Below are 72,089 nucleotides of genomic sequence, written 5' to 3'. Positions count from 1 at the left end.
TTCATTGCCTGTAAGTGATCATTAAGAAATGCACTACTGTGTCACGAAAAAAAAGTGTGTGTGTGTGTGTGTGTGTGTGTGTGCACATACATATTTATTACTTTTGACTTGTTTTGCTACTTTTGCATTTGTGCATATGCAGCGAGAAGTGCAGAAATACGACTTATTTTTATATTTTGCTCGCACAGCGTTCTTGTGGTAATTAAGCGAGCAGTGCGTCCGTCCTTGCCGCGAGGCTGTTTTGGTTAGAAAGTGATTGGGGGAACAATTTGAACAAAACAAAAAAACACAAAAAAAAAACAGTGTTGCTTTTACCACTCGACCAGTTCGATGACAAGAAATTATGACATTGATTGTGTGCGGTTGTTGTTGTTGCTGTTCATTGTTTCAGTTACTGTTGGCTGCTGGCCGTTACGCATTTGTCACCTCACACCTGTTGCACTGCGCTCGCATTTCACTCGCTTTAAGGATATGTGTTTTTGCACTTGTAAACAGGATTTTTTTCCTATTTTTTTTTTTGCAACTTTCAGTTTCATTTCAGTGTGGCCGGTGTAAAACGGGTCTGTGTCGCTCTTTTTACATTTTTCCTTTTTTTATAAATAATGAATAATTTTGTTTTCGTTAAAAGGACATACACAATTTTCAAGGACTGGTTACTGGCATGGCATTTGCTGCTGATATGCAAATAAACTTGTTGACGCAATCGGCTATTTACTTGTAATTTCAATATCAGCTACGACGACTCGGAATTAAGTGGTAATTTGTCTGGTGGAAAATAAGTTGACCGAAATCTGTTGATCGACCTGTTGTTTGGTTCCCTATTGGCGCTGCGTAAGAAAATCAATTGAAAATGTCAAAGATGCGAGGGCAGGACTATGTGTAGCTTTAATTCTTAATAAATTTAAAAATTTATGGTCAAATAAGCCATCTTTCCCCCAGCCAAATAAGCTATCTTGCCCCCAGTGAGCCCGCTATATTTTTTCTGGAATTTTTTGAAGTAATTTTTTTGCTCGATGGTTTTTTCGATTTTCGTACTTGGTATTGATACTTTTGAACAGTATTTCCTATATGGCTTTATCGTTCACCATAAATTCATTCTATCCTCTCAAAATGGGCTAAGCAAATTTGTGTTTTCAGTTATTTCTTCTGGTTTACTTTTCTTGTAACTTCTGCGATTAATTGATTATGAAAAGTGACCTACAAGAATTTCGCTTGGCAAAACTTTGAAAAACTAACTCCAGTGAACTTGCAGCGCGCGTTAAATAAAGAGTGGTTAAGTTTCAAGGGCTTGTGTAGATTTTGAATAAAATACAATTTTTTTAGGGAATTATTGTCACTTCTCTATATTATGATAATATTGGTATGGCTCAATTACGGATGGAATAAAATATTGGCCAAATGATCGCCGCGGTCTCGCCGACACACCTCCATCCGATGGTCCAAATTTTCGATGACGCTGAGGCATAATTGAGGTTCTATGCCTTTAATGTGCCAAATTATCTCATCCTTTAGCTCTTGAATTGTTGCTGGCATATCGAGGTACACCTTTTCTTTCAAATAATCCTAATGAAAGAAGTCCAACGATGTCAAATCACATGATCTTGGCGGCCAATTGACATCGCCGCGACGTGAGATTACTCGGCCCTCAAATTTTTCGGGCAAAAGAGCCATTGTTTCGTTAGCTGTGTGACAAGTGGCACCGTCCTGTTGAAACCACATATCGTCCACACCCATATCTTCCAATTCGGGCCATAAAAAGTTCATTATCATCTCACGATAGCGAACACTATTCACAGTAACTGCCTGACCGGCCTCATTTTGGAAAAAATACGGTTCAATGATGCCGCCGGCCCATAAACCGCACCAAACAGTCACTCTTTGTGGGTGCATTGGTTTTTCGGCAATAACTTTTGGATTATCATTCGCCCAAATGCGGCAATTCTGCTTATTGACGAATCCACTGAGGTGAAAATGTGCCTCATCACTGAAGATGATTTTCTTCACGAAATGCGCGATATGCATTTTGATTTGAACGCCCGTTTTCATAATAAGCCTGAATAACTTTAACGCATTGCACGATTGTGTATCTTTCCATGGTTCAAATTGAGTTAGTCTGCGATTGGAAAATGTTAAATGAAATGCAGAAAAAGCTTGACATTTAGGTATGGTTCACATTCTACATCGGCCTTTAAAATTTAACCACCCTTTAAAATAGCTTTTAATGTGCAAACTTGACTTACATCTAAATGCTCACTTATCTTCAATAATTGCTCTTTCACTTCTTTGGATTGAAATTTAACAGGAAAGATGAATCGATCAATTACAAAAAAGTTATTAGACAAAGGCACATAGAAGATATGGCCTACGTCTTTGTTACTTCAGACTCAATTAGGATTAAGAAAACAAAAACATTTTTAACTCCTGTCGGATGTAGGTGACACTACGAATTGAAGTGTTAAGAAACCAAGTGCAATATAATCCCTGTCATTGCCAATGCAGCCAGAGCAACAACATCTCATTGCTTTGTCACAGAGTGCTGAGCGACATAATCAAACTACACGTGGTCTTTAAGATTAATTTCGTGCAACGTAAAAAATATTTTTATTTACTCGAATTTTTTTTTCTGCTTTCAACGCGACTCCTCTATATCAGCTGTACATGGATATCCTTTTAATTAAACCATGAAGGCATTCACTAGCCTGCATAAAGTTACATTGTACAGGCATGCACACTTACATACATACACACATGCATACATACACGCATACATATATGTGTATACTTGTATGCGTAGTCTCTTTGCTTAGAGTGATAAGAGCGCAAAAGTGGCGTCAGACTTTTAATTGTGTCTACTGCAAACAAGTGAGCAAAAATTGAAAGTTAAAAGGCGAAAAAGGGAAAAGGATTATCTAAGCGATTGTGTCTATCGCCTGGTCATTGACCGCCTACCTTGATTGTCTTCATACGTCGCTAGCAGTCCACCTACCTATCCTGCCTATCCTGCGCTACTCGCTGCATAAGAATGTCGCAGGCAAACACGCACGCACTCGTACACTCACTAACGCCAGCAGTCAGACCTAAAAGAGTCCTTTGGTTTGTTTTATCAATGAATATGCCACAGCGAGCATTGTCAATGTCTCAGATTAGTAAATGACAATTTTATTGCATTAGAATATCACAACGAACACATGAATGAGGGTAGCTAGCGAAGGCACGAATGACCTTTTTCTTGTGTTCGAGTACCCTTTCGTTGTGTCCTCATTCCTTGTATCTCATCCATCTGCGCCGCTTATGGCGGGAGAATGCTAAACTGTCTTGCTTGCCGTCGTTATCAATGGTGCAACAACTTCATTTGGAGCGTTTGACACATTTGCTATGCTACGGATATCTTCGGCTATGTGTTTCTTTCTGAGATTATGCTTGTATGCCACATTTAATGCGTTTTTAGTTGATAAGTTGAGGTTTGAGTCGCTCACACTTGCCCATTGGCGAGATAAGGCAAATAGACCACCGAGATGCGGGCAGAAGAGGGATTCGAGTAGCTACTGAATTTGAAAATGTTTAGAAAGGAAGAGAACTTTACTATTGTGATATGAATTTAGTAAATATGCGAGGGATTTGATATTGCTTGACAGTCAAGTTTTAAAAAGGCTCAAAAATTCAATGTGGCGGTTAATTTTAAATTTTATACCATGAGAATTTTTTTTTTAATTACTAAACTAAAAATGTCTATACATTTAAATGCTTATATTCCAAGATGCATAACTTCACTAATTTTGTCAATAGAAATATCTAAAAGCTTGCTTGCTGACAGCTAGAAATATAACAAAAATATTGACGTCATCGGCAGTTAATCATACACTCTGAATTTGAATCAAAACGAACCAGAAATAAATTTTTTTGAAATACATATCTCGAGCAGAATGTCTGCTAACGAGAAAACTGCCTTTTCCAATATTATTTCCATCTCTGCACCACACGAAAAAACTATATAAGACAAACTAAATTTCTTATATTTTTGTTATCAATTTAGGGCTAAAAACTTATGTTTTCAGTATTTAAACTTTTAATGATAAATGTTTTAAAAATACTCAAAAATAAGCACACTTTTCACACAACTTAAATAATTATTAGGAAAAGTTAAATCTACAGAGCGAAAGTATCAGACCAATGTTTTTATATTTAAAATAAAGAAATAGAATTCTCGGAGTTAGTTCATAATTTGAATTTAGCAATTTTTGTTGGAACCTCCTTTGATTATTACTTCTTGAAGTCATTGAGGCATCGATTTGATTCATTTAGCGACAGCTATTAGAAACAACTTTTTCTTAATTTTGGTGTTTCACCGAGATTTGAACCAACGTTCTCTCTGTGAATTCCGAATGGTAGTCATGCACTAACCTATTCGGCTACGGCGACCGCCGTTTTTTTTATAATAATGGTCTATGAATAAGTTCGTGATTCCTCCAATTCGGTATCCATGAACTTTGGCGGCGCGGCCAAAATCACCACTTTTAAAGCGTGCAAACCACTTCTGGCACGTTCGCTCAGCTAGAGCCTCCTCACCATAAACTTCCACCAAGATACGATGACTTTCGGCTGCTTTTTTCTTCATATTAAAGAATTCCCCGCAAAAACACATTATTTGGCACGAAATTCGACATTTTCAAGTGTGGTAAAAATATTGTTGTTTACGCTTCAAATAAAAAACTTATACTGACGTTTGTGCCTTACGACAGTAGCTCTCCAATGAATGTTTGGAAATGTGGATCGATGGAATAATAATCAAGTTACGCCATCTGTTGTAAAACCGCACGAATTTATATTATATTTTAATTTTTGACCACTCAACATTAACCGCACTTCTAAGGCCTCAAGCGCTAAAAAACTGTCTTTTATTTTGGAAAACTGATTGAGAAAGTATTGCTCTTACATTTTCGATTGGGTTAAGGTCAAAGCTGCAGGTACGCCATTCTAATATTGGTATTTTTTCGCTGCCAAAAACTCTTTTCCTTCTTTGGATGCAAGAACGGCTGCGTTGTCTTGCTGGGAAATCCACTCCTCATCGAAATTATCATCGAAAAAGTAATAAGTACTTCGTCTAGAAGTTCCATATACTTGACACTATTTACTTTTGTGGATATGAAGCATAAGGCCGTTTTGCCTTTGACACTAACGGCTGCCCAAACCATGGCAAACCCCTCGCCGAAATTAGAAACCATTCACTCCCCTTTTTTTCTTCCGCTTATCATGCCAATATATTTGGGAATCATCTGACCTGTCGATTTAATTTTCTTTTTAAATCGGAAAAAAATACTCTTTCCCATTCGGTTTACCAAAATTGGTACTTTTCTGCAAATGCCAATCTGGTATATTTGTGTCGTGTGAATAACTTAGGTTTAGGTACTCGTTTTACATATCCTAGACTAGAACCCACTTGCAAAATTTGTTGCACACGGGGTAGTGTGTTTAGTTTCAGCAGGGTCAATTATTTGATTTATTTATTTATAGCTAAATTTTTGATTTGGGAAACATCTCTAGCGCTAAGTTTTGATTTTCTACCACTTCTCTTTCAATTGAAAGTAATGCAAAATTAAGCCGCCTCCGAACGGTAGATGAATTTTTAAAAGGGACTTTTTTACGGCTGAAATACCTTCAGAAGTTTGCCATTGCCTGCCAAGGAGTGGCCGCCGTTAGAAAACAAATGTTCTGTATGTTCTGGTATTTCGTGTTCATACTGGGTTTCGAAAATACGTACTACTAACTCATTTCGCTACGACGGCAAACGACTCTGATAAAATATAGTTTGAAACCCCTTCTTATTTGCTCTTGTGATGGATTTAGCTCCGGAGAAGAGATGGAGACCATTCATCCATTGGAATAAAACTTTCCACACCTTATGTATAGTTTTAGCCTTATGAGCCAGAACAGAGTTTTGATGGAATCAAGGGTGCTCTTCCCCCAAAAACCCCTAACCTCCCTTAGCCCTAGTTCTTCCGTCACTCCTTAACTTCTCCTTAATGGGCTGTTGTCCCATAGCAAGAAAGGGCTCGGGTTCTCATTGAAAATGTTTTTACGAATGGTCTATTATAGTTTAGATCAAAAATATAACAAATATTTATTTCGACCTATCCTTTTTCTCTTTGTTTACAATTTGAAGGTGAGGTGCAACAGAGTTCGTTTTACAAATTACAAAATTCTTTTTCGTCTTTATTCGCTGCACCATGTCTATGTCTTCGTAAAGGTCATACAATTCAATTTTCCATCGCTTGTGATATTCGTGGTCGCTAAACGGCAAAGATGGTGCAAAGGTCCCGAAAACTTCCGCGAGAATGTTTCCCTCAAACACTTCAAGGGACACCTTATCGGATGTTGTCATCGTCCACGCTTCCGCGTCATACATTAGGAGGGGTATGATGAGAGCGTTGTAGAGGTTAGTATTGTTCGTCGAGGGAGGACGCCTCCTTAATTCAAAGTAGTACTTATTGGCAACAAAGATTCTACGTTGGATTTCAAGGCTGACATTGTTATCGGTGTTAATGCTGGTTCCTAAATATACGAAGTCTTTTACAACCTCTAAATCATAACTGTCAACAGTGACATGGGTGCCGAAACGTGAATGCACGGACTGTTTGTTTGACGACAGGAGGTACTTCGTTTTATACTCGCTCACCACCAGACCCTTTCACTTTGCGTTTCTATCCTGTTTGGAAAAGGTAGAACTAACAGCGCGGTTGTTAAGGCCGATGATGTCAATATAGTCGGCATACACCAGGAATTGTTCGCTCTTATAAAAAATTGTGTGTGAAACTTCGAAAAGAAGAAGTGAGAACCAAGATGTTTAAATCTTAGTCGCGCGAGAGCGGTGCAGCTAAGGAGCAGGTGCTGAGATGATTCCACCTCATCCTCCATATAACTGACGCAAATGGACTTGAAGTAATTCCGAGTCTCACGACATGTATACCCCGCGAATAGCGCCCCGTGAGGATGCCCACGAAATTTGAGAGGTGAGATTTTGTCATCCTCAGAATATACCTCGAACGCCTCTGATCCAAACGTGGCCAGACGGATTTCGCGACCTTATACGTTCGTGTACTTGCCCAGCGCTTGCTGAGTTGGTGCAAAGCCCATCTTTCCACGAGTAGAGCGTAGGTTGTCAAGGGGATCCCAATTCGCTCCTTTCGCGGGGACAATACCTCATAGGCCCCTTGTCTGGCCAGCTCGTCGGGTTCGCAGTTTCCAGTAATATCACTATGACCAAGTACCCAGATTATCTTTATGTCGAAGAATTCTGATGCAATCTAAAGTGAGACCAAGCATTCCCTGACCAGTTTCAAATGCACCATAATAGAGCCTAGGGCGCTAATTGCCGCTTAGCTATCGGAGTAAATATTTACCTTCTTAACAGTTTTTTTTCTCGTTCTTCACTCCTCGCAGAGCATAGGGCCTCGACAAGGCTCTTCCATATTACACGGTTCTGCGCTGTTGTTTTTGCACCATCCTATCAGAAGTCGGAATCTGCTAGTTCGCGCAGCATCGATCTTCTCCAAGAGTTTTTTTGGTCGACCGCGACCTCCTCCGGTTCCAGTCCAGTGCCAGTTATTACCCAAGTAAGTAGCCAGTCAGCTGCTTCTTTGATTGCGGCGCCTCCTGTATTAAGTCACTTCAGGCCAACCAGAAAATGTCTCAAAGTAAGTGAACTATGATATTTTACGTGCACTTTCGTCGTCTTATTGAAACGTCATGACCCGCTCATCAATATCATCTAATGCAGTCAAGAAAGAACTCGACTATCATGTTGCGTTATCACAAAACCAGAAGCTGTCACTGCCTTACCAGTCCCATTTCCATATTTATTGGGAAATGCTGTGGTAGCTTCCTCTATCCCAAAACATGCGCCAAAGAGCTTCTTTACTAATTAAATTAAAATAATAAAAGGGGGTAATCGCCCTTTTTAGTGTTTGACCAAGCTCATCCTCCTAATTGTGGTGTGTGTCTTGATGTTGTTCCGAACGGTAATGCGACCGCCAAAGCTTATTATCACTCACAGTTATAATTTTTGCTGTTGTAGTCGCAAAAATTATTCTCCAGACATTTTGGGTAAATGCTCTACTCAGCTCTTTGTTCAGTTTTTTTTTCCTTGTGAATAAATTGAAAACAAAAAAAATAATGCAACGTTTAGTGTCGTTCCTAGACGGAACATAGGACGGAGAGCTCCGTTTCTTGGGTATTTTGGTTTTAGGGCAAGACTACCAACCTTAAGCAACTCAACGTACGTCAGTGGGGAACGCTCCGTTCTACCTGTAATATCACATTTTTTAAAGCGAGCCGCTTGCTCCAAAATACAGACACCCGCTTACGACCGCATCTCACATGATGAAACAGACGTCGAGGAAAGTTAGTTTTTTTGACGAAGTTTACATCTCCGACCTGTGTGGTCCACCGGAGACATTTTATTTCTCTCCTATTACCCATATCTGGGAGGCTACTACCCATAACAGGCTTCCCTGAGTGAGCTCCTAGGATGTAATATTGTTCAAAGAATATGACTGCTTTATGATATTACAGCAATAACAACAACAGCAACAAGAAACACACCAACATTCGTTTCGAACTATTCCGCTCGGCCCTTTGATGCAACCACAAAAGTTTTAGCGCCTACAATTCTTAGGCGCCTAATAAAATAAATTACTTTCCATTTATTTGTGCTGTACAAATTTTTGCTGAGTGTAAACTCAAGGGCATTAAATTAATTTTTTGAGTGCCAGCCGCACTTAAGGTGATACATAAACACGATTTTAGCCACTTTGCTTAGCAGCTACCAGCGATAGCGCCAGTTCACAACAGTTTGCCGCTGAAAGCCATTTCATTTGCTTTATTACATAATGAATTTCAGATATCAGCAAAAGTATCCTATGGCGGCAGCAGCAGCAGCAGCAGCACAACTTGTTTGCAAACCTTTTCCGCTGCCTTGCATACATACATGCACGCATACCCATATATGGATTTATTATATTACTTGCATTTTTTTCGTTTATCCGTTTTTTTTTTAGCGCCGTCACTTTTCGGGCGCCGCACTAATATCTGCAAACGGAAATCCATTTTACAACGCGATGTGTCGTACAAGAATTAATCAAATCCTTAATTGATTTCAACACAGAATGCGTGATTTTAATTTGCATACCCACTCGCTCGAAATGCATTTGTGCGCTAAAACCGCACGCATCAACATAAAATTGCTCTTCAACTGTAACATTGCCACAGTAAACTGCTTTAACTGTTGCAACAACAAAAACATAGAGCGCCACATTTGCCACTACCAGCATAAGATTTCAAGTTGGTATGCCCGACATTTCCCATCGTCCACAACGGCACGCAATCATCCTCAACGGCTCATCGTTCATTTTGGACAGAAGCCGCTGAAATGACTGTCAGACGCATTTACGTAAGTACTTGCCATACTTCTTAATGCGTGTTTGTGTGTGTGTGTATTTGTTTGTGTGTTAGTCAACTAACTTTCCATGCACGCAGGCGGTGTAAAGCTACTGAGGAAATGGCCACCATTTGTTATGGCCGATTGTGTGATTGCTACTCCACTTCTTTGCGTGACTCACCAAAGCGAGTGCTTTTTAACTAAATTTATTTTTTGCTGTGAACATCTCAAAGTGTTTTCTATGTTTTTACTATTCCGCTTAAGTGACAAAAGTGGTTTATTACGTTTTATACCCAGTATGCAATTGCATTATTGGCTATTTAAAGGCTTAAGGGAGGCATAAAGATAGTGACCATCTCACCTCTCTTAAGGGGGCAGCCTCGTTTATGAGGTCTAAAAATTGCATCTCTTTGCGATTTACTTTTTAAGGAAAAAATTAATTTAGCACTGCAAAGTTTTTTCTATCTTTTAATGAACATTTAAAAAGTATAAAAAATTGTTGTACTGGTTAAAATAAGTTGAAAAAAATGTTTAACATAGAAATTAGGAGTTTCCAACTGGCGTACAAGATACAGTTCGTAATTATTATCTAAAGCAAAAAATTTAAATGGATTTCTAATTATCATGATCTTTTATTCTAGATGAACTAAGAAAACTGAGAGAAATTCCAAAATTTCAACCTTTTGGAGGTTTTAAAGAAAAAAATGCCTTGCTATAAAAAAAAAATTTACTTCAACTTGGTATAAAAATCTTGAAAATTCTTTTTTAATCTATTTTGTTAGTTCAAAGAGAAGAGAATTTAATATTGAAGGGAACAAGCTATGATTCATTTCAAAAGGTTCATTAGTACGCCAATTCAAAGAAATCATAAAAATGAAAAGTCGAGAAAAGAAGATAAAGTTTGTACTATAGCTGTCCGGTCACAGCGTAACTACCTAACGCTCGCCTACCTTTGGCTTTGTATCTACGGAAATATTGAGAATTAGGCTCTGTAACTTTGTGTCAATATTCTGAAATATATTAGGAATCGCTTAAAACGAAAAAAAAAAATTATTTTTGACCTTATAAACCAGGCTCCTCCCTTAATTATATTTTTATGCGTCGTAGCCATTCTCACTGTCAATACAGCTGCGATAGTTTTTAATTTATTTCTATTAATGGTCCACAAAGATCCAATAATATGTAGAAAAACCAGCGTTTCTAATGCGAGATGTTTATTACATGAAAGCTCGTACAGAAATATTTTGTAATTTCATCACAAAGTATCTCTAAGTGAAAATTTATTATATATACAGAACAGAAAATATATTAAATTGCTACTGTGTATACCAAAGTATGTGTACAACAACAGCAAATAAGTTCCAAAAGTAGTGCAGAAAGTAGTTCTGGGAAGAGGGTATCCCCAGTAGAGGAGGAGCGATTGTTTTAGTGACCACACACCACTCAATGCAGTAGACGACGGTTGCTGTAAGAGCGAAGGCATTTTTGAACCTACCCCATACCAAAAAAAAAATTTTTCTAGCAGTAAATTGTTAAGCTGCGGCACTACGAAAATTACTAAAAATGCTTTATTATAAAAATGCTTTCTTTATTTTATCTAAACTTTAAGTTTCCAAAACATTTTGCCTTTGTTTCTAGTTTTATTTTCAGGAATAATAAGAATGAGAAATAAAAGTAGTGAGCAAAACAAGACTACCACTGGCCTGGTTAGAAACTTATGCCAGGGTTGTGAGAAGTTATTAAAAAAAATTTAAACACTCTACAATTCCCGAATGCGTCGGCCGATTTCGTTGAAATGTTGATATTGTTTAGATTAATTAAAAAAAATCGTTATATGAATTAATTTTGTGTTATAATTTCTAAGAAAAAAATCGAAAATTTTTCTATTTCAAATTTAATACGCTCAATACAGATGACTTTTTATCAATTAAAAAAAAAACTTAAAAATAGAACTATGAAACAAATTTTGTTAAGGGATGATATACCGTTAGAATTTTCAAAAAATTGTTTTATTTTTTTTTTTTTCTTGATGTACATATATTTAAAAATACACACAGAAAATTTAATCTCGATCCGGTGAATATTTTTGAATTTACTCGCAAATTTGAAAAGGCGTTTCAGAGTGCTTGAATGTACAGCGGAGCGATAGGACGGCATTACTCGAAAACGCCTAAACCGATAAGTCTCAAATTTTAACACGAACTTTCTAAATATATTTTTTAGTAACTAATACAAGATTTTTTCTCAGCAATAAAAAAATTTTTTTAACAATTTAAGGCCGAAATTGTGGTCAAAAATCGATGTTTGTTTTTGAGAAAGCGCCATTTTGTCCAAAAAATGTATTTTGCTTATTTCTGCGATTAACTACTATATTTAATATTACTTTAACGAAATCTGTTTGGTTTTTTATTTTAAGAGGATCCAGTTCAGAGATATTGTGGTCACCGCAAAACGTCTTCAGCAGTAACTCCTTTCGGAATAAATATTTTTACTAATACTAAGTCTTAAAATACAGTTAAAAGATAACAGATGTGCACAAATTCTTAGATCAATAAATTTAAAAGTTTCTCAGAAAAATTTCTGGAAAATTCGATTTTTTTCGGTCTTCTAACTATATGCAACGCCTTGATGATTTTGGAAGAACTTACAAAACTGGTACAATTTCAAAAAACTATCCATAAAACACAAAAATTAAAAAAAAAATATTTTTAGATGCTGTTATTTTTAGGTTTAATATTTTTACTGTTTTTCATCCACTTAACATATACATAATATATACTTATTGCAAAAAAAAATAAAAATTCTATATTTTCAACAGGAAACAGTTGTTTACTAAAAAAAATTAAAATCTGGCTTTTCAAATTTGAGAGTCAATGTATAGAAGATTTTTGTAACATTAAGGGGGAGCCTGGTTTATAAGGTCAAAAAAATCAATATTTTTTTTCGTTTTAAGCGATTCCTAATATATTTCAGAATATTGACACAAAGTTACAGAGCCTAATTCTCAATATTTCCGTAGATACAAAGCCAAAGGTAGGCGAGCGTTAGGTAGTTACGCTGTGACCGGACAGCTATAGTACAAACTTTATCTTCTTTTCTCGACTTTTCATTTTTATGATTTCTTTGAATTGGTGTCCATGAATGAAAAAAAACTAATGAACCTTTTGAAATGAATCATAACTTCTTCCCTTCAATATTAAATTCTCTTCTCTTTGAACTAACAAAATAGATTAAAAAAAAATTTTCAAGATTTTTATACCAAGTTGAAGTAAATTTTTTTTTTATAGAAAGGCATTTTTTTCTTTAAAACCTCCAAAAGGTTGAAATTTTGGAATTTCTCTCAGTTTTCTTAGTTCATCTAGAATAAAAAATCATGATAATTAGAAATCCATTTGAATTTTTTGCTTTAGATAATAATTACCAGCTGTATCTTGTACGCCAGTTGGAAACTCCAGCGTTGCAGCGCTCTATTAATTTCTATGTTAAACATTTTTTTCAACTTATTTTAACCAGTACAAAAATTTTTTATACTTTTTAAGATAGAAAAAACTTTGCAGTGCTAAATTAATTTTTTCCTAAAAAAAAATCGCAAAGAGATGCAATTTTTAGACCTCGTACACCAGGCTCCCCCCTTAATAGAATTTTGTGAAGAGATTTTCATAATCACTTCCTTAAGGGGCAGATATCTGTAAACGGCCATATTTTCCCTAATTTTCATTAAAATTATTTTAAATTAAGAAGTCAATATATTTTTTCAAAATTGACATACAGTTTATTTATACATTAAAATAATATAATTTTTTTTTTAATAATTTAAAATTGCGGATGTACCTTCAATTCTTCCAGAAAGGTCGCAGCGGGGCTTCTCAATCGGCGGGCATTGTAGCATCGGCGTCAGTCACCTGAGTACAAAAAATCAAAATTGTTTTTGTTTATTAATGACATAATTTCTATATAAATTAAACAAAAATGGGAAAAAATTCGCGGAATAAAATGCTTCAAAAAAACAAAAAAATGAATTTTGGGGTAAATTTTCCTACTATTTTTGCTTCGAAAAAATTATTTTTCGAAAAATTTCCAAAAACTTGTAAGTTCACATAGGAAGTAATATCGTAAAAAAGATGTGGGCAAAATTTCAGGGAGATCGGTCAATAACTTTTCGAGTTATCGTGTATGCCAATTCGAAAAATATAGTTTTGAGAAAAAGGCGTCTAAAGTGTGAATACCTGAAAATTCCTCTCCCAGCGCTCGAACGCAAAGAATAGAGTCGTCACGGATCACAATTTGTAATATTAGAGAATTATATTAACTTTTTATGTTAACCATTCGACGCCAAGCATTTCTTCCAGATAACGCTAATGTTCGGGAGTACTCAGCTTCCGAAGAAAAAATTATCAAATTGGTCAACAATTATGGCCACCGCAGCTGAATGAGTTGGTGCGTGACTACCATTCGGTACTGTACATGGCCTTGAAACGCCAAATTGTAGAAAAAATAGTTCCTAAAACCACTGGCCCACTGACAGGCAATGGAAAGCCTACTCCTGTGTATTTCTGCCACGAAAAAGCTTCTCATAAATAGCCATCCGCCGTTCGGAGGAGGCAATAAAAGTGTAAGTCTTATTTTTATGGGAAAACATCATTTGGAGCGCGGCGAAACATTTTCTAACATTTTCTAATGAAAGCAAGTACTTGGTTTTCGCCTTTGAATAAATCTTTGTGTACTTGCGCATCAGAATGAAAATAGTTTGTGTTTAACAACTTAGACGAGGTCCTCCTGCTCTACTTATTAGTGCTCGACTCAGTCAATGCTTGTAACTATTTATCGACATTCACTGCCGATTTCTGCGCCTACATTCCTGTATTTTCAACTATATTTAAAAAAATATTTTATTCCACTTGAAAACAATTATATTAATAATAATAATTCACGAAACTTATTTAGTTCACTGACTTGATCGCTGACCCACCGATAACCTTGAAACATTTAAATAGAAATCATCTTTAGCCTCTCCGAAAAGAAGAAAAAAATGTAAATTGTTTACAACACCAATTATCGGTATACTCATAAAAATATAGATTATATGAATGTAGGCACATGGGAGCATCATTTTTGCACCCCATTGGTTCTCAGCTAAAATAAGTTTTAGTTAAATTATTGCAGTACGATTAGCCATCCAGCTGCTTAAATCGATTTGCGCAAGCTTCTAAAATGCACTTAATTACTCGCTGAATGGCGGCAGTTATCGGTGGTGTTGGAAAAATTTACTTTGCTGGCAACTTCAAACGCGCATCTCAATTTTTTTTGTGTTTCTCTTGCAACTTCATTCAAGCATCGCAACTTCGCCTTGCCACTGCCTCTGAACACCCGCTGCTGTTTGATTATCGCCTGCTGCTGCTCGTTCAACTTTTTCTTGCTACGTTTTATTAACTGTAGCTCTTTTGTATTGGGGCCAGTACACCACTGTGGCCACTGGTAATTCGGCGCTTGCCTTATGGGAAGTAAAATATTTGGCGGCTATCGCAGTGGGGAACTCCAACGCGCCGAATGGGCCCATTAACAACAATTTGTGAAAATAGACGGCTTGTAGTTGCTAAAATACTGTGGCGATGGGCACTTGCCAGCCGATTGTATAAACAGACGTGCATCTGTGTGTGTAATGGAGAATTGGGTGATAATTTCTGGTTAGGCTGTAAGTTTAAATCGCACTTGCTGACAGCCTGCGTGCAAAATCTGAAAACAAACTGGGATCTTAGACTTATTAACATAACGAAAATTCCGGGATTAGCTGATGTGAATTTCGGGATAGTTTTATTTATTTTAATAATTTTATTTTTTATAACAATTAAATTTTTTTTTTTATCAAGTAAAGATGTAGGAAAAATTTGAGGTAAAATCCAGTTGAAAGAATTTTGGCATTAGTCAAAATCAAGCATCTCTTTTGACAGTACAGTGTGAAAAATGGCCAATTCGAGAGCATTCACTTACCGATGGCTGTTTGCTCTCGACTGATTGAATGTGCAATAAATTCAGATCACAGTTTGAAGGCCTTACTTTACATATTTTGCTAATTTCAAACACATAAAATTTTTAAATCTAGTGAGCCATAAATAAATAAAATAAATAAATAATTGGAGCGTACACTTGGAGGGACTTACAGTTTTAAGCCCACTCCGAATGGCAAATGGTTTTATGAGGAGCTTTTTGATGGCAGAAATACACTCAGAGGTTTGCCATTCCCTACCGAGTGGCGACTGCTATTAGAAAAAACTTTTTCTATTATTTTGCTGATTAATGACAAACCCATTCAGCTACGGCGGCCGCCAATGAGCCATAGAGCTCTGATAATTTACTTTTATTGGCCCAAAAATAAGCTAAAAAATTAAGCCAATATTTTTCCATCTGCCCGATGTGCCCGATGTGCCTAAGCCTCAAGTTAAGTAAATGACATTTGAGAAATGTACAGGGTGATGCAGAATTAATCCTACATTTTGTTTTTGTTTTGAGTGATTCTGTTTGTATACTGTCCGAAAATGTATATTTTTAAAAGATCTTTACTCGTCTTTCTTTCGTTGATTAACACAATCTTTAATGACGAGTTCCTCGACTATATTCGAAAAATTTCATTTTCTCTCGAAGATTACACGCAATCAAACAGTAAATGGGTTAAAAGTCATAATGGTGCAAAATTAATCATTTAATTTTTTGTTATATAACTTTTTTACTAAATAAAAAAATTATTTTGACTCTTTATTTCGATCTTAACGCCCTTCAGTACTTTTATGTTTGTAAATATATTGCATACTGATATATGGACGCTATTTACAAAGATTATAAATCTTTATATGGGGTGATTAATTTTGCGCCACCTTGTAAATATTAGTTCAAAAACTAGTTCCTGTTCTTGAAATTGGTTGTTTGTGTTATTTTGTATTAAATAAATTAAATTCAAAATCTTTGTAAGACATTTATTTATAGTATAAACCATAAAATTGTATGTTAAAAACACTTTTAGGAAGGTAAAACAACTTACATACATATAATATAAACGAGCAAGTTAGCTTTGCCAACATCCTAAAAAAAAATGGCAAAATTATCTTAGCAGGTTCTACGTAAGCGAGCAAAAATATGAGAGACGAAGCTTTCTCACGACAGTCGGTTCTACGTAACCGGGTTGGATTTATATCCGGCCAAGGACTGTCACTTCAGAATCATTCCCCGCATAGGTATGGAGAATGTTTATGCTGCTACAACTACAACGTGAGAGATGAAGCGGACAAATTGAGCAACAGTTAAATGAGCCGCGTCTTCTACACATTCACAAGATTTAATCTCCTTTAACGATGTTGAGTCGAATACAACGAAGCTCAAAACCCGAAAATCATCAGATCCTGATCGTATAGCCAATGAAAACTTTTCAACAACAGGAATACTCTAGATAATTACAGAAGCTTCCCGCGTTCTAGCGCAACTTATTTCTGGCCCATTTGACTTTCGAACTTTGATCTATTCATTTTAAACCACATATTTTTTTCTTTTTCCGCAAAAACTACAAAAAGATCATATCCAATGAGGGGTTAAAAGGTAAAAATGTTTCACAAAAATGTTCTTCGTGAAAAAAAAAGAAAAATATAAATAATAAACAATAATAAATAAATAATTTTTATTTAAATTAAATTTTTTGAACTAAAATACTTGATATTTATATGGAATTTTAAATTTGAATAAATTAAAAGCAAAAAATTAATTTAAAATTTTAAATTTAAGTAAATTAAAAACAAAAATTTAATTTAAAATTTAAATTAAACAACAGTTTTTTTAATTAATGTTTCTTTTTTTATTTAACAAAAAAAAAGTTCAATTTTTTTTAGGAAAATGCTTTTAAGGCATAATTTCCATTCCCGATTTACCATAAAAGTGTGTAAAATGACGAGCGTGGCCATTAAGGCGTCATCTTTAACTTAGCAGTAGGATACTATCTTCAAAAAGTTGTTGGAATATATTTTCTTGAACGAAAATACTTGACATGAAAGTAAAATCAAAAGAAATTTCAAATAAATAAATAAATAAAGATAAAATTAATACATTTTTTAAACAATAAATAATTTTTTTATAAATACATTTTTTTTAAATAAATTTTTGAAGTGAAACTTCTTAGAAGTCGATGGACGAGCAAGAATGAAGAGTTAAATTTCAAGGCCATGCAACGTTGTGGGCATTTTCGTTCCGCGAGAGAGCGAGAGCAAAACCTTGTGTATATCGTAGATACCCTTTAGGCTATTTTTCCTAAGTTTTTCCTTGTGGTTGCTAATTTCTAGTGAGAAATAACACTGCCTACTTTTTGGCGCTTGTTTGTTGGTGCAAACTTGTAGGAAATATAGTTTTGGTGCCTACTTTTGGGCGTTATATCTCCTTGATGCCTACTGTTTGGGGCGTTTTTTGGTCCCAATTTTTGTGGCGTTTTCTTTTTTGGTACCTACTTTTTCGCGCTTATTTCCATTTCCTGGCTAGTGCTTGTGCGTACTATAAAGTGCTATCCATTTCGGCGTCGGATTTATTGGTATTGCCTTGCGGTAATTTGTGCCGTTCTGCGGTCCTGGAATCGCTGCGTTTGTGCGGGTGATGAACGCTCGGAGTAGTGCGCGTTGTTGCCACGGTTTGTGTCCGGGGTTTACCTACACCGGTCGACCCTTCTCCGTTTTTTGTAAATTTTGTCCATTTGTATTCTCTGCAAATGTTGTGAATTTATTTCATTCTCTCTCGGGTCTCTTTCTTTCGTTACCTGCCTTGAAAGTTTCACTTCTGTTATGTATAAAAAATATTTTTCCCTTATTTATTTAAAAATTTAAAAATTTGTTTTATTTTTTAAATATTTAGAAAACTTTTTTTTTCAAAATTGGTTCTATTAAATTTTTTTTCATATATTTTAATTTAAGGAAAATGCTTTTAATTAAAATTTTTTTTGTTTAAATAATTTTTTTATTTTTGGTTTTATTTTTGTTTAATAAATTTTTTTTAACTGTTTTTTATAATAAACTTTGCTTTGAAAAAAAATGTTCAGCAAAAACGCTTATAATTTAGTTTTTTTATATTATTTAAAATTATTTTCCTTATTTGAAAAGGTTTGTTTTTTAATAATAATATTTTTTTTATTTTTTTTCGCAAAAAATGCCTTCCATTTAAATGACCCTGCATGCTATTTTCTACGTGTGTCTATTGAGGAAAATAAGAAAAAAAATCTGGCAAATTACAAAATTAAAAAAAGTTGTTTCCAAAAAATATGTTAAATTTTGATCAAAATTTATATATTTCTCCAAAAAAATTTTTTTTAGATACCTTAAAAAATTATAAAAATAAGAAAACATGTGTCAGACTAATAAAATTTGGAACTCAATCGGTGTAGAAAAGCATGCAGCTATTTTTGAGAAAATAAGGAAATGAAATTTGAGAAAAAAATGGAAAATTGATTTGAGGTTCTTCTAAAATATTACAAAAAATAAAAAAAATGTCCCAAATATTAGTTTTTCCCAAAAATGTTAAGCAAAAACTAAAAATTTCTTCAAAAAGCAAATTTTTAAAAGCATGTTTTACCGTAAAAAATAAGAAAGCAATTCCAAAATTTTGAGAATAATTCAGCTTTTAATAATTACAAAACCAAAACTAAAAAGATTTTCCCCAAACAAAGTTTTTCCGAAAAATGTTCAACAAAAATTAAATTTTTTTACTAAAAAAAGAAGTAGAAAGTATGTTTAACCCTAAAAAATTATAAAAAATCAGAAAATCTATATGAAACTGATAAAATTTTGAGCTTAATCGGTGTTCAAAAGCATTCAGCTGTTAATGAAAAAATAAGGAAATGATATTTGATTAAAAAAATTACAAAACCAATAAAAACAATGTTTCTCAAAAATTTTTTTCCCTCAAATTTTGAGCAAAAACTAATTTTTTCTAAAAGAAATTTTTTTAAGTATGTTTAAACCTAAAAATTTATAAATTTGTAAAAAGGAACCACTTTAAATAGCTCCATACCAAAATTTTCAACATTTATGAAATCTCAAAATTTACAAAAATATTTTAAATTACAAAAATTTGTATTTTTATAAATGAATTTATTTAAAATAAAAAAAATTTTTTAAATCAAAAAATTTAATTTACACAATTTTATTTTAAACTAAGAAGAAAAAAAATATTTTAATTAAAAAATTGAATTTACAAAAATTTGTGCATTTTTTAATGAGTTTATTTTAAATTAAAAAAAAAATACCAGTCTAACGGTTAGACGCGATAGAAGTGAAACCTTCCGTAAAACAAATTGAGAGAGAATGAGACGAAAGCAGCATTAGGAGCGGGATAATTATAGGTTCATTATAATATTGCTATAAAGTTCATATATTATTTTCTTCATTTTATTATTATTCATCCTCAATGTTTTCAATTTCAACAAATGATACGAGTGGCTTATGATAGCTAAAATATGATACAAATGCTTTGGTTTCGATGTTGTCAACATATCTTTGAAATACCGCGTCAATTGTTGTTTTTGATCGTGTTGTCGATTCAGTGCGATCGTTACATATTTTTAAATTGAATGTTGTATTGAGAAAGTCAATGTGTGTTCAATGCAAAATTTACGTTACAATCGCCACTTAAAATCATTGGAACTTTATCATAATCTTTTCTAAGTATCCGCGATACTTCTGGTGTATACTTTATTAAATTTTCGTGAATGAATTCCGTGATGCTATTTATTGATTTTTTTTTTCTGTCGATATTCACGACACTTTTCTGCATTATTTTTCGGCATAATTGCGGTAAATATTTAAAAATGAAAATATTTACGAATATAAAAATACGGACGCAATACAGCACACGCGGTTGCTATTATGAGCGTCGTAACGCGTATAATACACAGACGTACTAACATACACGCAAACATTCGTAGGACGCTTGGTTTGAATTTTTTATACATATGTATGTATGCTATACTATGGCCTAGCCTATGTACGTACATACATATTTGTATTCTGAACTTACAGCAAAACAATGCTTATTAATATACACATATGCATCTACATACAACCGCACAACAGGCCACTCACTTTATTCCTATAAATGTGTATGTCGTCCAAAGCTAAAATTCTATGCCTAGCGACTACAAGAACATAATACATTAATAGGCGCAGGCGTAGCGGCCATCATCCTAGTTGCCATAGCGCTGAACAGTCGCGGCGGCGCCGAACAGTTTCAACTATTGTACTGTGCAACAAAAACTCATCATCAAAAAATTGATTTATAAATTCGAGCTCATAGTTCTAAGAGCAAGTATATTACTTTCATTCATAAAACGAGCCGCCCATATGCTAATTACTCGACAATTCGAAAATAGTCAATATTGGAATATTTCGCGTAGAATTATTTGCCAATATTCAATTTTTGTCAAGTCGAGTGCCCGCGGCTCCGTAAATATGTTTGCACCCATATATGTATGTAAATATATGTTTCTAAATGCTCGACAACCGCAGCTGCCTGTTCAAGGTTACTGTACATTAGGCCGGGTCGATTTGTGGGAAGGCAAAAAAATCGCCCATTGCTCTGTGAAAATCATATTCTAGGGATCAGAATAAGAAATTTTGCCGAAGGAATCATACCTCTAAAACGATTTCTGATGTCCCCCAATATGGGTCGAACTTTTTAGTTTCTTTTCTATAACTCACATTCATTCATTTACATATGTTCTGACTAAATAAATTTCTTAAGAGAAAAAATGGATAATATTATAAATAAATAAAAATAATGCCATTAGCTGATTTTTTCATGTAAAGGCCAAAAATGGTGATATTTTGAAATTGGGGGACATCAGAATTCGTTTTAGAGGTATGGTTCCTTCGGCAAAGTTTCTTATTTTGATCCCTAGAATACGATTTTCATAGAGCAATGAGCAATTTTTAAATCGACCCGCCCTACTGTACGTTCAATGCTGTGCCTATGAATGTGCGCTGTGCCTATGAATGCGCGCTGGATTTCTTGAGAAATTTTACCGTATGTTTTGCTGTGGCGAGGCACATATGTACATACACACAGCATATATACATATATCCGCATATATACATACATATATAAATTCACAAATTTAAATTTGCTTATGCCATCCTTCTGTGTGCCTGGTAATGAAGCATTTTCTATACATACATATATATACGTATATCTTTTTTCTTCTTCTTTTTGGTGTCGTTTCATCGAGTCTCAATCAAAAACTATTTCAATTAAAAAAATTATTTAAATTTTTTTTTTTTATTTTTTTTAACTAAAAAGTGTTTTTTTAATTTTCCCGTTTACTTCTCCTTATATTCAAGTCCGCAAATAAACCAATTTTCATGAAATCCGACAACAGTGTCCAAAATACTTGGATGACTTGACATGAATTCGTTCTCATGATTTTAAAAACAAGTTCGCTGCATAAGTCTTTCGTGCGCTGCCTAACCAGCCATCCAAAGGCCGCAATATATCAACACTTGCCATCTATTTTGTTGTCACTGCTGGCAGTTGAAATCTTAATACAGCAGGCATTTCGAAACAACATACTGCAAATTGGCCACTTTACAGCCATAAACAAACCAAAAAAAAAGATTCGAAAAATCAACAACACATCAACGATTAGCAACTAGCGACAGGATAACAATTTGTAAGGGCAGCACACTTGTACAGCTTCCGCTCGTGCGTTAATTTGGCAAGCAGCTAATTTAGAATGCGCTAGGTAGCACTTGGATTTATGGCATGCAAATCGGATGAATGTGCGAAAGGGTCAATAGCCAGTGCGGGATGCAAAACCCATTAAAAACCTAAGAAAAAAAATAAAAATAAAAATAAACAAAAAAATATATAAAATTGTTAAAAACCACTAATGATGGGCTTAGCTCCGCATCAGATTAGAATGTGCCACTTTTTCGCTATAAACTCATCGCTCTTAATGCCACACCGCGTATACGTATAGCGTAGCCTTCCGCTGCGCAAGCGAAAATTTCTATAATTTACTCACGCAGTTTGCAAGACAAAAGGCGGCGGCACTGAATTCGTTTGCTGGTTATAGTTAATTTAGGAGCAGAGCTGCATGCAAATCATGAGGGCTACTTTCCAACCACAAATTAGCCACTGCGCCTTGTCTACTACGTGTCGCTCGTTGCAATACAAATAAATTCGCTGAATATTTACTTTAAGCGACTGGCAAACAACAACAAAAGCAAACTTTGTTAATTTCCCAGAGCTAAAATGTGTTCCAATAAATTTTAACCAGCCACTGACCACCAGCAGCAGCTCAAACGATGCACAGACAGCCAGACATAGAGACCGATACTCGGCCCAAAAATTTGTTGCGGTCAATCTTGTTGATTTGTAGGTTTTGTTGGTGATTTTATTTTTGGTTATTTTTATTTAATTTTTTTTTTATTTTTTTACGTTTTTTTGTTTTTGTTTTTACTCAAATTATAGCGATTGTTGTTGCAGCTACTGTTGACCGCGCCAACTGTTGCCTGTTATTTGGTTACCTGCTGGCCAACGAAGTGTTGCCTCCGCCACTTGTGGCGTTAAATTTTGCATCTTCTTGATTAGGTGTTATGTTGCGGTTGAGGCAGTGGCAGTGGCAGTGGCAATGGTAGTTGTGGCAGTGCCAGTGGAAGTGGGCAGTGACGGCCAATATGCCAGCAATCTGCGTTCGAACCCTGCTTGTTTGCCCTCTCTGTTTACTTTGCTATTGTTTTTAACAGTTCATTCAAAATTTTCGCTTGCGCCAGTTAAACAAACAACTTAAGCATAATCAGTATTCATATGGAGCAAAACTTTCGCCTTTGTTTGTCTTATGAAAGTCGACAACACGGACACGCCCACTGGTGTACGAAAAAGCGTGTAAATTTTTTCGCCTGCTACTTTGATATAAATCATAAATGAGTGTGGCACGTATTGATTGAAAAAATAAGCAAATGTATTTATGTGTATTCGCTGTTGTTTTTGTAGTCCGTACTTTTATCGCCAGCATCGCAGCAAAATGCAACAGATCGTTAACTTGCAATTTTCGACAAATATCTCGGCAAAGCCTCTGCGCAGGCGCACTGCTTGGCATGTCTACATCTGCAAGTACAGGGCAAGGACTTCATTTCTCTGTTTTGGTGTTGTAGGTGATGCTGGTTAATTTGAGAGATAGTAGCCTGATGTTATCACCAACACTACAATGCTGATAATGGCTAATTTACACATAATTTAGTGTGAATTTTGACGGCCGTGATGCGGTGATAAATCGCAAGTGAGAGTAAATTTTTTGAATGAAATTAGGTTAAATATGAAATTTAATAAGGCAGCGAAGATGCATGCGTGTGTGTGTGTGCGCGTGAGCTCTGCTCTAATTGCACTTGCAATTAAAAATAAAAGAAAGTATGGCAGATACATACTACTGCTTAAATAAAGTGGCGCAAAATTAATCACCCTACAGGAAGATTTATAATTTTTGCAAATAACGTCGCACGTCAAACACAGAAAAGCAATGGAACGCGTAAGCATAAATGAAGATTAAGATTAATAAGAAAAGATTACCGTCACTTAAAATATTTTTTTTTAAATTTTTTTTATTGTTTTTAATTCTTGTTTACTTGTATTTTTGTTATTTTAATTTTTTTAAATTTTTGTTATTTATTTATTTTTTTATTTATTTATACTTTTTTATTTTTTTTTTACTTTTTAAGTTTTTTTTTATGTTTTTATATATATTTTTTTAATTTGTTCTATATTTTTTTCATTTCTTTTTTATTTTTTATTTTCAACTTTAACTTTTATTTTTAATTTTTTTTTTAATTTTGTTTGAATTTTTATATTTTAATTTTTTTTTTTAATATTTTTAATTTTTTTATATATATTCTTATAATTTTTTTAACGTATTTTTAATTTTTTTTAATTAAAAAAAAATGTTTATCTTTTTTTACTTATATTTTTTATTATATTAATTTTCATTAAACATTTTTTTTTTAATTTTTTTATATAAATATTTTTTTTAATTTTTAAAATTATTTTTCTAATTTTTTTATTTTTTTCTTTATTTTATTTCTATTTTTTTTTTATTTAATGCTTTATTTTTTTTTTATATATTTTTTTTCTGTTTTATTAAAAAAGTTATTCAAACCCAAAATTGTATGATTAATTTTGCATCATAAAACCTCCTTACTTTCTTTATTTTTTTTTTACTTAGTTTTTTTATTATTTTAATTTATGCTTACAATTTTTTTTTAATTTTTTAATTGTTATAAATTTTTTTTAAATCAAATTTTTTTTTAATATTTTAATTTTTTTTTTTTATTTTAAACATTTTTTTTAACTTTTTTCTAATTGTTTTATTATTGTTATTATTATGATTAATTTTGCACCGCAAAACCTCTTTAATTTTTTTTATTTTTTTTTTACTTATATTTTTTATTTTATTTTCATCTTTATTAAACAATAGTTTTTAAACTTTTTTATTCTTTCAAATTTTTTTTAGTGTTTTAAATTTTTTAATTTTTATCTTTAAATTTTTAAATATTTTTTTAAATTTTATTTATAATTGTTTTATTATTTTTATTTCTTCTTAATTTTTTAATTTTAATTTTTATTTAAATTTTGTTTTTCTTTCATTTTTTTGTTAATATATGTTATTTCTTTTTTAATTTCATTTTTAATTTTATTATTTCTTTTTAGTTTTTATATTAATTTTGTTTTTTTTACCAAAAACTTTATTCAAACCCAAGATTGTGTGATTAATTTTGCGCCACAAAACCTCTTTAATGTACAAACTCCAGTTAGAAGTAAATTTTGCGCCTCGGCCAGCATTGTTTAAAACTTCATATGTCAGCCTAAAAGCACGCAATGGAAACACAGCCAAAAAGAAACAATGGAAAGCCTTCACCACTAACTTGAAGTAAATTGCTTGCGCCCAGATGTATGCAATGAATTTGTTGTTCTGCATTACTTCGCCCTTCAAGCGGTTGCCAGATGAAGCGATTTAAAATTTTTCAGTAAAATAAATGGAGTAAAGACCAAGCCGAAGTGTATGTGTGTGTGTATGAACAAAACTGCCTCACTTTAGGAATAAAAGTGGCGCGAAATATGTTAAAGTAAAACGTACATATGTACAGTTTGTCTCATAAATCTTTTCATATAAAAATATTTGGCAAGTAAAAATGTTTGAAGTGGATTTCGAAAGAAAGCGAGTTTTTATTTATTTATTTTTATAACAAAATAAACTTTTTATATTTTTCCGTAATTAATGGAAAAAATGATAAATATTTATTTAAAATGATTTAGAAAAATAGCAATTAAATAAAAAAAATATTGCGCGTATACTTCTGTTAGGTGTTTGGGCGAGCTCTTCCGCCTATTTGTGGCAGGCGTCTTGATCTTGTTCCACAAATTGGGACCAACTATTTTAAACCGACTCCGAACGCCAGATATTTTTTATGAGGAGCTTTTTCATGCCATTGACCACGGATCGGAGACGCTTAAGCTAGCTTCTAAGGTTCACAAAGCCTCATCTCTCGAATTTTGTAGATGCGCTTGCATTATATGGGAGACTGGGTGTCCTTACATGGGACATTGCCCACGACTGTTTCTTTGTCGTGGAATTCATTTCTTTTGAACGGAATTTTTAATTTTGGGGAGAGCCCAAAGTCAGGATTGTGTGATGGAAGGCTGATGGAGCTTAATGACTTTATGCTTTGTCAAAAATTGTTACATGATATTCGATGCATGTTCGGGTGCGTTGTTTTTAGACAAACATTAGCTGCCAAGGAAATTTGTGTAGCTTCGCCGTTCTTTTTCAATGTAGGCCGCTAAAAGTGTCGGAAGCGAAGGTATACAAGAAAGTCAAAGACTTTTGAGGCTAGAAGGCATGGGAGGCCCTCAATGCTAAACGGACAGTATCTCTGCTAAGCTAAAATAAGCACAGTTTCTGCCGCGGCCGCCGTAGCCGAATGGGTTGGTGCGTGATTACCATTCGGAATTCACAGAGAGGTCGTTGGTTCGAATCTCGGTGAAAGCAAAATTAATAAAAACATTTTTCTAATAGCGGTCGCCCCTCGGCAGGCAATGGCAAACCTCCGAGTGTATTTCTGCCATGAAAAAGCTCCTCATAAAAATATTTGCCGTTCGGAGTCGGCTTGAAACTGTAGGTCCCTCCATTTGTGGAACAACATCAAGACGCACACCACAAATAGGAGGAGGAGCTCGGCCAAACACCTAACAGAAGTGTACGCGCCAATTATTTATTTTTTTTATTTTATTTTTTTTCTGCACACTGATATCCATTACGATGGGGCACTGCCTAATATATAGAAGTTGTCTGAATGAGAAAGTGGAAAATACGATTTCGTACCTTCTGTGCCAATATCCAGCTCTATCCAGACGTAGGTTTACTATTCTAGGTAGACAATTTTTTAATGAATTGAAAGCTCTCAGTTCTGCAGAAATCAGGGATATTCTAAAATTTTTGGAAAGCACACGCTGGCTTTAGGAGAGATAGGGGCAAGTTCCACACGCGTCATCACAATGGGCTAAGAGTCTTAGTGCGTCTCACAGAACAATCGCTTCAATCCAACCTAGATATTCCCTGCCTCAGGCTGGGAAAGCCAAATTCTTCCAGTAAATGTTCCGCCTTGTGGACAACTTTCAGAATATGTATCTGCAACAGGAGTATTTTTGATATCATTCGGATCCACTTGATCTCGTTGAAAGATGTGCAGTCTTGTCTTAGCCGATGCAATATATTTGCATAAGATATGCTCTGTGGTCTCATTATCCTTCAGACAGAGTCTCACTCTGTTTCATTCTCATTGCCAATGTGAAGGTGTATGTTAGTCTTTAAGTTTATTTTGCTCTGGTTTAAAGCAAACCATGGGCGTGCATGGTTGTGGATCACGCAACAACAACGGCAGCAGGGTAATTTATGTGTGCGAGATATTTCAGCTTGTCATTCGTGGCTCAATCTTCCCCCACAAGGAAATCCATAAATACATGCACCTGGATTTCACCCAGTGGGACTACTTATAACCGAATAGACCATATTTGCGTGAGACAAGAGTAAAGAGGCTCGCTACTTGATGTCAGGAATAGACGGGAATCCGATATAGGCAATGACCACAAGCTAATTACCGGCGACGTCAAGATCAAGCTGAAATGCAGGAAGATAAAGGGCATTCAATGTACAACTGCTACGCTATTCTGCGGCCAGAAAAGAAATGGCAAGCCTTTCGGTAGAAGCTGCTCGCTAATCAGCAAAACAAAGATTGGGAAGCTACAAATGTTCCGCTCAGGCAAATCGCTCAAGAGGAAATCGGCACAGTAAAAGCCACCAATACCAAATCATGGATCTCTAATACTACTTGGGGTATCATTCAGCGCAGAAATGAACTCAAAAGGCAACTCCCTTCGGCCAGCCTACAGAGAGGTGGCGAAGCAAGTAAAAAAATCGGCTAGAAACGATAAGAAAAAGTTCACTGAAGATCGTGCTAGCGATGCCGAATGATCACCAGATGCCTAGATGGAAAGAACACTTTGAAGCAATTAGTAACAATGCTCTTAGCAGCGAGTCCTGGACAAAAGGCGTCATCGTGAAGCTGCCCAAGAATGGCGATTTGCGTGACTGCGGCAACTGGCGCCGAATAGCCCTGCACAACGCCACCTACAAAATTCTAGCCATAATCGTATAAGGCTAAGATAATATGGCTCATAACTGGCAGTGCTCCACAACGCCTCCGTTAGCGACCCATTCACCACCAACGGCGTAAGGCAAAGTTGTCCTCTGTTGCCCCTTCTCTTCGCCATCGTCCTAGATGACATTATTAGCCCATTGACTCTGCACAAAAGAGACACCGTAGGAAGTTTCACCAAACATCTTGAAGGCCTGGACTTCGCCGATGACATCTGACTTCTCTCTCACAAACTCAATGACATACAAGCGAAGGTGGACAGACTACCCACGCTGGCAAGCACTATCGGAGTGGAGGTCAACATCGCCAAGACCAAGGCTATGAGATTCAACCACAATAAAGCAAGACCTATAATGGTTGACGGTTGTCCGGTGGAATTTTTCAAAAGCTTCTGCTACCTGGGCTGATCACGTAGGCAATAAACAAGTCAATTCCAAGTAAGGGGGCATTCGGACGAATGCATACGGGATGAACGAGTTCGCAAACCTCCAGGCGCACTAAACTGCGAATAATCAGCTCATTTATGAAGTCAGTATTGTGGTACGAAAGTGAAACATGGCTGATCGCTAACACTAACACACAGAGACTACAATCTTTCGTCAACAAATGCCTCCGCATCATCTGTAGAATATTCTGGCCGAACACCCTCAGTTATGATGGGCTATGGAAATCATCGAATGAGGAGTCCATCCTATGGCAAATCAAACGCAGAAAGTGCCGAAGTATAAGTCAGCTTAGAAAATCACCAGATAGAATCACGAAAATTTACTGGACTGGAACCCGCAAGGGGAGCATAGGTCGCGGTCGGCCCAAGATCAATGACGTGGCGTGGCAAAGGTCGATGTTGCGCAAACTAGCAGATGCCAACATAGCATACGACGGCTGAAAAACAACAGCCCAAAACAGTATGGAAGAATCTTGTCGAGACTCTATGCTCCCGAGTGGAGTGAATAAGGAAATAAAACAATAAATTTAAAATGTTGTGGATTTTTTTTTTGTTTCTTTTGGTTTTGGTTAGCCAGTCGTCTCACAGCCTTCCTTTTTCCCTTTCTCCATCGGAGTGTCTTGCGTCTAACCCAACTCGAATCCAACCGCAGTTTCCCACATAAACGAATTTTCTCGATGACTTTCAATTAAAACACATTTTATTTTACGATAAATTCATTCCGAAAACATTTCGCAAAGAACATTTCTTAATAGGTAATACATTGGCTCTTCACACTACAAATTATTTAAACATTATTTATATGTATGTACATAGGTAGGGATGCGAAATTCATAAAATAAGTATTTACAAATTTATTCTTGTCTAGAATCAGTTAGGAAGCAACAGCCAGACTTTGTTACTAAAGTGCAGCGTTGCCTCGGGGTATTTGCACGGAGTTACAACAAAGTCACACAATCTATTCTAAAATTACTGATAGGTATACGAGTATGGGGAAATAAATTTCTTCCGGGTTGATGCTCTTTCAGTGGAATGCTTGGAAGTTGGCATATTCAGGTGTTAGATGATAAGTGCAAAAAGGTTGTCGGGGTTCCCACGTTCAGCGCTGCATCCACCAGCCGGACGTGCGAGTTGTCACATAGTTCTTCAAACCCTCCGCTTGTATCGGAAACAGATGTGGTCCACCAGCTTCATAGGTGAGACCATTGTTGAAGACGTACGCCTTGGCTGAGTCGGCGCGCTGCGTTGTGTAGCCAGTGCCCATCAATGGCGGTAGATAATTGCGGCTTGGCGGAGCGACACGTGGCACATCCGCTTGCACAACCGGCTTTGTAGGCAGTGGCGGCAAGTAGGGTTTGTTCAGACGCGTCTGCGGTTTCGGCACATTCACTGGATTCGGTGGACCGTACACTTTGTTACCACCACCAATACCCAAATGTGGACCATAAATATTATTCGTACTCGTGGGCGTGTCATAGAAACTGCTAACCGAGCCAACCGAATTCGATGGCCCATAGGCGTTGTTACGTATATCGCAGACGGTGTTCTCAATCAAAGTGCTCAGCGGCGCAGAGTAAATGCGGAAGTTGACGTCATTGTAGTCGAGATCGGAGAGCAAAAATACCGGCATACGATCGGAGAGTACCCACACATTTTTATTTTCATCGATCTTCACATCGGCCGGAAACACCAGACCGACATCATCCCGATCCACAATGCCATGAAATTGTGGTGTGTACGGCATCGATGAATGCCAACAGCCCACGGCATTTTGATCAATTAAATCGTACAGCTCAATGCCATCATCGCTCATAACACGCGCCGTCGTATGCGAGTTGGGGCCACGTTCATCTAGCGCCACAAAATCATGATAACTATCTTCGACACGACTCTCATCGCGTAAAATGCGCGTCGATACGGCGAAATGACGATGACTGGCCAGAGGGCTGAAGAACATAGTACGATAGCCATCGGAACGTATGGGTGAAAGTGCCATGCCAAAGATGCCCTCCTCACCCCATTGGAAGTTCAAGCCGGCAATATTGTAGTCGCCGCGCAAGGGATCCGGGAAGAAGTATGAGTGCGCCGAAAAACGCCACGATTTATTCTGTTCCCACGAATAAGCAATCAAACCATAGCCGAGTTCATCGGAAAAGTAAGCGAATGCATCGTCGCATGACTTGCCAATATCCACAGCGATGTTGGCAACAAAAGTGTTGGCATTGGTGTCATCGGCGCGCAACTCATAACGGCGTATACGTGTGTTGGTGGTCAAGTCGTAGACGTTCACCGCATACGGGCATGGATTGGTGGTGGTGTTGCCAATGCCAACAGTGCCGGTGTCAAGTACCCATAGGCGGCCACACTCGTCCGCCTTAATGCGATACGCGGTGGTGATGCTGTTTGCACAATCGCCAGCTGTGTTGCTACGCCAATCGGGATATGGAATGAGCTCCGGTGAGCCAGTTACACTATGGTCCATGTTGATGTAAGTCAAGGTAGCGGGAATACCTGGAAAGAGGTGGTAGAGTAGGATACTAAAATTAAACACGCATGATAAATGGTTTGTACGTGTGCTGAGTGTCGAATGTTGAATTGTCATTAGTGTTGAGTGATGATTGATGATTGACAGGTGAACAGTGACGAAATGACATGGAGTGAGTTCCTACTACCATAAGGAAAATGAGGTGTTTTTTTTTTTACTAAGCCGTATCATATTTAGCCTGTCAAAGCAAATATGTACATAATTTTATGTTTTTAATTGGCATCAGCATTTGGATGGTCCACAAAAAGTCGACGCATTGAATATTTATTACAATTTATATTTTTTTTTTAAAGCGAAATATCGTTTGTCCATTGAATTAATTGTTAATTTTTAGCAATTTGTATTTTTCCTCCTCATAAAATACTAACTGGTACTCGCTGCTTGGCTTGCATAAAAAATAACCAGTATGAATTTTGGAAGCGAAAGACCAACAATTTCTGTTTTAAGTTGAGATTTTTTTTCATTTCTTCCAGATATTTAAAAATTCTTCTGGCTAAATCGTTGCTTCATCTATGGATATACTACCATTACCTAATTTTTTCCAGAACTATGAAGTTTGTAATAAGTTTCTTCTCCTGAGTAAGAGTTTCTCCTTTAGAAAGTGGCTTCAACTAATGAGACTTCATGAAATAGAACATCGATTTTTCAGGCCGAATCGAAACCAAACCGCACAAACCGCAGGTATCTGGTAGGTAAGTAAGTAGGTTAGATGACAAGAGTACCTCGGGTATACTAGAAATAGCACTTGAGAGCCATTTTGATACCCTAATGTAAACCACTACCTGTGGAAAATTTCACAACTTAAAGAAAGAGAAACCATCTACAGATATCCAGTGCTGTTAATATAGTGAAGGATAGAAACGGAATCTATGCTTGAAAACTGCTTCAGGCTATCCCCGAAAAACACACTTAAAAAACCTCAGGCGGCTAGCCGCCAGACCCGGACACTTCTCAAGACAAGAGTCTTACAGTCTTTTCCTCTGTAGGATCCCCACAGCTTATTCAATGGTGGTTTTATGAAAGCTCAAGCTTCTGCGCATGCGGTCCGATCACTCAGTTACCGGTGACCACCGCTTTGAGTTTGGAAATTGAATGATGGGGTATCCCTAGCGCTTTAAGCGTACTACTTCTGCCGTACGGAGGCCAAAATGTTTTTGAGATAGTACACGATAAGATAGAGCTCTATCTGTATGGCGCTGTATTAATAAATAAGTTATGCAGTTTCCGTGTAACAACAGTCACGAGGACACCGATATCTGAGATTGGAGAATTAAAATCGCTCTGTCAACCCTTTCCTGACAAGCTCATTGGATATTTTATTTCTCTCTATGTTCCTATGCATTGGAATTCAGATAAGAGATGTTTCCTGCACATTCGAGACGTTTGATCTCCTCCTTACAGAAGTTCACTAGAAGAGAGCTGCAACATGGTGACGACAGGACCTTGATCGCAACTTGACTATCGAAAAATATATTTATGTTTCCCACCCAAAAGCGATCGCTAAGCATTTTTCATGCTTGCAGGATCGCGAAGACCTCTGCTTGAAAAACACTACTAGTTTTCAGCAATTTCAAGGAGAATAAAGTATTGGCTGATTTAGAGGAAACCCCCGCTCCTACTGTACGTTCCTTCTTGAATCCATCGGAGAAAACATAGGTAGCTATGTCTGTCCAGACTATTTGCTCCTTCAAATCTAGCCTATTTGAGAAGGTAGCCCTAGCACAACCCTCAAAACCCAGTTTCCGAACGGAGAGATCTACGATGTACAAAGAAGGAAGGAGAAATCATCAAACAGCTGCCATGTGGAGAGAAGATTGCCTCCAACTTGCTTCACCCTAATAGCACTCTGAGCAGCAATGGATTGAACTTGAAGATCAATGGAAAGTAAGTGCAGAATGGCGTTAAGAGCGGCAGTGGGGCATGTTCTACACACCCTAGCGATGCCAATGCATGCAGTCCTCTGCAGTTTCTCTAATTTAGTGGTGTTATAGAGGCTTGCGAAGAGCAATCCACCAGACTAGGAAGCTATATGCCAAAACTGCCAGAACCGCTAAGTTGTGCATCCACAGAAGGGCACGTGGCTTGGGCTCAGGTAATAACCAAACAATTATTTTTTTTTTAATTCAGTATTTTTATTAAAGGAAAAGCAAAAAACGATGCATAAGTCTCAATAAGATTAATTTCGGCTCATATAATAAAATTATGTTTGTAAAAATAACAACAAAAACACTTATTTTTTAATGTATGCATGCAGTAGTTCAATAACTTTATCTAAGGCGCCTTCGATCGCCACTTCTCTGTTCGCCATTTCTGCCTTCTGGTCACTTCACGAAAAATTTGCATATGAAAGTAACGAAAAAGTTATCGAGCAAAATTCACCGCTAGCGAGTACGATTTTACTACCTCATAAAACTGTTATAACTCACTATTTTTCACGAAGAGCCTGCGCAGGAATAATTGGAGCTATGAAATCGTGCCCAGCAGAGGCACTTAACGCCGCGCTCTATCTGTTACCAATAGACTTACAACTACGACTAACGGCAAAGAATACTGCCTTCAGGATAAAAGAAGGTGGTTTTTGTAATGCTAAGATGTTTGGTCACAGTGTTCTTTTAGATAGCCAAAAGCTTACTAACAGTTCATCAGATTTTACTACCGCTTCTCTATGACTTCAGAATTGAGTTTAACCCATTAGGGACGGAGTTTCAAAACACGTTATATTTAATAGTATTTTCATGGATATACTAAATGATGTCTAAATAAATATATTATGAAAAAAAAATATAAAATTTTTTTATAATTCTTGAGTTTTAGACTGTTGCCATATGGCAACGCAAGGCACATACGAGTACTTAAATCAAAATTTTTGATGAATTATTTTGAATGAAATAAAACTTAATTTGTGTTAAGAAAACAAGTATTTATTATAGTTTAACTATTCTTATCTTGTAGTAGAGTTATTCATAGTTCATAGAGTTATACATTATTTTTATTATAATTAGTATTTCGTATGAAATTTTTCAAAACACTTGAGACACAATCCTACATTACACTTTGAACATGTGACCCTGCCTATAGTTTGACAATTTTCACCAGCACACCTTCGTTTCTTGTCAACAGACCGGGGATAATGATGTAATCCGTCAAACCTAACTCCTTCCAGTATCCTTCCTCCAAACTGAGAGGTTGATGGTCTGCCGCCCGCTTTTGGAGGATTCGCGTACTTTTTCAAATATGTTTGAGCAATTTCACGACGGAAATCTAACTGAGAAATATTCCTACCGGATTTGCGCATCAAAATCCATGAATTGTTTACTGAAACATCAATAAGCCAAGTAAAGATAGGCCACCACCATTTCTTGCTTCGAATACCAATCCTGTAATTATTTATGTGAGCATCCATGAGATCTGTGCCTCCCATTGATTGATTGTAAGCACCAATAAGATGGGGTCGAGGAATTTTGATTTTCTGTTTACAAGCCTTCGAGTATCGAGATGCTGTACCAAGCGGGTGTACTTTATGATCGGTGGAGGCGACTGTCACAACAGAGTTATCCATCCAGCGGGCTACAACGACGTCGCCTTGACTAGCATATTCATACGAACCTCTTTCTCTCTTCTTCATGGTTTCAACTTTAGCAATCGGACATTCTTTAGGTAATCGGTTTTGGCGAAGAGTACCAGTACCACCATAACCCATCTTTTTCAAGTGCATCAATAGTGGAATACCTGTGAAAAGATTATCAAAATAAAACCGCAGCTTTTGTGTCCGCATAGCTAGAGGTAACTCGTTTATCATAGTTAGCATTGGAGCTGTCGCTTTACCGAATTTCTGCTCATGTTCCAAATTAGAGCCTGGAATCGAACCTTGATACACCTCAAAATTAGCTAAATATCCACTGACAGAATTTAGGCACCAAGCTTTATATCCGAAACGAATAGGCTTATTCCGAATACATTGCTTACATCCATGTCTTCCGTAATATTCAATCATGCTTTCGTCGTAGTTTAGATCTTGTTCGATTGGAATGTGCTCAAGAAACTTATTTTTTAAAACGTTCATCAACGGTCGTAATTTACTCATTCTATCGTTCTTGTTCAATTGAGTATTATCACTCGCATGAACAAATCGCATGATTTGTATAAACTTATCTCGCCGCATAGCATTAGATACCAAAGAATTTCGCATATCATCGCCAGTTTCCCAGTACGATTTTTTACTTGGTAACTTGTTATAACCCGAGACAATCAAAATGGCAAAAAAACATTTAAGTTCCGCTATGTTTATACGGGGATCTGGGCAGTTCAAAAATAATGCGTACTTAGTGGTCTGGTCAATTAGAAACTGACAAACGCCCTCATCAAAAAATAATTCAAACATATCCGTACAAGTCTTGCCTTCGTAGTCCTGAGAAATTGTCGTTTCGAATTCGGTGGAGGGTAAATCTGGCAAGTCAGCTTTCTTCCATTTATAGCTGACTTTACGCTTTTTAGCTGGACCATGAGCTGTAACCTCATCTTCGGTTTCCTCAAAAGACGTTCTCCGCGTGACGATTTCAGCAGTAGCCAAGAGTTGTCTTCCAGTCAAGTTGTCAATGAATCCACCAGAATCCTCATCCGCTGAATCCTCGTCGGTGTATTCTGCAACCTCCGGTGGCTCAATGTAAACATCCTGAGCATCATCCCATTGTTCCAATTCATCTTCTATCTCATGCAATTTCAAGCTAACACAAAAAAGTTATTATTTAGAATAGTTGTACATCATATGGACTAGCGTTGCCATTTGGCAACGCTGAGAAATAACCTCGACAACAGAAAATTAGAAATTAGTTCACAAGAAATTGTTGTTGCTTTAGAATATTTATACATTCATAATACTAAAATATTTACAACCAAAAAAATATATGTACATTTATGAAAAATATTTCAACTTACCTTTTCCGATGCGACATTTTTTCGCGATTCACAAAATGCACTAGAAAAACCATAGACTTACTCGCCGAATTTAAGGAAAAAATAGAAACAAAATCGCTTCGTCAATGGTGAAAGCTTTCCGTTACACGAATATAATAACTTAAACAATCTAAGGTGGCTGGTTTTTGCTGTTTTGGATAACTGTAAATTCAACCTACAGTGTTGCCATATGGCAACGCTAGTACATAATGGGTTAAGGTAAAGTTCCCCAAACAAAAGGAATCTGATTTCAATTCATTATTGAAGAAAAATACAACTGCACTTTACACTGATGAATCCAAGATGGATTGTGACGTTGGAGTCGGTGTCTATTCGTAAGACCTCGGAACTTCCAAGTCTTTTCCCCCTGAGTAACGACTTTCATGCGAATTCATGAGTTTTTTCAAAAATCCGTCCGCCATATTGGATCCGGCATTTTGAAATTTGGAAATCTAACACCAGATTTGTAATCAGCGACCCAAAAAACCCCCGAGTAATATTATACATTTTAAGTGAATTTGAGTAGTTTTAAAAAATTAGCCGCCATGTTGTGGCCGCCATCTTGGATTTAAAAATTTTTCATTTTGTATTTTAAAGTAAACTTTATTAGCTAAATTTTGAGACCTCGTACAACTCTTTCCGTTGATATAAATTTTTTTGGTATAGGTTATTAGAATGAATTTAATGAATTTTGATTACATTTTTAGCCATATAAAATGAGCCATCTTGAATTTCGTTTTTGGCCACTCTGTATTGAAAAGTAGATAAAAAGAGCTCAATTTTAAGCCCTATTAGAACTCTCTAGGTCAAAAACATTTTTGGACAGATAGGGGTCTCCCGTTGAGAAAGAATGCCCCATATATATTTTATTTATATTTGTTTTTTTAATGCTTTTTACTTTTTACTTTTTATTTTTTTAATTTCCTTAATTTTTTTTTTTAATTATTTTTTTTAATTTTATTTTTTCATTTTATTGTATTTAATTGTTTTTTAATTCTATTGATTTCTATTTTTTTTTAATTTTTTTTTTTTAATTTTAACATATTTGATTTTTTTATTGTATTTCTAATAAGTATTTCCTATATGAATTTTGAATTCTTATTTTTTTTAATCTTTCATTTGATTTAAATTATTTTATGTTTGTATTTTTTTTAATGTTTTTTTTAATTTCGTTTATTTTTAATTTTATTTTTATTTTTATTTATTTTTTATTTGATTTGTTTCAGTTTATTGTATTTAATTGTTTTTTAATTTTATTCGTTTATTTTTTTTTTTTTTAATTTTAACATTTTAAATTTTTTTAATTATGTTCAACTGAAAACTTTAAAATTATACGTAACTTCCTAATAAGAGAAAAAATTTCTTATATGAATTTTGAGTTCTTCTTAAAGCTTATTACAATTTTTTTTTTTTTGTTGAATTCTTCATTTGAATATAATTTTATTTATTTTTTTTTTTTTAATTTTTCCTAATATTTCTATGATTTTTTTTTTCTTTTTATTGTATTTAATTCTATTTTTCGTTTTTTTTATTTAATTTTGAGTTCTAAAAAGTTCTAAAGAGTTAAAAAGTAATAAATTAATTTTTTTGAATTTTTAATTTGAATATAATTTTTTAAATTTTTTCTTAAATTTTTGTTTAATATTTTTTTTTAATATTTTTTTTTTCATTTTACTGTTTTTAATTTAATTTTTAATTTTTTTTTCCTCTTTTTTTATTATGTTTTTGTTAGGAAAAAAAGCTTCTCTTCTTCTTCGTAAAAAATCTACGAACAAAAAGTTAAATTTGTGTACATTTTTCCATTACTTTCATAATTTTTTTTTTGTTACATCTAAGTGTTAAATTCTCCATTTTTTGTTTATGTTAATAAGATTTCCAAATTCAATACGTTCACTTGCCACCCAATAAAGGCTACTATAGTTTCATAAGCAAGAAATTTTTTTCATTAGTTACTCTACCAAATGAACATCATATCTATCCAACTGCCCTCGTACTTGTACCATTTTCAATACGAATTATGCCTTTTAGACACACCGCAATTTTTAGCTTTGCAAAATTCAATAAATAAAATACCAATTCAATTCAATTTTGTTTTTGTTCATTTGCCGACTGAAAGAATTTATTTGCACACTCGCCTATTTGAGCTGCGTTTGCCGCCAAGCTGTCTAGCGTTGCTGTGTATCTTTACCGGTTTTTTGCCCAAGTGTGTCTGCAACTACGGATATCTACCGGTTTTTTGAGAAGCCCATAATAAAATGCACAACAAAATGCCAACACCCGTACACCTGAACACCCGAGCAACTGAGCACTTGAACACTTGAACACCTGAACAGCGTGAACTACCAACGCGGCCGCAAGTGTGGTGCTAGGTGATTTCCAGTCAACACTTGATGACTTAATTGATGTTTAATTGCTGACTAATGGCTGTCTAGTCAAGTGTTACTTATTTATTTATTTATCTAATACGCCTATGACAGCGGAAGAAGTAGTTTTTCTTTTTTACTTGAAAGGAATAAGCCGCTGCGACAAATGGGTACCAGAAGGGGCGCTTATACCGACAGGTGTAATAAATACGCAGAAATGTTGGACTGCTTAAATGAAAGTTAACCACCTCTTTACTTACTTCTATTCCTCAAAAGCGTTTTGAATTTATTCTTTCTGTGCTACAACGCGCCCTAAATTTGTTTTTTGCCTTGCCTAACCACCTTACCGCAGGTGGATTACAAAAGCAGCCGTCGTATAGAAACTTATAGCAAAATGTTCATTACCACCAAATGCCCATAAATGCAAGTTATTGATATTGAGACTATTTGTTGCAACGCCAGCGCCACTAATTGTCTATAAATCAAATATTTTTGTGTGCGCATGCGTATATATGAGACTCTCGAGGCCTATTAAAATGCTGAAAAAGTAACTGCTGGTTGTGCTTGGCTTCCCAGAGGAATAACTCGTTCTCAATTTTTCAAAATTGGAGTTACTAAATGCAGCATTACCATCAGTGGAACTGGCTAAAATCTCGAATATTCATTGCATGGAGAAAATGCATGAGAACTTTGTTCGTTAGTTGCAGTAAATAGTCCAGAAGTTGGAACGTTGAGATGTATGAGCTTTAAGGCGACTTTTGTTAGTAGGCTTAATACGGCTTATAAAGACCCAGAGGCTCCGGTGGCTGGGGCATTTCAAGGGAATGCAGGCAAAGGCTCCAGCTGTGAAATTATTTGAAGCGATACCTGTTGGTCCTCACAACGGACCCATTTTGTGGTCTAAGTGGCATCGTTGTCTCAATGTGCGATGCGGCTGCTAAACCTACCTGTTGGTCGTAGCAGAGGAAGAGTTAAGTTGGACAACTTATTTGGCAAAGGACTTGCCCTCACTGGATGTGCCTGACTGGCAGCACTTAGGAAGAAGGAGAAGCGAAAACGCCCCACTTTGTTGCATTCAGAAAATCAGCGGGCACGTCAAAAATATTTTTTTGGACCATACGGAGCTTCTGAGATCGTTGAAAGTTGATAATTTTTTGCATTCAAAAAGTCAGGGAGCAAATCAGAAATATTATTTTGGGCCTTACGCAGGTTCTGAGATCGTTCAAAGTTGATCATTTTTTGCATTCAAAAAGTCAAAGGGCAAATCAAGAATATTATCTTGGTCCTTACGCAGCACTTGAGATCGATAAAATTTGTGGAAAAAGGTACTAAGAATTTCAAGGCATTCTGCTGTTATGCTACCTTTTCAGGGGTCTGGCAAACTTTTGATACACATTAGTTGCGGGTTCAGTTAAAAGGTTAGTACGAAAGTTTTCACCAGTTTCTCAGGCATTTTCTTCTTTTAATTTAAATTTAAATTGAAATAAATTTTGTTTTTAATTAAGCTTTTCATATGAATACGAGGGGTGCCTTTTATATTTCGGGATTTGGCAACCCTGGTGTTGCCATCTGGCAACTGAAATTTCTTGTATCGCAAAGTTTGACATTTTTTGGCTTTTACGTACTCAGAACGTTTTGAAATACCAGCGCTATTTGTGTTGTTTACAGTAACTTAAAAGATTCGTGCGATTATTTTTTAGAACTTTCGACGTGGATTAACTCAGCAACATTGTATGGATGAACTTAATTCATTTTTTGGCGATGAAGCTCCATCAAGGACCAGTGTTTATCGATGGTATGGTGAATTCAATCGTGGTCGTAGTTCACTCCAAGACGAATTTCGTGAAGGTCGTCCAAAATCAGTTGTTGTTCCGAAAACCATTGATGCTGTGCGCGAACTGATATTGCAAGATCGTCATGTGACCTATCGTGAGATTGAGACAATCTTAGGTATTAGTGGGACTAGCATACATTCAATATTGCATAAACATTTGACTGTCAAAAAAATTTGTTCGCGTTGGATCCCACACAATTTGTCAATCGCTCAAAAAAAGGCTCGTGTCGATTGGTCGAAGGAAATGCTGAAAAAATACGTTCGCGGGGTTTCGAAACACGTCTATGACATCGTGACAGGTGATGAATCATGGATTTACGCGCATGAGCCCGAAAGTAAACAGCAGTCGACTGTATGGGTGTTTCAAGATGAGCCAAATCCAACAAAAGTTGTTCGCGCACGAAGCACTTCCAAGCAAATGGTCGCCTGTTTTTTCGGAAAAACTGGACATATCGCAACAGTACAACTAGAACAACGCAGAACAGTAAATTCTGAGTGGGACACAACCATTTGTTTGCCAGTTGTCTTCCAAGAAATTAGGAAAACCAATCACCAAAGACGGATCACTCTTCACCAGGACAATGCGAGCTCTCACACATCGGCGCAAACAACTGCATTTTTGAGCACCCAAAACATCGAATTAATGGGTCATCCGCCGTATAGTCCTGACTTGGCACCGAATGACTTCTTTTTATTCCCGTACGTAAAAAACAAACCGAGAGGTCAACGTTTTTCGACACCTGAAGAAGCGGTTGCGGCATTCAGAATGCATGTTTTGGAGGTACCTCATTCAGAGTGGCAAAAGTGCTTCAACAATTGGTTCAAACGCATGCAAAAGTGTATAGATCTTCATGGAGAATATTTTGAAAAACAATAAATTTTCTTATAGCTAATAAGAGTTCTCTCTTTTCAAAAATCTTTTTTTTTGTCAACTTTCTTTGGTACTAAAGCACAAACAACTACAAACTACGCTCTTTGCTTTATTCTTTTTGTTCTCACTTAATTGCTGTCATTAATTTGTGCCTGCTACAACGACACAACTCAAGTGTTGGAATAATAATTAAGTGATTAATTTCCACTATTTATATTCATTTTATTTGAAGCTTGTGGCAAAACGCGAACAGATTTCATGCCATATATGCAGTGCAAATGTACTTACAAATATTTTCAGCCAGTTAATTAGCAAAAAATTCAACTACTGCAGTACGAGGCAAGCATAGGCATTTGTGTAGGTACATAAATATTCAATTTTTAATAAAGCAATAAGGCAGCCAGTGCCACCTCCACCCAACCACCTCCTCGGCTCCTCACCATACAATGCTATTTATGTATAAGTGACATGTTCGCTAATAGGCGCGACTGAAATTTATTAAAAAAAAAACAAAAACGTCGAACCAATTTCATTTCTAACAGTTATTGTCAGGTAATTAGGAAAAAAACATGAATTGTCGACATAAGTGGACGAAAAAAGGAAAATAGGAAGGATTACAAGTTGGGGAAAATTTTGTTTATCCAGTTTTAATCAAATTATGTGGGCATCAAACGCGGACAAATGCACCAAATTCGACTGACATCCATCAACTGCACAAAAGTAGTGAAATAATTTAATGGCTACGCTGCTTGTAAGGCAAATGGTTGGTGGGCACAGTGACAGTAGTCCGTATTTGATATGAGTGAGAGAGAGAAAAATATTGAATGATGCTTTCGGAATACTTATAACTTTTAAAATATATACAAATTTACTAGGAAATGTTTTCTAATCTCAATAAATAAATTCAGGTAAAAGGTGATCAATTCAGAGGTATTTGGAATGACTCATTGAAGGCCTTCGGTCGGTATCTCGTGAATAACTTTAGCAATCTTGGTTTCTATGCTGGTTGGCTGTATGGCAAGTAGCGTAGTCTTACTGGAACCAAATGTTGTGAAGTTTACGGGCTTTCTTCTTCTTAATTGGCGCTAGAACCGCTTACGCGATTTTGGCCGAGTTTAACAAAGCACGCCAGTCGTTTCTTTCTCGTGCTAACCGGCGCCAGTTGGACACACCAAGTGAAGCCAAGTCCTTCTCCACCTGATCTTTCCAACGCAGAGGAGGCCGCCCTCTTCCTCTGCTACCACCAGCTGGTATCGCATCGAATACTTTCAAAGCCGGAGCGTTTGTATCCATTCGGACGACATGACCCAGCCAACGTAGCCGCTGGATCTTTATTCGCTGCGCTATGTCTATGTCGTCGTAAAGCTCATACAGCTCATCGTTCCATCGTCTGCGATATTCGCCGTTGCCAACGTGCAAAGGTCCAAAAATCTTACGCAGAATCTTTCTCTCGAACACTCCAAGCGTCGCTTCATCGGATGTTGTCATCGTCCAAGCTTCTGCGCCATACGTTAGGACGGGCATGATGAGAGCCTTGTAGAGTGTTAGTTTTGTTCGTCGAGAGAGGACTTTACTACTCAATTGCCTACTTAGTCCAAAGTAGCACTTGTTGGCAAGAGAGATTCTACGTTGGATTTCAAGGCTGACATTGTTATCGGTGTTAATGCTGGTTCCTAAATAGACGAAGTCCTTTACAACCTCGAAATTATAACTGTCTACAGTGACGTGGGTTCCGATACGCGAGTGCGCGGACTGTTTGTTTGAAGACAGGAGGTACTTCGTTTTGTCCTCGTTCACCACCAGACCCATTCGCTTTGCCTCTTTATCCAGTTTGGAGAAGGCAGAACTAACAGCGCGGTTGTTAAGGCCAATGATGTCAATATCATCGGCATACGCCAACAATTGTACGCTCTTATAAAATATTGTGCCTGAGCGATTAAGTTCTGCGGCTCGTACGATGCTCTCCAACATCAGGTTAAAGAAGTCACACGACAGCGAGTCACCCTGTCTGAAACCTCGTTTGGTATCAAACGGCTCGGAGAGGTCCTTCCCAATTCTGACGGCGCTGCTGGTGTTGAGCAACGTCATCTTACATAGCCGTATTAGTTTTGCGGGGATACCAAATTCAGACATCGCGGCATACAGGTAACTTCTTTCCGTACTGTCGAATGCAGCTTTGAAGTCGACGAAAAGATGATGTGTGTCGATTCTCCTTTCATGGGTCTTTTCCAAGATTTGGCGTATTGAGAATATTTGGTCGATGGTGGACTTTCCAGGTCTGAAGCCACACTGATAAGGTCCAATCAGTTGGTTGACGGTGGGCTTCAGCCTTTCACACAATACGCTCGCTAGAACCTTATAGGCGATATTTAGAAGACTTATCCCGCGGTAATTGGCACAAATTGCAGGATCACCCTTCTTATGGATTGGGCAGAGCACACTTAAATTCCAATCGGCAGGCATGCTTTCATCCGACCATATTATGCATAGGAGCTGATGCATGCACCTTACCAGCTCCTCACCGCCATGTTTAAATAGCTCAGCCGGCAGTCCGTCGGCGCCCGCGGCTTTGTTGTTCTTTAGCCGCGTTATCGCTATTCTCACCTCGTCATGATCGGGTAGCGGAACGACAATTCCGTCGTCAACGATTGGGGTATCGGGATCTTCACTTTCTCTGTGACATGCGCAGCTGTCACCGTTTAACAGGTTCGAGAAGTGTTCCCTCCATAATTTAAGATTGCTCTGTACGTCAGTCACCAGATCGCCGTCTTTGTTCTTACAGGAAAACGCCCCGGTCTTGAAACCTTCTGTAAGCCGCCGAACTTTCTGGTAGAATTTTCGGGCGTTGTTCCTGTTGGCCAGCATCTCAAGCTCTTCGCACTCACGTATTTCGGCCTCTCGTTTCTTCTTTCGGATAATACGTCTCTCTTCCTTTTTCAGCTCTCTGTAGCGATCCCACATGGCTCGCGTTGCGCCCGATCGCAGCGTGGCTCTATAAGCGGCATCTTTTCTTTCTGCGGCAGCATGACATTCCTCGTCGTACCAATTGTTTTTTCGGGCTCGCCGGAATCCGATTTCTTCTTCGGCGGCGGTACGTAGGGAACGAGAAATGTGGCTCCATTGCTCGCGCATGCCGATTTGTTGGGCAGTGCTTTCGGAGAGCAGGAGTGAGAGTCGAGTGGCGAATCTTCTGGCTGTCTGTTGTGATTGCAGCTTTTCAATGTCGAACATTCTTTGCGTAGGTAGATGTACGTTTTTTGCTGCACAGAGGCGGGTGCGCAGCTTGGCTGCAACAAGGTAATGATCCGAGTCGATGTTGGGTCCTCGGATCGTGCGTACATCTAATACACTAGAAGCGTGTCTTCCATCTATCACAACATGATCGATCTGGTTTCGCGTTTTTCGATCAGGAGACAGCCAGGTAGCTTGGTGTATCTTTTTATGCTGGAATCTGGTGCTGCAGACTACCATGTTTCGGGCCCCGGCGAAGTCGATCAGCCTCTGTCCGTTACCGGATGTTTCGTTGTGCAGGCTGAATTTTCCGACTGTGGGACCAAAAATTCCCTCCTTGCCCACCCTGGCGTTGAAGTCGCCAAGCACGACTTTTATGTCGTGGCGGGGGCAGCGCTCATAGGAACGTTCCAGGCGCTCATAGAAGGAATCTTTGGTCACATCGTCCTTCTCTTCCGTCGGGGCGTGGGCGCAAATTAGCGATATGTTGAAAAAACGGGCTTTGATGCGGATTGTTGCGAGACGCTCGTCCACCGGAGTGAACGACAGTACTTGGCGACGAAGTCTCTCTCCCACAACAAATCCGACACCGAATTTGCGCTCCTTTACATGGCAGCTGTAGTAGACGTCGCAAGGTCCTATGGTTTTCTTACCTTGCCCCGTCCATCGCATCTCTTGGATGGCAGTGATGTCAGCCTTTACTCTCACGAGGACATCAACCAGCCGGGCAGAGGCACCTTCCCCATTAAGGGACCGGACATTCCAGGTGCATGCCCTCAAATCATAATCCTTAGTTCGTTTGCAGGGGTCGTCATCAGTATAGGGAGGTCTCATCCGAGGCTTTTTTACACTTTTCATTGGGGGCGATTTTTAAGTGGCGGGTCCCAAACCCAACGCACAACCAGCTATCCTGGAATATTTCGCCTTCTCACGTTAGCTCACTCCCAAACGGATGTTCGGAAGCTACCCAGAGGATACGTGGGCTAATCCCGGCCGTTGTGAGCTGCTTGAACCATATGCAGAAGAATCGTCCTGGCCATTCCCAAGTGAATGGCGATCAGTAACTTTCCCCACTTGCGTGGACTTCTACACATGGAACCATCCTCCGTTTACGGGCTTTCCGGGCATCAAAAAGTCGTTCGTCATGGCGCGATAGCGTTCGACATTCTCTGTTACATTGGCGCCAGCCTCGTCTTTGAAGAAATATGAGCCGACGATTCCTTCAGCCCATAGGCAGCACCAAACGGTTGCTTTCAATGGATGTAATGGCTGCTCTTGAATGGCTTCGTATTGCTCTTCAGCTCAAATACGTCAATTTTTCTTATTGACGCAGTCATTAGGGCAAAAATGGGCCTCTTAGCTGAATACCATAAATTGGACTGAGCGTGCGATGAACACTTTTCACAGAGCGTCGATTTTTGTAATACAATGTTACGATTTATAGACGTTGTTAAGGCGTAAGTCTTGAAATGCCAATGAATACGGAAAATAGTATGCACTTAGTTTGACTGTAGTCGCGCGTGATCTGTCAAATGAACTCTATTGGAAAAAGTACTCTAATCTAATCACCCTTTCCAAGCACATGACTCGAGTATGAATCAATAAAAAATGTAGAAAAATTTTTCTACTGCTTTAAACCTATTCTACACTTTGTAGAGAAAAAGTAGGAAAAACGAGACAAATTTGGGTATAAGTTTGGCCTTAATCCATCAAAGATGTGCACATTGACCTATGAGATGTTATTGAAAATCAATAATTGAAATAAGGCAATGTATCTGGGGCCAAAAAATTATGTATTATTGAGATATGAAGAAAAGTTTTATTCAGATAATGAAATAATTGTCGATTTGTCACCCTCTCTTCGCCATTATTAATATAAGCGTGGTCTTAAGCGGCTTTGCCGCAACGTGACTCTCCCTTCTATGCGAAATCTCCATTTTTTAATACCCGAGCACTTCTGCCCGCGTATATTATAATTCTGATCAAATCAAGGTTGTATGTAACAACATCAAGAAACCAGGATATATATGGACATATATACTTCCACCAACAACTATTAATTTGTATTCTTACGGTTTCTTCTCAACGGTTTCCCTTTGCAAAACTATAAATGCACAACTATTTTTTTATAAAATTCTGGTATACTATAGTTCATACTATAACCAAAACCGTATAACCCAAAGTTTCTAACTTTGTATTCAATTTTTCAAAACATTGAAATGTCATGAAAACTTTTAACATTTTAACCAGAATTTTTAAAATTTATCTACTAGGTTGTTCAATAAGTTTTGCGGTTGGAAAAGAAAAATACAATTTTTTGGTTCGAAATGCACTTTATCATTCAGTATGTATAGTCTAGCTGAACATTACTACACCTGTCCCAAAGAGAATCCAATTTATAAATTCCATCCTTGATTGTAGAATCTGGAGGGGCTTCCACAGCTGTTATGACCTCATTATGCGATGAAAACAGCTTTCCACGCATGAATTTTTTTAGCTCTGGAAACAGATGGAAGTCGCTAAGGGTCAAATCTGGTGAATGCGGCGAATGCTCCAACAATTCGAAATTTAATTCATAGATTTTAGCCATTGCTAAAATGCTCTTGTGAATCTATGCGTTGTCTTGATGAAAAATATTTTTTTTAAAGGCTACAATAATATTCATAATTTGTTGTTTAACCCTACAAACTGGTAATCCACAAACAAAACTCCTTTCTCATCCCCAAACAGCCGGTGCTAATACTTTTTTCTAGGCACGAACTCATTTCGGAGCTGAAGAACCAGGTTCACACGACTGTTCGGATTTGATTTAGGATCACGGTGAGAAACCCATGTCACATCCATAGTGATGAATCGATGCACAAAATTCACTTTATCTTTTCGAAAACGCTCTAAATGTTGCTGAGAAAGTCACATTCGAATGTGTTTTTAACTCATTGGCAAGAGAATGTGGCACACAGCTTTCTGAAACCCAATACTTCAGCACAAATATTGCTTACACTGGCCAACGAGACGCCTAGAGCTTCTACAAAATCTCTTTCAGTCACTCGACGACTTTCCAATATGACTTTCTGCATGTTTCTACAATTTCTGGTGTTGTTGCTCTTTTTGGACGCCCTTGACTTGCATTGTCTTCAAGGCTTGTGCGACCACATTTAAATTCAGCAACCCGTCTTTCCCCTGTCCTAAATAATGGCGATGTCAGTTATGGCACCAATTAAGAAGAAGAATTAATGGCGAAAAGTCCTTGTATACTTTCAACAAACGTTCCTTTGTTTTCAAACCTTCCAAAAATAAAAATCCAGTCACTTGAAAGTGACGAAACTTCATTTTTTCCATCGTAGAAAATACTGTGACATGTCGACACTAAATGGCTTGGAAACAAAGAACGAATTGCCAGATTGAAATGAAACTTCCCATTTCCCCATTCATATGAAGAAGGTGCTAACATAACAAAAAAAAATTCTTATCGAACCACAAAACTGTTTACACAACTTAGTGCATAAGTGAGATATACTATATATTTTTTGTTATTTTTGATTGATTTTTTGTTTTTTTTTGTTTTTGAAATCATCTCTTATGCTGCTAAATAAGGTCTTTTGCGAAAATGAAATACATAGACTTGAACTCCTTCCGTTTTCACCTCCTTATTAACCACTGCCACACCACTGTGCTACAACTTTTCACACAATCCTTAATTTGAAGCTACTCAGCCGTCAATCAGTTGGTGCCTAATCGGTTAAACCAAACTGCGTACATTTCATGTATGTTTAAGTAACGAGTTCATGATTTATCAGCAAATAAGCTCACTTGTTTTGTACTTTTTCGTTTGCGTTATGGTTTTGCCGCAACTTTGTTATGGTGGTTTTGCTTTATTTGTTTTATTTTATCGCAATTAAAACTTATCTGATTTTAACTTTTTTACCACTTTTTATTTGTCACTACTTTTATGTCACATCTGTTGCAACAAATCAATTTGCGCTATTTTGTCCACCGCGTTGAACATTTGTTGTTGCTTGTTGCACACCTTTATGTGTTGACAGGTGATTTATCTATATATAAACATATATAACACTTCCATGTGATCGAAATTGCCGTTATGTGGATTTGAGTAATAATTGCATATTACAATGATGCTAACGATAAACATGAGCCATGTAACGAGAGCAGAAATTAAGTCAGTTGAATGGAAAACGGCGGCCGTCGTAAGCAAATGGGTAGGTGCGTGATTAGCATTCGGAAGTACATAGGTTCGCATCTGCGTGCATGAAACTGCAAAATGATAAGAAAAGTTGCTTCTAATAGCAGTCGCCCTCGGCAGGCAATAGCAAATCTTCTCATACAAAAAAAATATCTGCCGTAAACTGGCTCCTTACATCTGTAGGTCCCTCCATTTGTGGAACAACATCAAGACGCCTGCTGCAAACAATAAAAGGAGCTCGGCCAAACACCCAAAAAGGGTGTAAACGCCAATTATTTAGTTTACTTTTTTTAAGGAAATAAATGCGACAGAAAAGCAAACACAACAAAAGAAAAGAAAACAAAAAACCTTTTTTTAACCAAAACTAATAAATTACTTATTTATCACTGCATTTACGCACATATCCAATTATCTAAATTGCTCAGCCAAATCAGTCGAAAAATCAACGTTAAAGCACAAAAGATAAAAAGAAAATACAAACGCAAAAATTTGTTAAATTTAATTAGAAGTTTGAAATTGATTCGCTGCCAGTTAAAGTTTAGTTAAAAAAACCTACTGATGTTTTTTCAATTTTTTGTTTTCATATGTTTTGACTGTTTAAATGTTTAAACCACAAAAAAAACACTTCTACAGAAAATTTGCTATTTGGAGACATTTTTCAAATGTAGTGCATGCCGCTGACCAAAATCACGCACAGATATTGTAAATACAGCAAATTTCTATGCCAAATCCGTACGCATGCGCAACTCTTAAGTGACTATGTAAGAGCAGCGAATAGACTTCTATTTTGGGGGGAAAAATGCATTAACGAAAATAGACAAAAAAACGAGTTCAGGTGAAAATTTAAAAAATTTAGTGAATACTAAAAAAAATAAAAAACTAGAAAATAAGATTATTGAAAATTGGATGAAATTTATATCAGTATTAGATGGAATTGAATACAAATTATATAAAAAAAAGTATTAAAAAAACTAACAAATTTAATGAAGAAAAAAAATTGTGTATATATTATAATGATTTTTATTCAATTTAATGCCACACAAAAAAAAATTATGTGGATTGAGATGGAATTAAATTGAAATCAATTAAATTAAAAATATAAGAAAAAACCTATTCAATGAAAATACATTTTTTTTGTACATATCAAGATTTTTGTTTAATTTAATGCAATGCAAAAAAAATTTTATTAAAATTTTTATTAGAATTTTGTTTGCCTGTTTTTTAGCATTTCAATTTTTTTATTGAATTCAATTCAATCTAATACACATTTAAATACATTTTTTTTTGTATAAAATAATATTTATTTAATACAATACCAAATAAAATATTTAAATTTAAAAGAATGGAAAAAAAATTATAAAAAAATTTTCATACATAACACAACATTTTGTATAAAAAAATGTTCATACATCAAAAATTTTTTTTTCTTTTTGCTTTATAAATACAATATGAATGAAAATAAAAATTATTTAAGTAAACTTAACAAACAATCTATTTTTATTTTTATTATTTACATTTAAAAAAAAATTATGCAAAAAAAAAATACTTATACAGGAAAAAAATGTTTCTTCCTTCTTTGTTAAAAAAATATGAATGAAAAAAAAATTATGTGAACTAAATTTTGTTTGCCTTTTTTAGCATTTTGCTTTTTCTATTCAATTTAATTGAATTCAATTCAATCTATCACTCATTTAAATGAAATTGACTTTTTTATATAGGTATTTATAATACAAAACCAAAAAAAAAATAATACATTTAAATGAAAAGAAAAACAATTTTTTTTTTAATTTGTGTACACAAACAAGTTTTTTTTCTGTTTTTATAAAAATTTACACACAAACATTTTTTTTCTTTTTTTATTAAAATTTACATACACAAAACTATTTTTTTTAAATATTAATAAAAAAAGAAAATGTATTTAAGTTAATTAACTAACAAATTGTTTTTATTATTTACATTTAAAAAAGGCTTATGGAAATAATTACATACACAAGAAAAACATTTTTTCCTTAAAAAAAAAATTAAAAATTAAAAAAAAATATGCAAATTATTTTTGTTTGCCTTTTTTAGCACTTTGATTTTATTATTCAATTTAATTGAATTCTATTCAATCTAATACGCATTTAAATAAATTGTTTTTTGTATATAATAATGTTTATTTAATTTCATACTATGCAAAATACCAAAAAAAAAAATTATTGCATTTTTTAAATTAAAAAAAAGTTATTTAAAAGAAATTACATGCACAAAAAAAATTTTTTGTTTTCATTTCAACTTTTTTTTCTATTTTTTAAATATGAATGAAAAAAAAATCTATTTAAATTAATTAATCATTTAAATGTTTGTTTTGCTTTTTTCGGAATTTAAATTTTTTATTCAATTTAATTCAATTCATTTCAATCTAACACTCATTTAAATGAAAAAAAATATGCATATAATAATACCTATTTAATTTAAAAATATACAAATAATAAAAAATTATTTAATAATTTCAATTTCAAAAAAATTTTTTTTCATTTCAACTTTTTTTTCTTTTTTGTAAATATGAATGGAAAAAAATATCTATTGAAGTCAATTTTTTATTAAATTTTTATTTTGCCTTTTTTTAACATTTTGATTTTTTATTCAATTTAATTCAATCTTACACTCATTTAGATGAAAAAAATTTTTTTGTATGTTATATGTATAATGTTTATTTAATTTAATACTATACAAAATATAAAAAAATTACTTCATTATTTAAATTTTTTTTTTAAAAAAAGGAAAAAAAAATGAGTAAAAAAAATTACATGCACAAAAATTTTCTTTTCATTTAAACTTTTTTCCATTTTTAAAAATATGAATGAAAAAAAGCATCTATTTAATTTTTTATTTAAATGTTTTTTTGCCTTTTTTAGCATTTAAATTATTTTTATTCAATTTAATTGAATTCAATTCAATCTGTCACTCATTAAAGTGAAACAAATTTTTTTGTATATAATAATATTTTTTTAATTTAATACTATACAAAATACAAAAAAAAATTCGTTATTTAAATTTTTTAAAAAAGAGGAAAAAAATTTATTAAAAAAATTACATACACAAACAATTTTCTTTTTATTTCAACTATTTTTCCTTTTTTTAAATATGAATGAAAAAAAAAATCTATTTAATTTAATTTTTTATTTAAATTTCTTTTTTGCTTCTTTCAGCATTTTAATTTTTTTATTCAATTTAATTGAATTCAATTCAATCTATATTAATACTGATTTAAATGAATTTATTATTATTTATTTAATTTATATATACTGTACCCTACAAAATAAAAAATTTTTTTTATTTAATTTAAATATGTATATGTAATTTTAATTAAAAAAAAATATTTTTTGTGTATGTAATTCTAATTTTTATGTAAATCAAAATTTACCCTCTTTTATTTTTTAACTTTAAATGAAAAAAAAATTTTATTTTAATTTTTGTTTATTGAAGTTAATTAAATTAAACTAAATTAAAGCAAACTCAATTTCGAGAATATGCTGTGTGAAGTAACTGACTAAAAACTGACTATTATCCACTAGACGTCTTCTAGATTTGAACCATAACTCGCGGTATACAACGCATCGAGTCACACTAAAATATGTTTTACAGTGGTCCAAAATGTAAGTAAAACAAAAGAAAATTCGACGTATTCTTCAGTACCTTTACAACAAAAGTCAAAAGTTGGAGCAGCCGGCCGAAAAAGTTTGTATTGCATCAGCAAAGCCGTAGCTCTAAACTCTCCATTCCGGGGATATGTCCGTTGAAATCGAAACACTCCCTAGGTGGTCAATAGTAGAAAATTTCGGTATAATAATGAAATCATAGAATTGGACTAGCATGAGAGGATAGTGTGCTCTCATTGCCTATGAACTAAGAATCAGCCAGACTCAGCCAAATTAATTGAAACGAAGGAACCTTTCGCACCTAAACGACGCCTGTGGTTATTTACTGAAGTGTAATGTAAGTCGATTCATTTGTGAGGCGGATGTTAACTGGATCTTGTACGAGAACAACAACCTAAGGAGTTTATTGCGAAATGCTTTGAGCCATGCCAAACAATCGCTAAGAACGGATTAGCGTTTAGGAAGGTTTCATTGTGCATTTGGCGAGATTGGCAATGAGTTCCTTTGAGCTTTCTCATAAGGCCAAACACTTAATTTGGATCTCAACTAAAGGGTTTTCCAATAACAGGTGTTAACTTTTTTTTCAACAAGACGGCGCCAACAAGCCACGGTCGATTCAAGACCTCAAAGACGGAATTTGTGAGGCTATCGACGATATAGGGCAGCCACTTTGCAATTCGGCTATGGAAAATTTCATGAAAAGGATATTGTCTTCTAAGCGTGGTCGTGGTGGTCATTTACCTGATGTTATTTTCCACTATTAACGGCATACCTTCCTCTTTATAATTAAATAAACATCCGATCATTTATTTAAAAAAAACTTTTTTCTTTGAATATCGTAAAAACGCCTCTTATTGGAAAACCCAGGATTGAAGCAGACGATCGACTAGAAGTGACACTTTGAGCTTTTCCCATCGGTTCGAACACGTAATTTGGGCCTCAATAGATTAAATAGAAGCAGACGATCGGCTAAAAGCGACCACATTTGACGAATAGAAAAGACCGGACCACAAACATTTGTTGAAGTCTTTTAACGTCGCGACGCAACTGAAGTTCCAATATCTTGGTTAGAAAGTGCCATCCAATGGCATAATAAATTTGAATGAATTGTAAATATATTTAGTTCTTTATTGACCAAGTTCCGGTGGTTGTTTAACAGTATGCGTTTTTATTTGATGCTGGGAAAGGTAATTGGAGCTGCAGAACTGAATTGGTTAGGTTGCCGTTATTAGCACCTTTCCTTCCGCGTTCTTTGAATTGCATAAAAAAAGCTAAGCAAATGAGGCTAGTGTGGAACGAGGACAAGGTGATTTTCATTTTATTTTTAAATATTTTTTCTTAATTTGTAAGGGGACTTCGTTAATTGTCAACCATCCTGCATAGCGTAACATTTATAGATTTTTGCAGATAAGCAACGAAAGCCTAAGACTGGTTGCCCGCTGAAGAGAATTTGGTGCTTTTAAATAATTTCCACATTTACTGTATATTTTGTCAAATGTTTTTCTTCTGTCGAAGAACTGGTCAACCGAAATGAATGTACATAAATTTATTGCTGGCTTTTATTGCCATATGTGAATGAATGTAATTTTTTATATTTCATTTTTTTTCGAAAGTATAACACTAAGCAGCTAGGCAGCTAATTTGCTGTCATGAGTAGCATTTTGCACCTACCGCACATATTTATGTACAATTGTAGGTATATGTGTCGCATTAAGGTGGGTCGATTTTTATGGAAAATTGTTTCTCGAAAAAGACTTGAACTAATCAATCACTTTATTATGTGCTCAAACACTATGATATACGTACACACATTAGGGTAAGCACACTCATTACGGTGAGTTAATTTATATGGAACGGTTTTTCTCGTCATCGTTCCCAGTACATTCAGATTCTACTTAAATTTATAAGAAAAAAGTGCATTAGAGCATAGTTCTCAGGCCAGTTTTGAGCCGCTCAAATTTTAAAGGAAGCTGTCTTTAGTTGAACAAAGTTAATATGAAGATTAGTATTTGCTAAAGTTTTATTAATGTTATTTTTGCTCAACTCAAACCTGTATTTTGTGACCTTTTGTCACGAAAAATTTATTTTAGATGCCTATTTTTTATATAAAGAATTCCAAGATGAGGCTGCAAAGTAAATTATTGTATTTTTTTAACACAATAATGGGAAAAGTGACTTGAAACCTTCTTGTTGTATGTAAATCAAACTAAAACTTAAAAAAAATTAAGTTTTTAATATATTTAAAAACAAAAAATTATTAATTTTAAATTAATAAATATTAAAAAAAATCTTAAATATTAAAAAAAGAATTTATAGTATAAATTTTAAATTTTAATATTTTAAATATAAATTTAAATTTTTTTTTTTTGTATTTTAAAACTAATTTTTTTCTTTAAATTTAAAATTTATATATTTTTTGCGCATATAAATTTTTATTAAAAGCAAAAAAAAAAAATTAAATAAAAGTAAAAAAATAAAATTAAAAAAAAATTATATACACAAAAACAAAAAACAATTCTTACATTTAAAAATTTATTTTATAAAATTTGTTTTTCTCTTAAATTTAAAAAAAAAACAAAATAAATTTTTTAAATAAAAATAAAAAAATTAAATTTTGTAAAATAAATTTACATACACAAAAGAAAAAAAATTTAATTTAGAAATTTGTTTTATAAAATTTGTTTTTCTTTTAAATTTAAATAAAAACTTTGTTTTGGTTTATTTTGTATTGCATTAAATAAATATTATTATATACAAAAAAGCTTTTTTCATTTAAATGGCTGTTAGATTGAATTGACTTCATTTAAATTGAATGAAGAAAAATCAAAATGCTATAAAACAGGCAAAAAAATCTAATAAGAATTTTGATAATTTGTTTTTTTTTGTATTGCATTAAATTAAACAACAATCATTTCAATACATACAAACACAATTTTTTTATTAAACTTGTTTTTTTGTTTTAAGATACATTTTTAAAAATTTAAAAATTAAAAAAAATTTTTAAGTTTTTAAATTTTTTTCTGAATATTTATTAAATTATCTTAACATTTTTTTCTATTAATTCTTTTCTTCTAATAATTTTTTTTTTTTACAACTCACAATATATTTACAATTTTTGGTTTTAGCAATATTTTTCGTTGAACACCATGTACCTTTTTTTTACACTTTCTATCTTCACTACCATAACTCCCTCGCTTAGAGTATTTTCGTATTAATTAAAGTTAGCTTCTTTCATACTTTAAAATTTGGAGGACTCGAAATTTACTTTGGAGCTATGCTCTACGGCCCTATTTTTTGCTAGAATAGCCTACAGAATCTGAATCTGTTAAGAGCGATGCTTAAAAAAAATCATTCCGCACAAATTGACCCACCCTAGTGTATGTGTGCATATACTTATATATATGTGCGCGCATGTACATAGTGTTTGTGCCAAAAATGAATTGATTAGTTCAAGTTTTTGCTACTTAAACGAGTAATTGATTTATTTATCAATAAAGAAAACAGTTTAAGAAACAAAGCTTTTAAAAAATATTCACAATCCAATGGATAACTACAATCAATATTGTTTGGGTGTTAAATTGTTCGAGTGGCCAGTTAGCTGCAAATTAGCAAATTAACATTGTTGAATGCGCTTATTAACTGCTACGTTTTTGTGCCACGCGAGACAGAGTATTACGAGGGTTTTTTTTGTATAATATGTTAAGAGGCGTAACAGGCAGTAGTAGATATTTCCACGGTGTAATTTAACATTTTCGACATAAATCTTTGGCAGAAATGAAGTGGATTCAATGGGCTTACTTCTACTTTACTTTGTACTTTTTCCAATAAATGTCGTTTTTTGCCATTGGCAAAGATCAACCAATTACCCCCTGTTTCAAGTGTTCTAAGCGTGAAATAATAATTAATTATTATGTTTTGAAAAAGAACTACAAAGTATCTGAAGACAACATATGTCTTATCATCAGTGATATTCAAGAACATATAATTCCAGCTTTTAATAAAAGATGAATGGAAGTCTCCCTTAAAAAAGACATATTAAAAAAAACAGTTGGATTCCGAATATTCAGTTATTTTACCGAAAGACAATACACCCGTTTCTGGTAAACATGGAAAACCATGCTTACCCTATACAGACTCATCAGAACCCAGCAAGAAAAGAAAACAAACACAATGTTACTCCATGAATACGGATTTGAATACATTTACAATGCTTATCTTCAGGGACTATGTTCGATAGGAGAAGGAACAGAAGCAAATCTTGTGGAAACAATAAGAGCAGCAGACCGTAAAAATAAGACCTTATACTCGGATCTAATAGAAAAATCAGAACAGAAACCCATTCTAACGGATGAAGAACCATTAAGTGTTTTAATTGATTTAAATTTAACAAAAGCCAAATATCAATACCTAAAAAATTTAACTAACGAACGACACTCTTTTATATTTCCACCATATTACAAAGTGCAAGCAATTAAACAAACCTGCTATCCGCCAGTGTCCTCAATAGAAGGAACAAACTCAAGTGCAAAAATAATGAAGCTTCAAGATTTATTGGATCACACTGTGGCTAGAATTTTGAGAGTAGATTCCGTCTTCAAAGATGATTTGAAACATCTAGTTTTGTACAGTGAATGGGGATGTAATGGTTCATCTGGACAAAGCCAGTATAAACAAAAACTTCCAGAAGAGTCTGAAAGTATTACTGACGCAAATTTGTTTATCGCTTCTATGGTGCCTATTATTTCTATTCCTTTAATACGTATTGTAATGTACTGATTCTTCTTAAACAATATTTAATTTGATAATTTTTAAGTTTAACTTTTTTTCACAAGCTATTTAAAAACAAATGATATTAAAATATATTTTTTAAATAAATCTTTACACATTTTTTTGTATTTGTGCAAATTTTCGTAACTTAATCTTTAGAAATGTAACAATTATCGATTTTTGGTCCGCAAAACTCCTCGATTTTCCATATTGCAGCGCTTCAATTTTTTAATTAATATAGTTTTATTAAGACTTATGTTTGTATATTTTCCAATTTTTTTATTATTTTGAATTAATTTTTTCTTTACTTTCTAAATTTCGTTTTATTATAATCGTCACCATAAAATATATATTTCTTATACACTTCCATTCTTAATTTTTTGTTCAATTTAATTATTGAAATTTTTTGTTACTTTGAACCCTTGTTTTTGGTGTTCTGTTTTTTTATTTCGATAAAATATTTTTAATTAGACTCGTGCCTGTATATATCATAACTTTTTTTTAATTTTTAATTAATTTTTTTTTATATTCTTAAATTTTGTTTTTTATAATCATCCCCGTGAAATATATATTTCTCATTCCATTCTTAAACTATTGTTATTTTTTTTTTTTCAATTTAATTATTTAAATTTATTTGTTGACCTCATATTGTTTTGAACCTTTTTTTCGGTGTTTCATTTCTGTTTTTTTATTTCAACAATTTGTAGTTAAGTTGGTTTATATTTGTGTTATACCTTAAACATTTTTTGAGCCCATCTTTCGTGTTTTTTTTATTTCAATAATGCATTGTTAATCAGATTTATGTTTGCCTTTTTCATAATTTTTTATTTTTTATTTTTAGTTTCATTAAATTTTTTTTTAATTTTCAAATTTTATCTTCTTAATTTTCAAATTTTATCTTCCTTAAAATATATATTTCTTATTCCGTTATTTAATTAACCTTATTTTTAATCAGGTTTAATTCAATCAGATTTAAGTTTGTATGCGTTCATAAATTAAAAAAAAAATTCAATTCTTTTAATCTTGAATTCTGATTTACCCTTATAATTTCATTAAAATATATTTTTTTTTTTTGTAGTTTTATTAATTTCGTTACCTCGCTCACGTTATACGAGGACGGGTCAATAAGTCCGTGACTTTTTGTATTTCTGACCTCTTTACTGAAAAAGAAATACTGCTCCTGTCAACTGGCATCTGTCAGTTGACTACTGTCAAAATTTCAACGTGCTGTGTCAGTTAGTTTGTGTTTTACAGCTACCTTTATCAGACTATCCAGTAATTCACAGTCGACCACAAACGCAATCGTGTAACAACTTCACAGGAAGGTTTGGCGTTGTTTAATAGCAATATGGAGGAGTTTTTGCGCCATTTTGTAACCGTGGACGAAACATGGATCCATCACCACACACCAGAGACCAAACAAGAGTCGAAACAGTGGGTTTCTAAGGGTAAATCGGCTTAATAAGCACACGAAATTCAGTTTTTTCCATTTTTCCTCAAATTACTGAGTAGTCTGATAAAGGTAGCTGTAAAACACAAACTAACTGACGCAGCACGTTCAAATTTTGACAGGAGTCAACTGACAGATGCCTGTTGACAGGAGCAGTATTTCTTTTTCAGTAAAGAGGTCAGAAATACAAAAAGTCACGGACTTATTGACCTGCCCTCGTATTTTTATATTTCAGTTATATTTTGCGTTTTTCTATTTTAATTATGTATGCACATACGCCTGTGTCCAAAATAATAAGAGCGCATTTTTTTGTTTATATTTTTTTAAGTACAGTGCATTGCCCAACAAAAATCACATAACTCAAAGCAAAACTTAAGCGAATTACAAAAAAAAACTACAAAAATTTACAAGTTTTATTCAGAATTTTTAGAAAAATTCTGGGTTGCAGCCCATGCAGTATTAGTACACAAAGTGCAAGTTGCGAGTGGTTCAAACTTCTGGTTAATTTTTGAAATTTTTTTTTCGCCGATGCGAATTTTCTGAGCATTTTTTCCATATAAAAGGCTTTTTTCCTATAAATTGTCGCAAATCGATGAGATTTCGATTTTAAACTTACATCTTATGATATTCTAATTTACATAATTGCATATACTACAAAACTGATTACACGATTTTTTCTGAAGATTCTATTTAAAAATTTAAATTTTTGTGAACTATTTTTTTTAAATTTGTGAAATTTTTGTGAATTTTGTTCCAAGTTTCAAGCTTTGAGTTATAAGTTTTTATAAAAAAAAATGTAATGCAAAAAATAGTGAAAAACTGGTAATTTATCATGTTCTTTTTATTTTGAACACGTACATATGTATATCTTTTAACACGGTGCTGGACAAATTTCCGCAAAACTCCAGGGGCCAACAGGACCCCTTCGTGAAAAAGGAAAAATCACGCCAAATTTATGCTAATTTCAAATTTCTTTGTTTTTTTAGGTAATGTCTTTTTTAAGGAGAGGGGCTCTGCCAAACACCTAACAAAAGTGTACGGGCCAATATTTTATATTTTTGTTTTTATTTGTTATTATTTTTTAGTTTTTCAAAAATTTTTTTTTGGTTTTTTTTGGGACCTTTAAGGTTAACAAAAAGGGTAAAAAAACGAAATTTTTTATAGCTCACACGATAACGATATTGATACGGAACAAGATTCTTTTTGTCTTTTTGATATCAGACACCTGTAGGTCCCGGAATTCGTGTCGCCAGCGACATAGTATTTTTTGGAAGACAATTTTTTTAAGGCTGGCAACTTTTTGAACGAACCACAAATGGTCAAAAAAAAAATTGATTTTGTAGCAATGGATCAAAAACTTCAATACTGGAAACAAAAATAAAATATATTTTTTCGTTTGCGTTTTACACGTTTTTAAAGAAATACTCAAAAAACACGATTTCAAATGAGGCTAGAGCCTTAATAGAATAAAATGAAAAAAAAAAAATTTTCTTACAATTTTTTACAGAATTTTCTTGTCCTTCAATTTCAATGCTTTAAAGGAGCTAGATTAAAATGGATTCAAGTACATGAACTCCGCTTTCATCCACTTCTATCTCTATAATATTTCCGTAGAGTGGCAATTAATCAAAAACCTAGTGTTTGAAAGCACACAAATTTTATGTCAGCGCAGACCTTCGTCAACAAAACAAAGTTCCACTCTAAATGACTTCAAAAACCGCTACCCGAATGTATGAAATTTTACTTCGCCTTTTAAATTTGTATCCCTCTGCTAACCCTCCGACCTCTTAATCACCTACACGCATACACGAAAATGAATGTACGTAGAGATATGTAAATCACTCTAAATATCCTTTCGTATCCTTGCACTTTGCTGAGTTACACCTACCGTCACGCCAACGTGGTACCGTTACAAACAGCCGATTGCCCCAATGCTCCACGCCCACAGGCAATGCATTTTGTGGCACATAATCGCCGCTGGCGAGCGCTTGCTGCTTCAAATTAGCACTCGGAAAAGCGAAATCCAATTGTGTCCAGCTGTAACGTTCCTGCAATTTGTATGTCGCACGCGCATGCGCCACCAGGCACAACAACACGGCTAGGCAAAAAATTGGTGAACGCAAATTCGCATTCATTTTTTTTTAAATTTTTTAATATTCCTGTATTTGCACTTTAAAAAGGATATTTTCATCAACTTTTATTTGCAAATTTAAAATTTATTTTTTTGTATAAATTTTTAATTTCCAACACAACGCGCACTTCCGTTTTCTTGCAAGCGACGCGTTACTCGATATACTCAATGCACCAACGTTGGCGGCGCTAACACGCGACTGTTGTCCAATTGGCGAAATGTTACGATTTTTATAAACTTTAACAAAACAAGCAACACAGCAGGCCACCAACGGTGGCCACCTGTTTGCGGGCCGGCTAGTCTGTCTGTCTGCCTGTCTGTTAGCCATCACACGCTTGATGACCGCAAAAGACATAGACTCAGCGCCGACGACAAGCCTCTCTCTGTGCGCTGATACGCGCATAAACCGTTTTTGTTTTTTTCATTTTTGTTGTTTTTGCTGACATTCGCTATTGCTCGTATGGGTACACCGAACGCTACGTCACACTTTGGCTGGTGTTTCTTTTTGCTGCTGCTGCTGCTGCTGGTGTTTTTTACAGCTGACGACAATGCAACTGATTCCATTAGCAACAAATTCGTATCAAACTATAATTGACAATGTATTTGGTTTCTGCCAAATTTATGACAACCATTAAAACGTGCTTTTGAATAGCAGTCTGCATAAGCGATCAGAATGGTTTTTATGTGCATTAATACCACCGCGGCAGACGGTCGTTAATCGGCGGCTGGCAGGCACAGTGACAGCGCGGCTGGTTATTTGTACGTGCCACTCATTGCGTGTGGTGGCGCAAATTCTGAACACTTTTTTGGCGTTATGGCCATGTAGGACTACGCAGATGCACACATACACACATACAGATGAATATGTAACAAAATGTAGCCATAAGCTTCTTGCTTCTGTGCTCCAATTCCGCTTGCGCAAGGCTCAAATTTACAGATTTTCTTCGATTTGCAGTAATAAGCAGTAGTTATGAGCAATGAGGAAAATCTCGACGTGGTGTGTTAAGTAGGTGTAAATAAATACTCGTACACACACATTTGCACTAATGCCAATATATCAAAGAAGGCATATTTGGAAATCCTCTTATGATTAAAAAACAAAAAAACGCAGCACAGTGCGACAAATTTTCCACTTTTTTAACACCCATGAGAAAAAATATAAGTGCATAATATTAGAGCTGAATTATAATGAATTAGAGTGAATTTACATTTTTCAATTCCCACCAGCGTAGCAGCATTTAAGTTCTCGAAAGACCTCAAAGTTTTACCTGGCAGGCAAAATTCAAAAAATTATTATAAATTTATAAAAGTATTGGGTTGGGGAATAAGTGCATAGCGTTTTTATATTTTCTTTTATTTTACAACGATTTGTTTGCTGTTTGGCAAATATTAATTATTTCTGCTCTACAAAACTGTGTTAATTGTATTTTTGAGCTATTTAATTTTTATTAGTTTTGAGGCTTAGAAATGGCATACCCAAGAGGCGAAAATCAACACTTTCGACACCTGCTCTTTCTTGCTTTTCATGGAGGTCAAAAAGCTCCTGAAGCAGCCCGGGATACTCGCGATATGTAGGTGAGTCTACAGCACGGAAATGGTTTGAAAAGTTCAAAAATGGCGACTTTGACGTCGATGATACGTTCCACAGCGGAAGGCCTTCTGAAGATCGTCTCAAATCACTTTTGTTTTTCAACAGTCGTCAAACCAGTCGTGAATTGGCAGAAAAAATGAACTGTGATCATAAACCGATTCTCAATCACCTTCCAACTTAATGATTTACCGAAAATGTCTGCCTGGATTCAACAGATCAACTACCAGCCTCCTCACAGGTGCTGTAACGGGTCACTGCACTATTGGCGCTCTAGTCTGTAGAATGGGTGACTTCTGCAAGATGAAGAAGAAATTGAGTCGGTACAGCACCTCATCTGTGTAGGTCCTGCACTTTAAAGAAGTTGTGCCAAATATCTTGGCGATTATTTCTTTGAAGACCTGGGAAATTTGCAAAAAGTCTCACTGGCGGGACTGGTTAACTTTTTAAAAAGATGCAAAGGGTTTAAGCAACTTAGTTAGGCGAAGGAAAACAAATGCAGGTATAACAATGGGCCATAGGGCCACCGAGTGTTTTGTCTTAGACAAGCAACCTGGCTAACCTAGCCCAATCTACCCTACCAGAAGATGATTTTTTAGCGAAATTGTTCTTAGTGAATTTTCGTTATTTTTATAGGGCTGCCAAATGAGATCGAATTAATTTTTGCAATTTATAGACATAATTTATAGATCGAACTGTGGCAGTTGTCAAAACTAAATACAGCGAAAAAATTAAAGCCAAGTTAAACGATCCTATGTATTTATAGAAATAAAAAAATGTATCAGTTTTGCCTAGAAATAGCGAAAAATGTACCTTTGATAATTTTTCTCAACTTGCAGTTAACTTCTTTTGGCTGAAACAGAAAAACAGATTCCAGTAAGTAATGGAATATTTCAAAAACACTTTTTATTTATTTTTTCTGCTCAAAAATATTGTAATAAATCCTTCTGAAAATAAAAAAAAACATACAAACTAAAAATCGAATCGAAAAACTCCTTGAAATATAAAGTTCCAGCATTCATTTTATATTAGACAAGCAACCTGACCAACCGAAGCTACAATCATGTTTTCTGAAAAATGTTAAAAATATCCTTTGAAATGTTTTTCAAAAGACGCGCCTAGAAGTTGTTTTCAAATAAATCAAACTTCGTAAAAATTTAGATTCTTTCAGATTTTACAATCTTTTTTGTTCAAAATACGGCTCTTAAGGATTATATGTATGTGAAAAATAACATCACATGAATACATATATACCATTTACCTCATTGTTGAGAACGTCGAGACATCGATGTTCAGCAACACTTTGCGCTATAGCCGCAATATTTTTAACAGTATTTTTTCAGTTTTTGGTTTGCAAGTCCTTTTTCTATTATCGACAGAACCAGTTTCTTGACTTTTTTCATCCACCTTTGAAATGTCGACTCATTTCCACCAAAAATCAGGAATTTTGTGATATGTTGTTCTTAAAGATTGACCATTTTCATAATAAGTTGCAATAATGTATAAGTGTTATTCTGTCGTGTAAAGTTGTACATCTGCCTACTTGGCAAAAGTCAAAGATGTCATAGAAAAGGTACCGCCTGGGAATAATTCACTACTAACATCTACGCGTCACGTTTGAAAGACCCTTCGATACACTTCAAAATTTCCATTGAATTTATTTTAAAAAGCATTATGGTTGAGACAATTAGTTTAATTAAAACTGGCGAAATATTTGTACTCCTAGCTCCATTAATTCTAGAGTAAAATGAGTGCGAGAGTTGCCGTTTATATTGTATTTTGCGCCTCTGCAACATTACGTAAAATGATGACCAATAATTCGTTATTTTTAACGAAAAGTTTACTAATTTTTAACATAAACCTACATATAAAGTTTTTATTTACTTGTTTACTTTTTCATTTTTTAATGAGTTGCGTCCATTGATCAGCTTTCTTGGACTGTTGGTATAGAAGCACCACACTTAGCCACTATGAAATACTGGTGCAAAAAGTTCCATGCAGGATGAATTTCATGAAAGCCGTGCAAAAACGATTGTTATGCCAAAACCAATCGATGCTGTGCGTTGATAATGCAAAATAGTCATGTGAAATATCGCGATGTAGAGGCATCCTTGGGCATTAGTGCGACTAGCATACATTCAGTAGCAGTGCAAACCTCATAAAGAATCTAATCTAATACATTCAGTATTGCAATTTGCTCGTCAAGAAGATTTATTACAATTGGATACCGCATAATTTGCTAAGTGTCTTGCCCGAAAATAGACTCGTGTCGATTGGTGTAAAGAAATAATGAAGAAGTTCAGCCGCGGTGCTTTAAGATACCTCTATGACACCGCAATAGGTGACAAAGCTTGGTCTGTTCCACGTAACCGGAATTACCTGGATTTATATCCGGCCAACGGCTGTCACTTTAGCACCTCTTAGGCACCTCAAAGCAAATGGTCGCCTTTTTTCGCACAACTGTACCACTAAAGAAACTAAAAAAATTAAGATTCTTTAAATGCAGCCTGGAGAGAACTATTTTTTCTTAAAAACTTCATATGAAATTTGAAAAGTTTTAAATTTTTCGAGCTAGCGAAGAGTTTAGTCTAGGTCACGCAAAAAGTGTTTAACTTCATCAAAAAAAATCTTATTAAGAAAAATGTGTAGTATATAATATTTGTATCTTACGTTAGTTACGCAAAAGGTTAGATTTTTCTGTATATATATTATATTTCTTGTCAGTCTAAAGAGAGATGCCGGGTAATGAGATGTAATTAGGCTGGTACAGAAGAAACCCTGGAGCATATCCTATGCTACTGTCCGGCTCTCTCGAAAAATAAACTATGCTACCTGGGTGATCTCTGTTTTGAAAGACTAGAATCTATCCCTGAACTGGAGCTGGAGTTGGAGCAACTCCTAAAATTCGCGAATAATGCGCGCATCTTAAGCGATGCATATTTTCGCTAAAAGTAGGACTTTGAATCTGGTAGCGCTATGGACCAAAATGGTGTCTAGAGTATAACCTAACCTAACCTACAGGGAAATGTCTTACAGACCAATGCAATATTTTGTTAAAATTATTTTTGCATTTGTCGATGGCACCTCCTTTTATTGATTTATAATAATTTTTCGAGCCCTGCAGAAAAATTGAAAAATTCTTTTAAAATAATTTAAAATTGATAATGTTAAAGAAGATTTTTTTAAATAATTTAAATTTCTTTCATTTGAAACCTATGTTCCCGTATTAGTTACTTTAAGAGATTTATAATAATTTGTCTAGTCCTAAAGAAAGATTTTAATAAATCTTCTTCGAATATTTCAAAGTAGTTAATTTGCCATGAGAACCTTTTTTTTATTCATCACAAAAAAAATTTGTAAATATTAAAAAAAATATGTAATAATTTTTCGAGTTGTGTCTTTAAAAAGGATTTTAAAGTATACTTTCCAAATGTTTTAAAGTGAATAGTTTTAAATGACAAACTTTATTTAGCATAAAAAAAATGGTAAATATTAAAAAAAACTATCTAAAAAATTTTCTAGCTCTGAAGAAAGATTTTGAAGTATCCTTTTCGAATATTTTAAAGTGGATAATTTTAAATAAGCATTTTTTTATTCATTATTTTACTCAACATTTTTCTTCCATTTGAAATTAAGAAGTCCAAATCAGTTACTTCTCTGGACTTTCAATAATTTTGCGTATACTGTATTATAACTGAAACTTTGATTTCCTTTCAAAAAAGAAATTCCAACGTATTGGCGAAAAACTAAATAAGCCAACTTGCCACATCTAAACCCCTATATCGAATGCAGGTATTGTAAGTTTTCATTTTCATTTCTCATGCGCAAGATGCACTGTTGCACGATGCATTATAATGGAAACTCCTTAGGTAGATACATTTCTGTTTGCTGTTGATTGATTTGATATATTTTCACAAAAAAACTAGTTATCGATTCCCTGTAGTGTCACATATGTCACGCTACAAGCCTCTTGCTACATTGCCTTCGTCGTGTTGCAACTTGTCTTAATAGTTTGTTTTTGCGGCATCCCGCTGTGGCGGAATTGATACAAACTCATTTTGCTTGGCACTGACTTTTTCCGCTAGCCGGTGACAGCATAATTTTATGAAATTAATATTAATTAATAGAAGGTATTTCGACGAAATGGTTCCTCAATTTTGAACAAAATTGAGAGCACAATTGATTGCCATGCGATTTTTCCAGGAATGAAGTTATAATCAAAGTTTTGAAAAGCTCAACTAATGCACCACTTCATCATTTGTAACATTTTCATACAGCGGCCCTGAAGCAGATTCTTGACCTTCACCCAATAGACTTAGTAACAAAAAGTTCTGCAAAGAAGTTGGCACTTAGGCTATTGACAAAAGCACAGCATTCAAAATATGGCCACAGCCGAATATGCAGTGGTTTAAACGCTAACTCGAACTACGTTAATCCTCAAGCTAATTTCAAAAAGGCAGCAAAGGTAGTATTAGAAAAGGACGGATGGCGGAAGCGACAACTTTTAACGCGCCACACCTTTAACATATACACAGATGGTGCCAAAATGGAAGAGGGTGTTTGTGCTGCAATATTAAGCTATGAACAGTCATACAAACTACCGGACTACTGCATTGTGTTCCAAGCTGAGATCTACGTGAACGAAAGCGGCGGACTTAGCCATAGAGAACACTCCTCCGAACTCTCAAATAAACGTTTACGTTGACTGCCAAGCAGACATCAAAGCAATAGCAGTTCTAATGATAAACTTACACTGTGTACGACAATGCCGGAACAGGATGGATGAGTTAAGAACTGAGAAACAAGCCATCATCTATGAGCTAAGCAGGCACATTGTCAAGTCTACAAACTACATATATTTTATCTGTTCTCAGGAAAGAGTGTAAACTTATGGTGATGATACTGACGAGACACTGTCTCACTCCATTGTACGCGGCCAAACTGAAGCTATTGAACAACGCGAGCTCTGAAACACCTACCTGGAACAATGCCTTGCTCTTAGCAAAACTTGAATAAACTGCTTAGGTTCTGTATCATTTTCAACCTTAGAAAGCGTGGCTGATCAAAAATTAGCAGCCTACTTAAATTATCTAAACTGTGCATCAAAGACACAATACAAGGTTCTTAAACTCTCCTTACAGAGCACTTGGTGTCCCTATGGATCGATTTCTGGTCTATATGCGATCTACAGTATCAAATAAGTTCAGCCTTACTTAACACTTTTATCAAAGTTTTGCTAATCTTCCGCAGAATCTAACTTTCAAACACTCCAAGTTTCGTCTCACCAAATATTTCCGTAGGCGGAGTTCGATGAGACATATTTCGAAATACACTTTTTCATCGACATACGACCTTAGTGCAAGCGAGTGCAAGCCTATTAAAGCTTCATTTAAAAGACTTGTTGATAAGAAAATTTTCATTAAATTCAGGAGATATTTTGCCTCATTCGCAGTCACTTCCTCACCCACACTTATCTAGTTTGGAGAATATTAAACTTACGTCCTCTCTATTGGCGTATCGTATAAACATTTCCAGCCGATGTCGGTCCTTGAAGTAGGAATACAGGAAGACTAACTTTGCGATGTAAAGATCAAGTTAGGGCATAGCGCTAGTTACCACGACGAAGAAACGGTGGCGCTGTTTTTGAAGTGAGCCAAATTCCCTTAAGCGGAATCGAGAAGAAGAATAACCAGAACCAGGTCAGCAGTGTATCGGAAATTTGCAAGAGGGAGGATTGAAATACGGAAGTCAAAGCTTCTCCACATGAGTTCCAATCACCCAGTGACCGGCAACCACCGCTATGAGTTTGGGAACTTAATGCCGGGGTATTCCCAGCACTTTAAGCGTCCGGCTTCTGTCGTACTGAGCCCAAAGCGTGTTTGAGATAGCACCCGATAAGATAGAACTCCATCTGTTATGCGCTTTTTTAAGAAAGAAATTGTGCAGTTTCCCTTTAATAACGGTCAAGAGGATGCCGATATCTGAGATGGGGACAACTAAAACTGGCTCTGTCGACCCCTTCCTGGCAACCCCCTATGTTCCTATGCCCTGGAACTCAGATAAGTTAAATGTTTTCTGCACGTTCGAGACGTTTGAGTTCCTCCTTACAGGAGTTAACCAGAAGAGAGCTGCAACATGGCGACGACAGGGTCTTAATTGCCACTTGACCATCGGAAAAGATATTTGAGTCTCCCACCCAACAAGGATCCCTAAACTTTTTGCATGGCTGCGGGATCGCGAAGCCGTCTGCTTAAAAAACACTACTAGTTTTCAACAGTTTCAAGTAGACTGAAATATTGGCTGATTAAGAGAAAACCCCGCTCTGACTCTAGATTCCATCTTGGACCCGTCAGTGGAAATAGACGTAGCCATTTCAGTGCAAACTCTCGCCTCCTTTAAGATCAAGATGAATTACTTCAATGGTAACCTAATTGAAACTTCTTTTAAATATATCTACCCTCTATCGTCGGAATCTACAAACCACATTCTTTAATGCTCTTAATAAAAGATTTTCCCGTACAGCAATCACTACAGCAAGCGCTACTACCCGATAGGAAGTAAAAAAATAGCAAATTTTCAAAAATTTCTTCTCCGCTCTTATTAAGTATTGTTATGGGATTTTTTTAACAATATTTAGCATCCTTTGAAAGTGAAAGAAATATATTTTTTCGAAGATAATTTTTTACTATTTTAGGGAGGGCGTGAAAACGTGTTCTCGAAGGACCTTGCTCACAGCTCATGATATTATCAGAAAGTCGAAAATACAAAATTTAAAGAACCGTTGGTAAAAAATACTTTGAATATACAAAAATTTCACAAAAGCAAAATAAAAAAAAGTACCTTTTTGCTATCCAGACAGAAAAGTCTATTTTTTCTACTTTTTAACCCAAGTGCCGTGAATTGCTCCTGATGATAATGAATCAAACGATCCGATCAAACCAAAGATTAACTGGGCGTAGTGCATTCCCTCTCTCATGATACACTTTTCGAAAAAAAATTTCATTTTATTACTCAGTTGCAACCACCTCGGACTGTATGCCATACGGGTTTGGCGGGCATCAGGCACCAGTCTTGAACCATCATCATTTTATATGGAAGTAAAATCGCTTGAGGAACCGCCGGGAAATGGCAAATTACGTTGCGCGTTTTCGCATCGATGTTGATGATTTCTCCCCGACACTGTCCCTCACAGTTTCAATGTAGACGTGTGTCAAATGATCGGCTTATTCGAGGCCGTATGGGTGGACTCTCTTACCTCGGGTTGATCCACTCTTTCCAAATCGAGTTCAAATCTGAGGCCCAATTTGTTTGAGCAGCAAGCGCCTCCTGGTTTGGATACGAGTTCTGAAATTCAAGTTCATTTAAAGCTACTAACGAATTATTCTGCAAAAACATATAGTCATTTCCAGAAGTGTATCTTTTTCCATTTTGAAGCACACGAAATTTAACAACTACGAAATGCTTAATGTAAAAAAACTATATTAACCGCCAAATTTGTGCCTATCATTTCTTTTGGTTTCAGTAACAGGTGAGTTTCGAACACAAGAGGTTGTTGGCACAGAGGTTCTATTCTTCTGGCTGGTCTGTCGCCTTTGATAAAGCTTTGAAGGAAAAGCGATTTGATGTGCATGGATTGGACACACCCTTAGAAAACCAGGCCAAGAAATACCAGCGATGGCCTTGGAGTAGAACCCAGGTTATGGACGCAGAGGTAGACCAAAAGATTCCTGGCGACGGAGCCTGCATGTCTAAATCGATCTAACGATCTTGCCTGAATTCAATTAAGGCAAATTATTAAGTGGAAATCATTAACTTTGGCTCCATGCGACACATAACTCGTGCTTAAGCAAACTATAACAATCACCAAATAAACAAGTTTTAGCGTCCTGAAATGGAGTAATACTTTTTGAGCCACCTTATGCTCTACCATGTTTGACACTTATTTTTTTAAGGCATTGGATTTTGTAGATTATTATCACGTAATTAAATCGCCAACATTCCAATCTCGCAATTAGTTATGAATCACGTTGACATATCGAAAATTCATTGAATGGCTGATGGCTAAGAAATCGTGTTAGGTATTTTATTGCCACTTATTGACTTTCTAAAATCAAACACACAAAGCGGATACCGATTACGTGTTAATAAGGCGAAAAATATAGAATGAGCTGTGACAAACGAAATGACAGGAGAATGGAACAACTCGTGTCAAACTAATTGAATGAAAAATCCTTTTAATTCAATGAGATAATATCTTGTTTGATTGGGTTTTACCAAAATAGCTGAATGGACTCGCCACTTTCTGTATCTACTTAATACGAGTGATCTGTGTCCACTATGCGTATTTAAATGGTCACTATTAATTGCTTACTTTTATATTTTGGTACCGGATGTTCGAGGCTTCGATTGCGTATAATATAAAATATGGGTGAAGTAAAAAGAAATCCATTATATTTGCATGGCCTTAAAGATTTATTTGAAAGGCGCGTAGATGTTCATAACCTTTACATCAGGTGGATTTTTCACCAGGTGATAACCACTTGGTGCGAACACCGGACTATAGAGTTATTACCCAAGCTGCCCTCAATGAGCTGCAGCTTCTTCTGGTGAGTCACTATCGGAGTGTGTGGCCTTACATTGTTTGGATGGCTCACAGCTCCTCTTCTATTGGCTGACCGCTTGTTGTTGTATATACCCAGAAAGTACCGGTAATGTTTAAATAAAACAAAACAGATTTAAATTTCAGTCAAATTTATGTTATCTCCTTCAAAATATGACCCGTCTGAAGCAACAGACATGTGCCAATCTTTAACCCAGTCCTCCATGCACCCTTGGTAGGCTGACGAAGGGATGGCTTTCAACTCCTTCGTCGCCTTCTCTTTGATCTCATCTATCGACTGAAATCTCCCCACACGAAGTGGTAACTTCAACTTTGGAAACAAAAAGAAGTCGCACGAGGACATATCAGCTGAATACGGTGCTTGCACGATAGTATTTACTCGGTGTTTGATCAAATAATCCAGCACAATTTGACTCGGTGCGATGGCGCGTTATCATCATCCAACATCCAAGAATTGTTTGCCCACATTTCCGGCCGTTTGAGAGATGCTGTACATAGCAAACGACTTCAAAACGGATAAATAATATTCTTTATTGACTGTCTGGCCCAATGGAAGGTACTCATGGTGCACTACGACTTGGCAATCGAAGAAAACAGTGGACATCATCTTCACTTTTGAAGGCTTGGCGCGATTTTTTCGGTTTCGACTGGTCTTCGGATCGCCACTCAGTCGATTGTTCCTTGGTTTCCATGTCAAATTCATAGACCCATGTCTCGTCGCCAATAATTATCCGTTTCATGAAGGTTGAATCACTTTGGGCTTCAGAAATCATCAAATTATACAGTTGACATGGTAAACAAACGCCAGGCAGACACTAATGATCCGATGGCGCTAAAAAGTGACAGATGTGTGCCTTACAGTCCTACCAACATAAGAAAAAAATATTTACCGGTTCCCATGTGCGCGGTTCGTTTAAATTAAACATTCCCAGTACTTTTTGATCATAGAGTATATGGGGAATGCTGCTGAAGTGACAGTCTTAGGCCGAATATTAATCCGGATCGTTCCGGTTACAAAGAATCGACTGTCATGAAAACGAAAGCTGACCGCTTCGGGGCAATTGCTTCCTTCAAATGGCCCAATTGTGGACAAGTTTGAATTAGAATTTTGACCGTAAAGGAACAGCGCATGATGACTCGCTGCAAATCAAACATCAAACAAACTAATTCAGGCATAACCGACGTGCGATGGACTGTGAGAAAAGCATTCTGCCCGCAGATCAATCACTTTGCTTTAACAGTTTGGTTTCGCAGCTTTATAAATGTCAATAAGTTAGGTTAGCCATGTTGCTTGTCT

At 35.2% G+C, this 72,089-nt stretch overlaps 1 protein-coding gene across 1 annotated transcript; it reads right to left on the bottom strand.

Moving 5' to 3' along the window:
* Positions 1 to 29,696: 29,696 nt before the first annotated feature.
* Positions 29,697 to 60,588, bottom strand: LOC129237131 (protein yellow). Its single transcript, XM_054871608.1, has 2 exons — positions 60,342 to 60,588; positions 29,697 to 31,108 (listed from the first exon to the last, which is right to left on the bottom strand). The coding sequence occupies exons 1-2, from the start codon at positions 60,586 to 60,588 to the stop codon at positions 29,697 to 29,699; spliced, it is 1,659 nt and encodes a 552-aa protein (XP_054727583.1).
* Positions 60,589 to 72,089: the final 11,501 nt, after the last annotated feature.

This window comes from Anastrepha obliqua, chromosome 2 (assembly GCF_027943255.1).
Source record: "Anastrepha obliqua isolate idAnaObli1 chromosome 2, idAnaObli1_1.0, whole genome shotgun sequence".
Taxonomy (NCBI): Eukaryota; Metazoa; Arthropoda; class Insecta; order Diptera; family Tephritidae; genus Anastrepha; species Anastrepha obliqua.
The sequence above is the reverse complement of the archived record's forward strand: the minus strand, read 5'-3'. Positions and strand labels throughout refer to the sequence as shown.

Excerpts from the sequence above, each read along its gene's own strand:
- LOC129237131 (XM_054871608.1), bottom strand. The coding sequence starts at position 60,588 with ATGAATGCGAATTTGCGTTCACCAATTTTTTGCCTAGCCGTGTTGTTG. Across the intron at positions 31,109-60,341 it reads GGTACCACGTTGGCGTGACG|GTATTCCCGCTACCTTGACT; the intron begins GTAGGTGTAACT and ends ACCTCTTTCCAG.